We start from the raw sequence: 72,089 nt of genomic DNA on the forward strand, positions 1-72,089 counted from the left end.
TTTGCATGGGTAGAGGTGAAAAGAGCCACCTCCGCCTTGTCTATTTAGGGCCCCACAAGAAAAGAATGGATAGGTTTCTGGTAGTTGAGTGTGAAAACAAGCGCTCTAGGTTAAAAAAACATTTCTTCTACATTTCGTGTGTGAGTTTTAGCCACCTATGCTTTAGTATTGCCTCTTCTTTTTGCAAGATGATATATCTTAGAAAGATAACTGAGCCAGAGTAGAGGGAAAAGGAAATGAGAGTTATATAAACTTTTTCTGGTGTCTTAGACTCTAAAATAACGAGAGCATTGCATTCTTTCTTCCATGATTTTACTTGAAAAAATCTTTTATAAAATGAGTTTCAATTGATTGTTTGCAAACCTTTGACTACCTAAGTGATTGATTGGATTACCTTCTAGACTATTGAGACTTGTGATTAGAATCACATGATTGAGTAAACCAAATGATTGAATGAATTAAATGATTATATAAAATGAATAAAACCTTTTTGCTTGAATGTATACTTCTTTTTTCTTTGCTCTGGATGATTAAGAATTAAGTTGGGGGCGTTTGATAACTCTTAAAAAGAGCTAGTTTTCTATACTTGATTTTATCCATTTTGTATAATTCTTATGCATTAAATGTCTGTTTTATAGGTAAATTCATCCCAAGGGTTAAAGAAGTCACTTAGAAGAAAAATACCCCAAATCGGTGTCAAAATGAAGGTTAGAAGCAGCAAAATTGAAGAAGTCATGAAAATTACTAAAATGTCACAAAAAAAAAAAGTGCATCTAGTAATGCAGGCAGTGTCACGATCCTAGCTCGAAGCTTTCACACAACGCTTGCAGGCAGTAGGCGAAGAAACAAGGCAACATCATAATGCTACCCTTGACATTGTGACGTTACGACTTTTGGTAGACTTCCAACAAATGCACGTGTGCACATCATCGCAACACAACATCGCACTAGGGTTGCAATACTTGTCCAATGCTTATGGTTTGAAATCGATAAGAGAGTTGCAACACTATCCTTAGTGTGGCAACGCCGAGAGATCCGAACACCACTCGATTTTCTTTCGAGTTTCTTAGTTTTCTGCACTTTTTCTTTCATTCTTTCCTTACCTTTGATACATCCATGTTATTCTATGATCAAATCTTGAAGGAGATGCTACGTTAAGGTAAATAATCTAGTTTAGTTTAGGTTAGATTCTTAATTTTCTTGGTATGAGGTTGAATATTTTATAATCTCTCATGTAATTTTTTGAAATTTTGTAACAAATTCTTGCTGAAATCAATTCTTGAAGGTGAAATAACTTCTATGGATTGGATTTAAGAATTTTTGGCCAACTTTCTTTTATTCAGTGAATGCTAGAAATAATAACATGTCCATGTGCTTATATGTTCTTAGGGCAACCACAACTAAATAGTGCAAATGTATGAATTTAGGTTATTGGGATTAATCTTGTTCACAATTATGAATGCTTAGTAATTTAAGAACAATTTGACTAGTAACCTAGACTTTCCAAACTACTAATCCAATCTTAGTCAAGAATTGATCTTTCTTAATGCAAATGAACAATTAATTAGGTCGCTATCGATTCTTATTAATTGAGTCATTTAGGTTTGATTATTAATTAATAAAAAAAAATTAGGGTTATATATTCCTATGCTTTTAAGATGTATAGACTACGTGAATAACTAGCAAGAATCTTGATTTTGTTAAATGCCTTTGATTAGTAAAAGAATTAAGAAGAAACCTAACTAAACTAAATCAAATAAAAAATTGAGTTTTCATTTTTCAATTATGCATTTACATTCCCGCCTTTATATTCTTGCAAAAAAAAATTCATTTTCTTTACAAAAACCTCCTCCCAAATTCAAAATTAGGTTAAATAATCATTAGATTATCTGTGGACGATCCCTTTCTTTCCATCTATACTACGTGTTAGTATAGGTTGTTAGATTGGAGTTACAAACTTATTTGGTCCTTGAAAGTGTGATAGCAACATGCATTTTCGAGCCGATCATTGCTCATATGGAGACATGCGAGTGGGGGTATCCTATACAAAGAGTTTACATAAGACCGACCCGTAAAATGATTAGTCACCTTTTATAATGCCGTTAGTTGAAAAGATTAATATTTCAATAGGATGACCATAGGTGACTCGACCTTAATCCTCAGTGAGTTGTGAACTCTTATCTATGAGGAAAATCCTTTGACCTGGATAGGTGGGAGTGGCTAGGTTTGCCGACTCAATAAGCCTACCATTTTGGGAATTTGTCTGAGTAAAGAGTTGGGCACATTGCTACACAAGATGAAATTCATTTCTTCTCGTCTTTAGGGTAAGTAGATGAATTGTTCTCTTAAAGGTTGATATTGGGTCTTGAACAATAAGGTCTCGCTCTCTCACTGGCCAAAAAGAAATTAGTTTATAGTTGGATTATAAACTATTTTTTCATTAAAAAGATCAGTGGTACTTAAGGAGTTAGATGTAACTACAAGAGTAAAATGGTAATTTGACCCAGTTATAGTTACGAGCAATTCTTGAAGGATCGACTTGCTATTGATTGGTCATATCCATAGACATAGAAATATATCTACAGTGTAAAAAGTGTAGCTATGGGTCTTTAGTGGAGTGACCTGAAGTTAATAATGTTGATTAATTTAATTAAAGAGTTTAATTAATTAATCTTGTATAATTGGAGCTTCTAATATGTAGGATCAGATTCCCTTACCAACTTGCTAAGGGAATTGTTTGTGAAGTATGGGAGTTATAACTCCATCTCCAACCACTTCATCTTCACTCAAGAAAAGGGAATAAGATATTTTTTTAGTAATGTTGATTCAATAGTACATATCACAGAAAAAGATAGAGTTCTTCTCTATAAAAAAATTCTTCTTCTCTTTCACAAGGGCATCGCAACACTCTTCATAGCGTTGCAACGCTGTGACTGTGATATAAAAAGGAAATTTCAGTTTCTATAGAGAGGATAAGAATTGGAGCTACAATTGAGAGCAATTTTGAGAACCCTTCATCAATTTTTCACTATTCTTTCTTCCATCCCTCAATTCTTTTTATTAGTTCTTTCAATTTCTCAATCATTTTGTGTTGATTCAAGACAATGCAAGGCTAGGTAATCCCTTTATCTCGGGAATAGTTAATTATTTCAATTCTTGAGAATATTGATTTATTAATGTTAAACACTATGGATTATTGGGTGTAATTTGAGCTTTTCTTGAATAGAATTTTATAAAGTTGAATTAAAAACTCGAGTTGTTTATTGAATTCTTGTATGCAATTTTACATGGGGTCTTTGCATAATTGTATAATCAGTTACGAAAATTAGGAGTCCTTGTGTGAGCTAAAACTTTTTCTGAACTTGCACTTGTATGCTCTAATTTAATTTCATCTAATTAAATAATGCTATGAATCTAGGCTTTCCAATTCATAGGGTGTCATAACTAAGAACCCTAATTCTTAATGCAAATTAGAATTAAACATGAATCTTGCTTAGATGTAAGTGTTTTTTACTAGTTTAGGGTTAATTGGTTTATGACTCTTAATTGACTAATTGGGCTATTAGGTTTCCCTAATAGGTTGTAGAGTTTATAAGTTGCATTTACTTTTTGTATTGTAGGAATGTATCAGTAACAACGAAAGTAACAAGGATCATTTAAGTACTCTAATTCATTAATTTTGACAAAATATAAAGCATGCTCTTACAGAGAACAAGTGAGTTTCATGACATACCTTTGTAGAACCTTTTCAAAGCTCGATCTCCAGTTGCAATCTTCTCTGAATCTTGTTGCAGACTACCTCAAGATCTTTCCCAATAGTCTCTTGGTACTCTAGATTGAGTTATGGGACTCAATACAAATTTAAATCAAGGGATGATGGAGAATTACTCACAACAGCAATCTTGTTGAAGAACACTTTCTTCAGCACGAATTTTCTCTAAAATTCTCTCTTGATTGCATGCCCGAAATTCACTCCAAACTCTTTAATATATTGCAGACCATCATGCAAGGAAGAGAGTTGCATGAGTTGCAGCTCATGCTTGGAGTTAATGAAGAAGAGGAAATGGAAAGTGTGTGAGCATGAAGAAGATAGATAATGGAAAAATTGTGTATTATTTTTTCCAATTTTTCAATTTTATCTCAAAATCAAAACTTGATTTTTTAAAAGCCATTTTGATTTTAAAACTGAAAATTTTAATTTTATAAAATTAATTTCATAAATTAATCTTTAAATAAAACTTAATTAATTTAATATCAAATATTAAATTAATTTTTACACATATCCATCTTTATATATTTAAATCATATTTAAATATAAATTCTTCTATTCCATTTAGTTCTCAAATCAAACACGTAATTATATCTCATATAATTATTAATTCCCTTAATTCTAAATTGAACATTTCAAATTAACTTGTCATGCTATTATAGAGCTAGTCCATTATGAGCTAGTAGGGGGACCTCGCGGACCTACAGATCATAGGCTCAAACGATCCGAGATTAATTGGCTAAATTCATTAGATCAAATTAATCCCCATTCATTAACTAATGGATCACTTCACTAAAGCCCATAGTTGCATTCCCTTCACTCTAGATATATTATGTCCATATGATTTAATCATAATCAGCAAATCGACACTTCACAGGTTGTTCGTAATAACGACTGGGTCAAATATCTATTTTACCCCCGAGATTATGTCTTATTCCTCAAGTTTCTATTGATCCTCTAATGAACAACTGGTTTGTGATCCAAACACTAAACCAAACCCTTTCAGCCCAGTGAGAGGGTAGAGCCCCTTGACCCTTGTTCAAGACCTGGATTCAGTACTTGAGAGAACAACCTTTCTTCTATCCCTAAATCGGGTAGGCGTGAACTCCGTCTTGCACCCTATGTCCCCAGCTATCTATTAGGTCTTACCCCTAAAATGGGAGACTTATTGAGCCGGCGTTGTTGAGCCAACCCTCACTTATGCAAATCTAAGAATAATCCCGAGTAAACAGGAGTTCATAGTTAACTCAAGATTAAGATTGAGTTACCCAGGTTATCTAGGTGAAATAGTCAGTCTTATACAGAAAACAACATTATAAACTAAGAGTGACTTATTTCTTGGTCCGATCTGATGCAAACTCATTGCATAGGATGCCCCCACTCCTTATGTCATAACATGTACGAATTAGGATCACATCGTATATAGCACTTTACAACTCTTTGTAACAACTATAGAGTAGGCCGCATCCAATAATGTTACCAGAACAAGGTACCCAATCTTATACATGTACTATAGATCATTTTGACTATTTACTCGAACCTGATCTACTCTTATATCTCCACATAAAGTTCAAGTACTCAGGTAATAGTCATGGGTCTTAGTTTATTCGATTTAGACTTTCATACAATTTATAAAATCAATAATAAGTTTATTGATTATAGAAAATGTTTATCATTTTACAAACTGCGAGTTTTAGAATATAAAACCCAACACGTATCCGATGATAAAATTAGAATCTAATGAACTATTCCAAAGAACATTTTTATTGAGAACTTCAAACTAATTTCGCGCTCTATTTTTTCCTCAATTGTACATATTTTGCATGATATCGTCTTATTTGACTCTTTCACAACAACCCCCCTCCCCCCTCCTCCCTCCCAATTGCATGGTATTCTTCAATTTTCCTTGCTAGTCCATAGTTTCCCTGAGGACTCGATCCCATACTTACTGCTTATATTACCTTTTATCTATAGGTTGTAGGCTCGATGAACATAGATTATTTGCTTAGTTAGAAGTTGTAGGCGACAACAATTTTCTTAGCTAACATTTCTCTCTACAAAAAATTCATTCTTCTCCCTCACACAAAAGCTCTATCTCATAAGAACTCTCCATACCAAATTAAGGATCCCACAATCTTTGATCCTTTCCTGAAGAATAGCAAGGAGATCGAGTGGTGGGGTCTTGCTATGGGTTTATTCTCGTTCGTGAGTTTGAGAAGAAGTTCCAATGTTCGTGAGTTCATGAAAAGGAGGAGGCCTGCATTCAAGAAGGTCTTCAAGAGGTATTCTTCTCTTTCACTTAAAGGCATGTTGTATATATATATATATATATTTATCCTGTACATGTTGTATGTTTTCTCTATTTTTCAAGTTTTCAAAATGAATAACAATGACCCATGCATTCACACGGTTTCACTATAGAATTCCACTCATGCAGTAAAAAAAATCCTAGAGTTTTCATTTAATTAAACAAAGTTGTGGATTCAAAAGATTTTTATTTGCTTAATTTAATTATTTACTTATGTCGAAAAATCTGTTAAAAAGTAATTAAATTCAATAAATTGAACTAATGAAGCAATAATCAACAAAAAAAAAATGTTTAAATCAATCAAACACTAAGAATAAGAACAATTTAGCCACTCACGATTTCTAGAATATCAACTCTAAAAATGACGTATAGAAGTATAGAAGAAAAGAAAGAAGAGAAGAAAGAATTAACCGTTGATCTCGATCCATCTCCAACACACATCAATGTCTTCATCAAGCTCAACTCTAATTGATCTAGCCTCTTAACGTCTATGGAAAAGCTCTAAGTGATCTTCCAAAATTTTATTTGAGAATTGATGAAAAGTCTCCTTTATATAGGCAAACGTTTTCTCAATTTGTGTAGGAATTGGATAAATAAAAGATAAAATTCGTCACTATTTGACATAATTACCAAAATTTGATGAAAGAAACTCTAAAAGCTAATGTTGTAGATGGATAAAGAATAAAAAAATCAAAGAAAACAAGTGCTCATTTGCCTAAAACGGCCACCCAGATAAAAAGTTATGACCAAATTATGAACTGTGAGTTTTAAAGCAACGAGACAACATCGCCCACGTGGTTTTCACACCTCTTTTTCCCCTAATTCGCCACTTTTTATCAACTTTCACCCCTTCTCATACCCTAAGTCAAACTTTGACTTGTTATAGAGGTATTTTCATAATTTTAATCTCAAAATAGCTCGTTCTAGTCCAAATGCTCGATTCTTATAAATTAAACATAAAAGTACATCAACAAATACAAATTGTCAATAAAACTAACCAAAATCTAAGCCAAAAAATGTAATTTTTTAGTGTGTTTCGATCTACTTAAAGGTTTTCAAATATATGTATTTTAACCACTCGTAAATCTTCCAATCTGAAACAGAAGCAGAAGGAAAACATTTCCAACAATGCACGTGTGTAAGGACAACCTTTCCAACAATGCACGTGTGTAAGGACAACCTTTTCCACAGTTGTCAAAGTCATCTAAAGAGAAGGTTTTATCATTTGAGCTAGTAGATTAGAAGGCCCTTAACCCCAACAAAAGAATTTGAAATGAGTTTAAAGTGCACCTATTCAATAAATCATACCTAAATCGACTTGAATCCTCACTAATTGGTGTTTGAATTTGCAAAATCTACACACTTGAAGATGTTAGGGAGTGAACAACTTCAACGAAAACTTATTAGGAGTGTCTAATTACATAAAAGGATCGGTGACTTCATCCAATTTTCTTTTATGGAGATCACAAGTCCTGTTGTCGGTGAGGAATCTTGGTCCAGAATTAAAGGAATGGAATTCCAAGCGGAAGTATGTGAACACACATGACAATGTAATTCAATTTAAAAAACTAAAAGTAAAAAACAGAAAAATTATAGAAGATGATGAATATTTATAAATTACAGCATGCTTCTAGAGAAAAAAGAATGAGAAGAACTAATCTTTGAAGTTTTTTCTTCTCATAATTCCTCTCCTTTAAACGAAATAACACGAATGTAAGATCTCCCTTGAACAAGAAAACGCCCCTCACGAACAAACAAGTCACGAATAGGGGACACCACTGTTTGGTTTCCTTGCTATTCTCTGGACAAAAATCAAAGATGTGTGGACTTCTTAATTTGGTAGGGAGAGATTTTGTGTGAGCGAGGTTTGTGGAAGAAGATTAAATACACAGAGAGAACTTTTCTCTTTGCTTATCTGCTATAAAGCACAGGTACTTCATGTGAGGTAAAGAATCCATATAAGACACGTATCAGATATCGATACTTCTAGATACTTCCCAGATACTTATCTGACACGCGATTTGACGTATCTATTTCTACGCATACATTTTTTAAAGAAAAAAGACAAGCAACTCGTCTAATCTTTCCCAATCAAAAATTAGGCAACCTATTTAAAAAGCTCACTACTCGAGTCCAAAAATAAAAGGAAAAAAATAAATAAAATACCAAACCCTAGAATCATCTAATCTTCATCTTCACATTTGATTCCCCACAAAGTCCACCAAAATATAAACTATTGGATATCTTCAACAATTCAATGAAGAAGTTCTTCGTTTATCTTCCTACTTCTCCCTCTAATTTTCTTCTTCTTCTTTGTAATGTGAGTCACTTTTATTGCATTTTAATAACTATTGTACTTCAACATCTTAGATGTTGCTTTTTTTGTATTGTATTTCAGTGTTTGTATTCTATTTTGTGCTTTTGTTATTAACTTGTATGCTAAATTTATCTATATCTTAATTTTTTTTAAGAAAAAGAAAATGTATCTTCAATGTACTAGTATCCTCGTTTTTTAGAAACATATATTAAAAAAAATATAAAAAATGATGTATCCTTAGACGTATCCGTATCTTAGTTTTTTAGAAATTGACGAATCGTCATATCCGATCATATTTGTATCATGTAACAGTATCTGTGTCTGTGCTTCATAGCTTATATGTGATCTATGCATCAAAAAAATATTAATAAAAAAACAAATCTTCTCCTTTTCTTTTATGTGAGAGTGAGTTGGTTAGAGAGGAAGTTAAAACTCCACTCCACCAACTCATAATAACTCCCAATGGAGTTATTATTTTAAATTAGAATAATTTATATATTAAATCAAAATTTAATATGTAATTAATTAATAAATATTAATTATTTAATTATTTAAAAATTAATAAATTAGATTTTATATATTTAATTTAATTTGAATCATATTCAAATAGCATCCCCTCACATAACCTATAGTTTTAATAGGATTCTCATTCATATTAATTATAACCTATAGTTTTAATTTGAATCTTATTCCTATAGGTAATATTTAAATCATATTCCAATATTTATCTCTCACATATTATAAAGTATAATTTTGAATCTTATTGAAAATTAACATTGTATCTATATAAATTATATTAATTGTTTCTTATACATTTAATTCTCTTATTTAATATAAATAATTCAAATTAATCCAAAAGTAATTTATTCTTGTTTTACCCTTTGTGATAGCAAGATGACCTTATGAACCTACAAATTAGAAGCTTTAATGATACAAGGTTAATTAATTAAACTTTGTAATTAAATTATTCAACATTCATTAATTATAGATTACTCCACAAAAAACCCACAGTTGTACTCTTTGCGTTATAGATATATTTTTGAGTTCATGGATATAACCAATCAATAGTAGGTTGACCCTTCACGAATTGCTCGTAACTACAACTAGGTAAAATTACCATTTTACCCCTATAGTTATATCTAACTTCTTAAGTACTACTGATCCCTCAAATGAACAAATAGTTTATAGTCTAACTATGAACTAATCCCTCTTGGGCCAGTGAGATGGTGAGACCTCAATGTTCAAGATCTAAAATCATTTTTTAAATGAGCAATTCATCTACTTACATTAAAGGCGAGAAGGAATTAATTCCGTCTTGTATAGCTATGTTCTCAGCTCCATACTAGGACAAATGCCCAAAGTGGTAGACTTATTGAGCCGGCAAATCTATCCACCCTCACCTATAGGATCAAAGGATTACCCTGATAGACAGAAGTCTATAACTCACTCAGGATTAAGGTCAAGTCACTTAGGTCATCCTGTGAAATGTTAATCTCTTCAATTAACGACGTTATAAAGAGAAACTAATCATTCTGCAGTCCGGTCTTATACAAACTTTTTATATAGGATACCCTACTCACATGTCTACTCATGAACGATTAGGATCAAATCCTTAGTAATACTTTACAATTCTTGTAACAATTACAAAGTTACATAAAATAACATCGAATCTTAGTTTATTGGATTGAGTTACACAAGTGTAAATGTTAAATAAAATAACTCCTTATTTTATTAAATAAATGAACTTCGTTTATACATTGCAAACCACGAGACTGACACAATCCCCAACAGAAACATCATTTGTAAAATAACTCGTCGCCTGAAACAAAAATCAAAAGATGCAGATGGTATGTTAGCTCCAAATCTCTGCTACATTGCTTGGCTCACAAATGATGGCCTTCTAACCTCCTGGTTATTAGGGATCATTTCTGAGGAAGTACTTGTTATGATAGAAAGATTGGAAAATGCACATCAAGTATGAAGCTCATTAGAGGAGACTCTACACTAAATCACAAAAAGAAAATGAGATTCATGTAAGTGGATCCTTACATGCCTAGAAGAAAGATTCCCTTTCCCTGTTTCTAGGAGACTGTGTCAAACAATTCAAAGTGATCAATGACAAGCTAACGCTAATGAAAAAGCCACTTAATGATTTAGCAAAGGTATTCACATTAGCGAGAAGAATAGGAAGTGAATACAAACACTTCAAGACAGCCATGTTGTCAAAAGCACCTTATCCAACATATATCCAGTTTGTTCGATCTCTTAAAGCATATGAAGAAATGAACCAGTTGGAAGAAAGAAATATTGCTGTCAACCAAAATCTTACTTTCTATAGTCAGAGAGAAAGGATCATGGAAGAGGAAGATCATTCATATCAAGGGGAAAAGGATTTCAAGCAAGCTAAAGTCCATACACCAATGGAAAGCAGTCACTTCATAACTCTGCTACTTCAAATCTAGATTTAGCAGCAACGAACACTCAAGGTAAAATGAATCTGTGTCAAATATGTGGTAGAACTAATCAAACTGTATTGAAATGTTGGAATAGGTTCGATCATACCTTTCAACCTGAACAAAAGCACTTGCAACCATGACAATTGGGGATAAAATTGATCCCTTACTATATGTTGATCAATGCGCAAGCTCTCATGTTCTTAATTCCTCAGGTATGATTTTAAACACAAAGCCTTATAAAGGAATAGAAAAATTGTATGTTGGGAACGGTGAGGGTTTTAGAATCACACATATAGGAAATGGTAAAACTAAATCTACTAACAGTCCTTTAAAATTGAAAATTGTTCTTATTATTCCAAAGATAAAGAAAAATTCATTCTGTAAGTAAACTCAATGCTGATAATGATCGTCTCATAACATTTTATGCCAATGATTTTGTTATGAAGAACAAGTAGGAGAAAGTCATGGCAAGAGAAGTTAAAAGGGAAGGCCTATATGCGCTTCAAGAACCTCATCAATCTACTGTTGTTTTTCATAATTCAAATAAAGCTGATTATACTATATGACATAAAAGATTGGGGCACTAAAATGCACTCCAAAAGTGGGTTCTTCAGGCTTAGAATTTAGTTAGTTTTATGCTTAATCTGTGATCATTGATGTTTTTTATATTTAAATGTTGGAAATCATGCATTAGGACCCCAATAAGAAAATTTGAGTGTAAAATGACCAAAATACCCCTAGAGAAGGTCAAACTTTCACCTAGAGCAAGAAGAGATGAGAAAATAGGTGAAAATAGGTGGAAAAATGTGGAATAGGCCGAGCGCGGAGCATAGTGGCACTGTGTTTAGCATTACAAGAAAGTGGTACAAAATAGGGGAGCGCTATGGCACTTCGAAAATTTTCACGTGCATCGCTAGCATGGCGTCGTTGCGCTACGACTAGTCGATTGAAAGAGGAGCAATTTTTAACAAAGGCGACATCTTAGAGCTTCTAAAGGAGTGAAAATTTGAAAAGATCGTTGGAGTGTAATCTCGAGGTTGAGGATGACAGTCGAGAGCACGACTTGCATTTTCCTCCCTCTTTCATTTTCTATTCCTATGTATTTTGGACAGGATATGAACGGTCTTTATTTGTATCGCTGCCATGAGTAACTAATTTATAGTCCTTAAGGTTTTCGATGTATTTTTGAATTGTGAAACTTTGTTGATTGTTCTTGAATTTATTGAATGCATAAATTATTTTGGCATGGTTATGTTTAATGCATTTGAACAATTAGGTACTATTTAAATGATTCATTTGATGTCATGCTTGAGAGAGAGCCAGGGATGGCAACAAGGCCGGGGCGGGGTGAGGATGCACTCCCCTTCCCTGTCCTCGTGGGGACTTTTAATCCCTGTCCCTGCCCCATTTCCCGTTTCGGGGAGTTGGGGTCGAGGTTGGGGAATCCCCTTTCAGGGATTCAGGTCCCCATGGGGAAAAATACCCACTTTTTTATTTTTTTATTTTTATTATTTGAAATTAACTAAATTTAATATTTATATTGAAATTGTAAATTTTATATAGGAGGTAGTATTATTGTTACATATAGTTGTATTACATGTTTTTTTAATTATAAATTAATAAAATTAAATTTATTATATTAGATTTTTAAAATTAAAAAAGAAAAAAAAATTGAAACAGTATGTTTCAGTAATATATTATTATTATTATTATTATATATACAATTAAAAAACATTGGGGCGGGGATGGGGATCGGGTTCAGGGTCGAAGACGGGACGAGGATCCCCTCCCCATCCCCGATTGGGAACCCGATCTAAATCCCCTGTTTGACCCACGTCCCCGGTCAAACAGAAGATTCCCTGTCCCGATCGGGTCGCGTACCCATGGGGACTCGACCCCGCAGGGAATTTTGCCATCACTAGAGAGAGGCCATTATATTGGAACTAGCATGCCAAACTATTAATCAACTATGCAGGAGAATGATATGAGGTTAATCGAGATCGATATTAGAGGAACTCTTTAGAGCCATTTGAACTTAGGTCTATCTCAATCCAATTTTAAAACCCTTTTAAAAAACTTAAGTTTACCCTAAGTCCGCATGCAACTCTTTCTTATTGATTTTAGTTCTAATTTCCTTTATAACACCTATAAATGGAAACTAAAATCACAATGCTAAGCTAACACATGCAAGGCATTCATAACTATTATAAACAGCCTAAGTGTCATGTTGAATGCATTGTTCATTCATTGCTACTTCTTTTATATAACACTTATACAAAACAGCAATGAAACAAGCATAACATGCTTCCATTCACCCTTAGACTATAACATTTATAATAAAAGAATGATGCATGATAATGCTCACTGCATGCAAAATATAACTTTTATATTTCATGATGCATACGCATGCTTTGAAGTAATTTCTTCATGCTAGATTATAACATTTATAATACATGATGCATGAATAATTGCACAATCTAAGGTGGGTTTTAAACTATATGTCAAACACTTTGCCATATAAGCACCATACATCATACGTATAATAAACAAATATTGATGAACTGGGTAGAATTACCTTAAAATCACAAAATTAAAGCTAACTATTACAAAAACAAGAAGTCTCCAGTTCAAACAGGCGAATCGGCTCTTGACCATTCGGGCAAAGCAACACGTCTCCAACCATTGTGTACTAAACTCCCCGCGATCGTCTACACGAAAGAACAAACACTTCGCTCTATCGTTTATCAACGCTCGCAGAACTAAACGATCGTGTACCTTGTACTAAGCGATGAAGCCCGAGGTACGCGATCGCTTAGCGCGCTCCGTACAATGCACACCTTACGCGATCATCTAAATGATTACGATGCGGCAAAGCACCATCACCTACATGATCGCTTAGCAAACGCCTTAGTATCGTATACCGCACAATCGTGTAGGCACTAACTAAGCGATGAGGCTTGCTAACTACACAATTGTCTAGCGCGCGCCTTTTACTAAACGACAAGCATCAAATGCTCCCACTACGATCGTCTACCTCCAGCGTCTATGCGATCGAGCAACCAACGCTATGCGACAGAGTAAACGATTTACCCCATCGTTTAGTAAATACTACACGATCAGATAGAAAAATTTACACGATCACTTAGATAAATCCCAATGATCGTTTACCTTAGGCTATACGATACAACCAACTCTTGGTCTTCTTCCTCATTGAGAACCATATCTCCATGCTTCGAGACTTCATCACGAACGACTCGACTAACTCAAATTCTTTGAATTACAGACTCGATTGCGAGTTAATTACGCCAAAAAACATAGGGGCCCTTACAAATTAACACTTTGAAATTAAAGAAAGCATTAAACAAAGGCAATTAAACCCGAAAACATTCATCAACTCCATCCAAAAATGCACTTAACAATAAATACAAATGCAAAAAACCCACAAAGACTGTGAAAGAAGTTCAAAACCGAATTGAAATTTGGAATATCATAACAACTTGGCTCTGATAGCAATTGAAGGAAATCGAACACGAGAATTTTCATGAGCAGCAGAAAGATCATTCTAAATTACAATCATATATGAACTTTACAATTACAATCACAAACAAAAACATACGGTTATGCAAAAATACATAAATTACAACATGCTATACAAATGATCAAGGACAAGAGCAACACACTTTAGTCGACTCATCACAAAGCTTCTTGATCATGAACGCTCGTCCAACATGACTGCTACACTACACGATCACCGTGCACTCGAACTCAGCGGTCGCCTAGGTCATGAACACCCCAAACAACATGAACGACCTCCACAGAACCTCGATAGTGTTGAGTTGAGTATGACATCACCAAGAAGGCTACCTTGGTATTCTCAGTGAGAATCCAAATGGTGGGCTCTGTGTGGACTTGGTTTGAGGCAGAAGATCGGAAGAAAAGCAATCGTGTAAACGATTGAGCAAGTGGGAGATGGAAGAACCTATTGTATAGGTCGATGCCCAATCGTTTAGGAAAAACTAAGCAATCATCTAGCAAAAGCTATGTAATCGTTTAGCTCATCGCTTAGCTGAGTGTCTATCGCCTACAAACATTCCACGATCGTTTATCTTACTCCAAGTTATCGCTTAGTAAATCCAATTTACTTGACAACTTCCCGTGAGAATTTTTCCGAGATTAGAAAATCTCAAAACAATAATTTTCAACCACATTCCTAAAATTAGGAAAACATTTTTCCTTTTATCTCACAGTTACCATGAAACCATCAATAATCTTCCACTCAATTGGTTATTAGAGAAAAAGAGTTAATTGTCCAATAATTAATATTATTATAAATATAAATGATAATTAACTTACAATATTATATTTATAACCTATAATTTTAATATTTCATTTCATAAAACATATAAACCATAACTCTTTTTCTATTCCATGGTACTTAATGTAAATCTCATTTACATTAATCCTCTACTAGATGTATCTCATACATCATATCGATCATATCATACATAATTGAATTACCTCTTGTCAATTTGAATATTTCAAATCAACACCAAGAACTGATCCTCAACTAAATCCATTGAGCTACCAAGGGGACCTTATAGACCTGTAGCTTGAAGCTCCAACGGTATGTGAATAACTGACTAAACTCTTTAGTCACGGGATCCACCATCCGTTAACTATCAGGCACTCCACTAAAGACTAACAGCTGAATTCTCCTTACCACAGATATATTATGTGTCCATCTTAACCAATCAACAGTGCGAAAACCCTTCACAGATCGCTCGTAAATACAGCTCGGCCAATAACTGTTATGCCCCTGTAGTTACATCTAACTTTTTAAGTACCACTGATCTCTCTATTGAACAAAAGTCAAAGTCCTACTATGATTGAGTCCTCTATTCCAAAGAGAATCTATGGCTACTATGTTCAAGCCCCAGAATCAACCCTTAAAGGAGCAATCTCTTTAATTACCCCTGCTTCAGGAAAGGAGTGAATTCCATCTTGTGTATTGAGTTTCTAGCTCCCAGATCAGACAAGTCCCCAAAAAAGTAGGCATGTTGAGTTGGCAATCTGGCCACTCTCACCCAATCAAAGGACCACCCTCAAAGGCAAGAGTTCCCAAAATACTCAGGATTGAGGTCATGTCACATATGGTTGTTTAGGTGAGATATAAGTCTCTAGTATCAACGGCGTTATATACAGAGTCTAGTCATCTCGTGGTCCGGTCTTATACAAACTCTTTGTATAGGACACTCTCGCTCGCATGTCTCTACATGAATGGTCAGGATCTACCATCTGTAGTAGTTTACAACACTTGCAAACCTCTACAAAGCGGGCTGTATCCGTAGTGTCACCAAGATCAGGTATCCCATCTTAATTCTTATACTACAGACCTATTTACGTTATCACTTAAGTCATGATCCACTTGTATATCATATATACATGCTTAAGTTTGCATAAGATAACCATGGAGCTTTGTTTATTGGATATGAGTAAATGCCATAATCAAATAACAGTTATTTTATTCATAAAACAATGTGTATCATTACAAACAACGAGACTCCGAGAGAATTAGGACACCAATCCCAACACTTATCCCATTAGTTATCCTTCCCATGACCATATAAGTTATTATGTTCATCTAACCTCAATAAAGGACAAACCTTCATTAGAGGGCCAGTTAAAAGAGTATATCCTATAGTTCAAGCTTAGTGAAATACATACAAAATGTGCGTTATTTGCCTTAAATTTAGAATGGTTTTTTTATATGCTTTTATAGGTTTTAACTTGTTTGTTAGTGATTTTTAGAAATTATGATCAAGAATTGATTTATACTTAAAATGAACTAAAAAGGACCGAAATATGCTTAAAGAGGTCAAAAGGATCAAATAGAGCAAGAACCGAGTCAAAACTATCAAGAAAAATGGAGAGAAGATGAAGAAGCCCTAGAAACAAGGCAGCGCCATGGCGCTAGGCTGACATTTTCCTCGGCACTAAGACCCAAAAGCACCAAATTTCAGCAATTGACGGAGCGTCGTTGTGCTACCCTTGAGCGCAACCCGCCGCTATGATTTCAAGCCTAGAACTCCATTGTGCTACCTTGAGTGTAACCCTGCACATCGGTAAAAAAGGCAGAACGCGGTTGCACTATGATAAGCGTCACCCTACACTAGACACTTCTTAGAGCATAGCACGGTGCCAACTTTCCTTTTTGAGGATTTGAAAAATTTTGAATATTTTAGGGGCCAAGTTCAAATCTTCTATTTATTTTGAGGCTTTCAACATTGAGCGAGAAAAAATTCTGACTTAATTTTTAGACCTAAACAAGTGAGTTCTTTCCTTGAAAGAGCTGGAGAGTGAAGAATTATTATGGAGACCGTTCAACTTCTTGAAGTGTTTACTAAGAGGAGATTGTCGATTTTCATCAAAGGAGGAGAATTTAGAATGTGATCTTCTCTGGTTCCTTAATTCTTTTTTACTTGTATGTTGTCAAAATTGTGTGTGAATAAGTTTTTTTAGAACCGTGAATGGCTAGACTATCTTGTTTTAGGCTGTTGATAGAGTTATTCATGGACTTAGTTTAGTACTTAGTGATTTCATGGAATTGTATAACTTTTTACTTTGCAATGTTATTGCTATTAGTTTCTATTGATTGGCCATCAATGAATGTTAGATTAAATGTTCAATTTAGTAGGTTGTATGTTTAATCGGATCTATAATATTCAATTTCTATTAACTTATCATGTGCATAGTTAGTGGAATAGTAAAAGTTATTGACAACAATGCTCAATGTCATGGATCTTAATTTGGTATCATGATGTTAGTTATCATTTAGGATTGCATAAGAAAGGATTTTTCTCAAAAAATAATAATTCAGACTTTATTTACTGGACTTAGATCAATTGTTTTGGATAATTCCATGTTTAATCTAAATATCATCTAATAAAGTTTGTAATGAAATCAACACCCTAAAACGCTCTTTTACTCTGAAATTTACACTTGGTTTTTCTTGTCATTTAACTTTCTTGCAATTAAATAAAAAAAAATCACTCAAATATACTTTCCAATTCCTTAACTAAAATTGACATGGTTCTAAATAAATAAGTAGCAACTGTTCATTTGATCCCTGAGGAGGATACTCAGCCTTTTACGTTGTTTTAATTACTATAACTTAACTGCATTCACTTGCTTATGCCACCACTTAGGAGATTTTGTGTGTCTGAGATGGAAAGGTTGGATAAAATAGAAGCTCAAGTGGTCGAGAATGAGGTAGCCCTTAAACGTATAGAAGATCAACATAGTCCGATAGTCGATGCATTTAAAGTCTTCCATGAGGAGGATTTTTCCAATGCCACTAAGGTAGGAAGGTCTGTTATTTTAGATTGTAATTGTAAAGATGAATTGGAATCATTAAAGCCACTCAAAGAACAAGTTGGTGAGATTGAAAGAGAAATTGTTCTTAATTTAGAAGAGGAAGCTCAACTGATTAAGGTTGAGGTTGAAAAGCCTCATTTTCCATCTCTTGAGAGCCCACCCATTCTTGATTTTATATTTCTTATGAGCCCTGTAAATATGAGTCTGCATTTAATTTTTCGTCTTTTAAATTTTCTTATATGAAAAATACCAAAAATAATTTTCTGCTTTCAGGTGCCCATGAAAAGAGGGTATGCCTACAAGACTTTGTATGTTATATTGATTCAAGCAAGAACAGGCTCGAAAAATGGGAGATTTTTTATGTGCCTTGTGGTATAATCTCTCACGTTGTCTAGCTTGAGACATTAAACCCAGTGCTTCTTGGAATGCAACTCAAGTTTTACTTGCTTTAGTTGTTTTAAATTATTTATTTTTGTTTTTAGTTCAACTCTCACAGTGTTTGTTCTTATATATTTTGTGTCTCTGTCTTACAAGAGCCCTCAAATAAAGTTGTTGTTTACAGGCCTGACACACTTGGATTACTTCACTAATCAGACCAGTTTCACTCACTCCTTGTGCTTTATTTCCTTTTTGTTGCGTTGAGGACAATGCATGTTGTTAAGTTTAGGAAAATTTGACTTATGTGCGTTAATTATATGAATATTTTGAGTGTCTGAATTTTTGGATAAAATTATTTCGATTTCAAATTGGAAATATGTTATTGTGCTTTAATTGTAAAATTTGATGAGCATGTGATGATTGTGATTGCCTAGGAGTTGTTTTAAATTTGTGTATTAGATTATCTACTGTGTAAATAGGATAGCATATTCCTGAATTAAGTTACCTTTAAGTCCGTCTTTGAGTCCCTTGCATATCTGAGCACGTAGTCATTTTCTTTTAGGTTCTTATTAATGAAGCATGTGTTTAATTAAATTAATTAGGTTGTCACCTCGAAAGGTCTTGAAATGAGTTAGAAAATTCTATATGCATTGTGTAATTATGCTACTAGATTGTGTGGAAAAGAAAAGTATGAAAAAACAAGAAGAAAAGTATGGAAAAGGAAAATTAGTTTCTTTTTTCTAGAAGATTACTCCTCATTCCATTGCATGCTATCCTAGGGAAATGAGTAAGCTTAGGCACTTCAACTAAGACCCTACTCATAGTTGGCTGTCTCCATGCACCCCATAGTTCGCAAGCCAGAACGAAGGTGGTGTGTCTTGAGAAATTCTTCTTTTGTTTAAAAAAAAAAAGAGAGAGAGAGAGAGAGAGAATAAATTACCAATCTAATTGCCTTTTCCTACACAAACACATAAAGAAAATTCTATTGAGTTTCACTAAACCAAAGTAAGGGGAAAAACTAGAGAGATCATTTAAATTCACGACAAACTAATTAGGACTTAACTGAAAAGGCTTGCACATACACACACGTGAGGGATAATAAGATTTGACCTTGAAATCTTTTAATGATAGGATGTGCTTGAAAATTTCTACTAATAGATCTAATGTGCCTATTTTGAACAATTATTTTTTGAATCACTTGAATGCTTGTTTGAATTTCCCTATAGTCTTGTTCTTTCTTTGCTCAGGACTATAAAAGTTCTAAGTTTGGGATGGTGAAATGCACTCCAAAAGTGCATTCTTTAGGCTTAGAATTTAGTTAGTTTATGCTTAATTTGTGATCATTGATGTTTTTTTATGTTTAACGGTAGGAAATCGAGCATTGGAACCGAAAAAAGCAAATTTGAATGTAAGATGACCAAAATACCCCTAAGGAAGGTCATACTTTGACCTAGGCCCAAGAATAGATGAGAAAAGTGGTGAAAGTAGGTGAAAACATAGAATAGGCTGAGTGCGGAGCACAACAACGCTGTGCTCGATGCTATAAGGCAGTAGTTGCAAAATAGGGGAGCGCCACAACGTTACCTCAAAGCGTCGTAGTGCTCCGAAAATTTTCACACCCATCATTCTAGACAGAGGCCTCCACTAAAAGCCGACTGAAAGAGGAGTTGATTCCTAGGGGATTCTTTTAGTGTTTAGGTGAGAGTTTGTCAAGGCCTCCACGAGAAGTCGATTTCTAAACAGAGGCGACATATCGGAGCTTCCAAATGAGTAGTGATTTGAAAAGATCGTTAGAGTGTAATCCCGAGCTTGAGAATGATAGTCGATAGCACGACTTGCATTTTCTTCCCTCTTTTATTTTATGTTCCTTTATATTTTGGATAGGATATGAACGGTTTTTATTTGTATCACTGCCATGAGTAACTAATTTCTAGTCCTTAGTGTTTTTTATGCAAGATTTGGATTGTGAAACTTTGTTGATTGTTCTAGAATTTATTGAATGCATAAACTATTTTGGAATACTTATGTTTAATGCATTTGAACAATTAGCTATTATTTGAATGACTCTTATTTGATGTCATGCTTGAGAGAGAGGCCATTAGATTGGAACTAGCATGTCAAATTATTAATCAACTATGCATGAGAATGATAGGTGGTTACTAGAGATTGAAATTAGAGGAACCTATTATTACACCAAATTAGTAGATTGCATGAAAATGAGTTGATAATTAGGTATGAGAAGGGTTGAGCTCAACAGAGGATACCTGGATAGAAGACTCTTAGGTTTATAGTTACATAAAATAAATTTGGGGTCTAAATAATTAGTTTAGTTTATCCATCAATGAAATCATCACCCTAGGACGTGTTGTTTTCTAGTTTCGCTCTACTATTATCTTTTATTCGCTTTTTAAGATTAGATTAGAATTAAAGTTGATCTCAGTTCGGTTCCCTAGATAAAATTAGAAGAATCTCTAAGTAGTTAAGATTGAGTCAAACCAATTTTCTAGAGGACGATACTTAGTCTTGACAATTTTAAACTATTTTACAATTTGACGTGTGCTTGCGCATATCAAATGAAGCTTCAATTAAAGTCTTATGTAATTAGTACATGATATCTGTTTCACATTGGAAAAAGAATGAATCTATTTGTTCTAGTTGCCAAATGAGAAAAAGTGGGAAACTTTCATTTCATCTAGTAATGAATGTTGCTTATTTCCTTTATATAAAATACACTGCGACTTATGGAGTCCTACTCCAATTTTATCTTGCCAACAATTTAAATACTATGTAAGTTTTATAGACGATTACTCGAGCTACACTTGGTTATAGCCATTAAAGAAGAAACCTTATTTATATGTTTGCTTCTCTAAATTTCAAAGCATGTTGAAAATCAAGTTGAAAAAATATGAAGATATTTTAATCTTATAGAGGAGGTGAGTTTATTTCTACTAATTTGAAAAACTTATTAGAACTTAGTCAGATCCAACATCAGATGGCATACCCTAACACACCTCAACAAAATGGTGTAGCTGAAAGAAAGCGTAGACATATAGTTGAAACCAATTTAGCATTACTTTTTCAATCAAATGTTCTAACAAGATATTGGGTGATGCATTTTTAACGGTTTTTTTCCTAATAAATCACATGAAATCTAGTAGTTTGAGAATGAGCACACCATTTGAATATCTATATTAGAAAAGACCGAACTACAATAATCTAAAAATATTTGGATGTAAATGTTTTCCTTACTTGAGAAACTACACCAAGGATAAGTTCTCCAAAAGAACATATCCATGTGTGTTCATAGGATATAGTCCCATACATAAAGGTTATCGATGTCTTGATTTCACTACTAATAGGGTTTATGTTTCACGACATGTTTTTATGAAAGTGTTTTTCCTTTCCACAAACCAACACACACATCACTAGAAACAAACCAAGAACTAGATGTCACCACTTTTGCTTAGGAAAAATGTTGGATCTGTCCAAACCAAAATGAGTCAGAACAACATACACAAAGAGCAAACAAGGAAGATAGAAGCCATATCAGAAAAAAATTCAATTTGATGACCCTCCACAAATTGCACATGTTGAAGCCATAACACCATATGCAACAATCTCGTTTCTTCCAACTTATAATGAAGAATCTCATGCAGCAACTAATAACACATCTCCTCAAGAATTAGTATCTATGTCATTATTATGTGGTTCAATAGTATGTAGTTGACATACAAGTGGATTGTATTTAAATAATAACCTAAAAGATCTATAGTATATGGATAAGGTTGAATACCTTAGCCTGGTAACACTATGGATACGACCCACTTTCTAAGTGCTACAAATGTTGTAAGTGTTACAAATGATTTGATCTAAATCGTGGAGACAACTGAGTGGAGGTATCCTATACAATAAGTTTGTATAAGATCAAATCATGAAATATATAATCTCTCTTTGTAACACCAATGATTGAAGATATTAATATTTAAAAGGATAACCATGTAACTTGATCTCAATCATGAGTGAGTTATGAATTCCTACTCATATAGGTTGTCCTTTGATTTGTATGGGTGAGGTGACCCTAGTGTTGGATTGTATGTCTTAAAACTTGCAGTTTGTAAAGTTAAACATTTTTATTATTAATAAAGATGTTATTCAATATTTCTTCAATAAAGTTGTTATTGAATTTGTAAATTGCACTTGTAAAGATTGATCCATAGCTATTATATGAATACTTGAACTTTATGTGGAGACACAAAAGTGGATCAGGTTCGAGTAAATAGTCAAAATGATATATAGTATACAAATAAGGTTGGGTACCTTATTCTGGTAACACTATCAGATGCGACCCACTCTGTAATTGTTATAATTTGTTGTAAGGTGTGATAGCTCTAAAAAAAAGCTATTATTCCCAGCTTAATTCAGACTCGTTATCGAATTTTACGTGTTTATTTTCCTATTTTGTAGACACCAAACAATCAAGAGGTAGAATTACTCATTTGGTGAATAGCATAGTTAATTTAAAGCAATTTGGAGTTGATTTGAACATCTGGACTTTGAAGGAGTTAAAACTACCAAAATGTCATCGAGTTCGACTGAGTATAATCAGCCATCGAGTATCATCAAGTACCATCGAGTAAAAGGTTGTCGAATATAATCAAGTAAAATGTTATCGAGTAATTGAGCGTCGAACATCGAGTAAAGGAGCATCGTACATCGAGTATCGAGTAATCGAGCATCGAGTATCGAGTAATCGAGCATCGAGTTCAAGTTTTGACAGAATGCTCGGTGTTGCAATGCTGCCTCGAGCATCATAGTGCTTCGAATGTTCAACTTCGCCATCGTTGCAACGTTTTCCTAACGCTCATGGCCTTTCCTGTCGAGGGTTGCAACGTTGTTTACGGCGTTGTAATGCTGCAATGATTTCTATAAATACTCCTCTTTGGTTTTAGCTCGAAATATGAAATTATATTGTTCTTCAATTGAGGCCGAGGAGAGGCCTCGACTTCTTTCTTTTCCTTTATGTTTTCAGTATCCTTAGGTTAGTTTTTATTTTATTTTCGGATTATGGACGTGTTTTGGATTGTATCCCATTGGTTTGTGTATGAATCGATGAGGAAATTCTTTCATGTAGTTCTTGGATCGAACATTCTTTGTATTTGATGAGTTTCTATTCAACTTGGTGCTTAATTCAGAATTATGTTTTTCTTAAATCTTGTTTAATTTAGACTTGCTTTTATGTGTTGGATTGACGTCCCTATTAAGATCGCATGTCTTGGCTAGTTAAATTTAAGCTCACACGTATCCTTATAATCGTCCATGCTTTGAATTTACCCTTGTAGTACTTATTAGATGAGCATGCTTAGGTGTATAGGTTGACTTTGAATCTTTGCATCACACGTTCAATCCAGATTCAAAGAATAAATTGATTATTTGAACATGTCTTCCTGACACTTAATCAACATAGTTGAATCCTTGTTCTTAATGTATGGATTTCTAGTTCTTTATAGTCGCTAAGGACCCAATTGCATCTAGGAGCATATAGGTTAGTTGGGGTATGGTCTTTCAAGCCTTAATTACGAAGTAGGACGCTTGATTGGTTCGGATTAATTGATTTTCGGCCATAGTATATATTAGTTCATTCGAATCAATTAAGTAGCTATGTATGCATAATTCGAGTGCACGATATTTTGGAAGAAAACAACGATTTAAATTACATTGAGTGGCTACTTGATCCGAGAACTAGATGAATCCATTATCGTTTCATATATCCCTTGCAATTTCCTTTTCTTGAATGTTTTCAATTTTAAAACCAAAAACCAAAACCCCATTTTTTCTGTTTTTTCCACGATCAAATCTAACCCAAAAAGAAATTAATTCTTCGCTTCTCTGTGGTTCGACCCCGCACTTACCACTATTGCTATGTTTTAGTAGTAATTGGAGTAGTTCGGTGATTTTACAAATTTTCTTTTGTTTCGATTTGGAGTCAAATTAACGACATCGATTCTCGATCCAAACAAAAAGGGCATCGTTGTCGGGGAAGCAAGCCAATTAATATCTTTTAGTTAGAATTGACTCTTAAACTTTAAAAAACCAATAAAAAATATTTTCTTTCTTTCGTGTCTACTTGTTTTTCAATGGTAGAAAATATAAACATTTGTGTGCTTCAAGCGAGCTACACGGAACAACGGGAAACACCATAGGTAAGAGAAATTTGTGAGCTTAGAGATCAAATTTCTGAACTAACCTCTATTGTTCAAGTTATGGCTAGTATGCAGATACAAAATTCGCATGGTCCTGAGTGTGAATATTATCCTCCTTGGGAGTTGCCTAGCCAAACGCCGTTGTCAAATGCCGTATCAGTTTGCCCACAAAAGGTATTTCTTTAGAGGATATAGTTAGAGAACTTTCTAATTGCTCTAGTGAGTTTGTGCAAAAGTACCTCTACGATTATCAAGATCCCATTAGTACCCAGCAGAATGACCTCTTTTTCGAACATGAGGTTAGAGTTGAGCTTCAGAGTCTGACTGACCACATCGCTTAGATCAATGAATCAGTTAGGAGACTAGAGAAGTATTGGGAATCATCATTTTTCGAGGATATAGAGTTGAGCAACGGAGATGCAAGCACCAATAACTCCGCAAAGCAGCTGGTCCCTCAAATTTTTTTTTAGGGTAAGACATTGGATTTCTTAATATGTGAACATACTAATGATTTTTATGAGTGTACAGGAAATCGTTTAGAGCCGTCCTACGTCTGTGGCACTGAGGCCGACCTTGTTAGTGAATACGCATGGACCGACTAAGATGACGATGTTTATCCTCTGCCATCTCAAGAACAAGTTTGTGAGGTTAAGTATGAGTATGGGCTTAATTTAGAATAATCCCAGGTAAAAGAGTCAGAGGCTCCCAAGCCTCGTCTTGTTCTTTGTATTGGTATTCCTCTTATTTTTTAATTTGGCTCACTTTGACCTCACGAGTCAGTAGAGTCAGTCGAGTCAGAGTCTTTATTTTTAGTAGAGTAAGTCTTAGAGTCTTTTTTTTATTTCCTTTTTCAAATAAAATTAAAAATACAAAATTTGACTTGTCTGGTTCACTTCAAAAGATGAAGAGCTTTATAGCCTTATCGAGCTATATCGACTCATCCAAGAAGGGACCAGAGAAACATGAGAATTTCTTTGTGCCTTGATAGAAGACAGGTCATGTCGAGTAATTGACATTAAAAATTTGCCCTTCCTGAAGGGAGTCAGGTGAAAAATTTACTGCTTTCTTTATTTATTTTCTAGATTAGCTTTCTTTTTGTTTCTGTTTTACAGGGACGGCCTAGAGGAGAGGAGCATCTTTTTGGAGAGGTAAGCCCGACCACCACCATCCTTTGTGTGATTATGTTATCAAGGGAGGTTTTCTATTCCCTTTTTTTTATTCTTTTTGAGCTTTACTTGAAATACATTGGGGACAATGTATCATTTTAAGTTGAGGATGAAGTATGTTGTGTGCTTTTATTGCCTTGTTAGCGTATTTGCTCCGTTGTTATCATGATAGTTTATGTCACACTCTTCTTGTAATAAAATTTGCATGAAGGAACGTTAGGAAAGCATGATGATGATTTTAACCCATTTTTAAAAAATGTTCTTATCTCTCATGCAACTTTAAGTCATTGTTTTGCGAAATTAAAGTCTTGCATGCTTAGAATTGGGTTATCTAGTTTGTATTTTTGTTGTCACCTCGAAAGGTCCACCTTTGACATAGGAGTAACTATGCTTGTTTTAGAGCAAAACTAGACAAATTGAATAAAATAGGGTTGTGAATAAAAAAAGAGAGAGAAAAAAATAAAGAAAAACAAATTAGTTGCAATTTTTTAAAAAAAAGCATAAAAAAAATTAGGCATATGCTAGTGTGCCTGCAAAAATATAGTGTGTGTGTGCTTGGATAGAGGTGAAAAGAGCTACCTTTGTCGTGTCTAGTTAGGTCCACGAGAAAAGAGTGATAGGTTTCCGGCAGTGGGATGTGAAAGCTAGCCCTCTAGGTAAAAGATATGGCCTTTATGTTTTGTATGTATGTTTAGGCACCCTTGTCTTAGTGTTGCCCTCTATTTTGCAAGTGTGGTATGTCCAAGGTCGATATCTGAGCCAATGTAGGGGAAAACGAGATGAGGACATTTTAAAACATTTTCGGGTTGTGCAAGTTTAACTAGCAAAACTCTAGGCTCACTCATGCATGAATAGATTAAGAATCATTCTTAAACTTGTGCTTCATTGATTGATCATAATTAAATTTTGTTCTTGATTACAAATTTCATTCTAATTGACTATTAAGACTAGAGTAACAACATTGCAAATTAAGCTAGCATGTCTTTAATTACTTTATATTATATTTTGTGTATTCCTACCTTTCTTGGGACGAGCAAGAATTAAGTTGGGGGGTGTTTGATAGCTCTAAAAAATAGCCATTATTCCTAGCTTAATTCGGGCTCGTTATCGGATTTTACGTGTTCATTTCCCTATTTTGTAGCCATTGAGTAATCAAGAGGTAGAATTAATCATTTGGTGAAGAACGGGGTTAATTTGAAGCAATTTGAAGTTGATTTGAACATTTGGTCTTCGAAAGAGTTAAAATTACCAAAATGTCATCGATTTCACCGAGTATAATCAGCCATTAAGTATCATCGAGTACCATCAAGTAAAAGGCTCTTGAATATAATCAAGTAATATGCTATTGAGTAATCGAGCATCGAGCATCATGCATCGAGTATCGAGTTTTTAACAGAATACTTTGCGTTTCAATGCTGGCTCGAGCGTCACAACGCTCCGAATGTTCAACCTCACAACCGTTGCAATATTTCCCTGACACTCGTGGCCTTTCTTGTTGAGCGTTGCAACGTTGTTTCTAGCATTGCAACACTACGATGATTTTTGTAAATACTTCTCTTCGGGTTTAGATCGAAATATGTTGAAAATTATATTATTTTTCAATGGAGGCCAAGGAGAGGCCTAGACTTCTTCCTTTTCCTTTATGTTTTCAGTATCATTGGATTAATTTTTATTTTATTTTTGGATTATGGACACGTTTTGGATTGTATCCCATTGGTTTGTCTATGAATCAATGAGGTAATTCTATCATGTAGTTCTTGAATCAAACATTCTTTGTATTTGATGAGTTTCTGTTCAACTTTGTGCTTAATTTAGAATTATGTTTTTCATGAATCTTGTTTAATTTAGGCTTGCTTTTATGTGTTGGATTGACGCCCCTATCATGATCGCATGTCTTAGCTACTTAAATTCAAGTTTGTACATATCCTTGTAAACGTCCATGCTTTGAATTTACCCTTGTACCAACTATTAGATTAGCATGCTTAGGTGTATAGGTTGACCTTGAATCTTTGCATCGCATGTTTAGTCCAGATTCAAAGAATAAATTGTTTATTTGAACATGATTTTTCTTACACTTAATCAACATAGTTGAATTCTTGTTCTTAATGCATGTGTTTCTAGTTCATTACGGTCGCTAAGGACCAATTGCATCTAGAAGCATGTAGGTTAGTTAGGACATGTCTTTCAAGCCTTAATTACGAAGTAAGACGCACGATTGGTTCAGATTAATTGATTTTCGGCCTTTGTAGAGATTAGTTAATTCGTATGGATTGGGTAGTTATGCATGCCACTAGAAGAATTTCGGGCTTTAATGTTGGTTTTAAACCAACATTGAAGGGCAACCGACATTAAAGATAGTGTTATTAAAGCTCTTTAATGTCAGTTGACATTAAAGCCCTTTAATGAAATTTGCAACCGACATTAAAGCCCAGAATCTATCCGTTTTGTCAATTATTGTCCGTTTTTTTTTAAATTCCGTTGCCGAATCCATTTTTTTGTTAAAAAAAAGTATAACATGACACATCATCATCGAACACTATGGCTATGACATATTATTTATGTATGGATTGCAAATCTATTACATTTAATCCACAAATTCTGCTATAAAATTATAATTTAAAAGGCCGTACAATAATTCAGCCCTTGAAAACACAAATTACAAGTAATACAAACATTATGAGTTTACTGTCCCTCTCCAATTGGTAAATATGGATCCCTTCATAATTCTTCTTGAACAACACCCCCCCCCCCCCCAACTTCAACAGTATCTAGTTATAGGCATCTTTGTTTGTCTGACCACTGTTGTTCAAAGGATCACAAACAAAAAATGTTTAAGATAAAGGATTGAAAGTGAAAATGTGATCAATTCATATTCAACTAACCGTGTTTATTGGGAATGTGTATAAATGGTACATTTAAGGCAAAATTCTTTACTAGAGTTCCCCAAGAAAAAGCATAAAGAGGTTGCGATACTAAATCTTTACTCCTTTGTTGCACCTGCAAAATAAGAAAACTCAATAGTTGAATAAATAAGAGAATCTTCATTTTAAAACTGTGAGTCATCAACTAAAACTTATTAAAACTGTGAGTCAAACATTCTTTTAGTATATTTAATTAGCATAATGCACATTTTCTCAAGCCAATCAATCGTTTAGTTCGTGCATCTATCGCTTAGCTCCAGCGGCCCATCGTGTAGCTCAATCGTTCAGTAAACGATCTCACGCATAGGCTATCGTTTAGTTACCATGCCCATCGTTTACCTCCATCGTTTAGCACTGACGCTTTATCGTCTAACGCATTCGCCTATCGCTTAACATCATCGCCTATCGCTTAGCATTCTGCCTATCGTGTAGCGCGTCTGCTCATCGTCTAGCACAGCATGGTTATCGTCTAGCGCTCATGCCCATCGTGTAGCACCATCGTGTAGTCTATCGCTTAGTGCCCGTGCATCAGCTATACGATCGTCCAGCGCCCGCCTACATGATCGACGATCGTCCAATGCCCGCGCATATCTACACGATCATCTAGCGCATCGCTTAGCTCCGTGCATCTGCTATACAATCGTCTACCTCATCGTTTAGCTCCTCGCATTACTACACGATCGTCCAGCGCCCGCCTACACAATTACCTACCTCATCGTTTAGCTCCCCGCATTGCTACACGTTCGTCCAGCGCCCGCCTACACAATTGCCTACCTCATCGTTTAGCTCTCTGCATTGCTACATGATCATCCAGCGCCTGCCTACATGATCGCCTACCTCATCGTTTAGAGCTACCCATTTGCTACACGATCGTCTACCCAGCACCTTGCGCTCAACATTTCGCTTTCACTGCTCTTGCTCACGCATACCCAACGCAGGAGCAACTCTTGGCAACGCCTCTTGCCCCTCCAACAAATGTATCATATACAACAAAACCATTAATAAAATTGAATTTCAAAGGCCATAGACACATAAAAATACCTAAATCTAGAAGCAGAGAGACATATTGAAGTGAAACCACAACTGGGTTTCATTGAGACATTTACACAAATGGTTGAGAGGCATAACATAAGAACAAAAATTACTGTGAGTTTAAGAGAGGAAAGAGTAGAAGAGCATACTAATCCGGACGAACGACAAACGACGAACTATAGATCTTCAGGTTTGGACTTCAGATCGAACGACGAACAGTGGCACATGGATCCGGGTGACTTCAGATCTGGACTTAAGATCCGGGCGACTGGGTGTGGCCGACGACTGACGAATGAGAGGATCTACACCACGGATGATTGGGTGTGACTTCAGATCCGAGCCAGATCTACACCACGACAGACTCTTCACCCACGATTGATGGACGAATGGCAGACTCTTCCCCAGATCTACACCACGACGGACGATCGACGAACGAGGACCTACACCACGGACGACTGGGTTTGGAAGAGAGAAGAGAGAAAGAAGAGGGTCTGAAGAGGGAAGTGTGAGAATGAGAGGAAAAATAAAATAGGGGGAGAGTGAAGAGGGAAAAATTAAGCGGGCCTTTAATATCGGTTTAAAATCGACGTGAAAGGTACCCATATAATGTCAGTTTAAAATCGACATTAAAGATCCACTTTTTTAAAAAAAAAAAAAAAAAACCGACATTATACATGTGATTTCACTTTTTTCAACTGACATTAAGGCTGAAAATTCTTGTAGTGTGCACAATTCGAATACTTGATATTTTGGCAGAAAACAATGATTTAAATTACATTGAATGGCTACTTGATCCGAGAACTAGATGAATCTGTTACTATTTCATATATCCCTTACAATTTACTTTTCTTGAATGTTTTCAATTTTAAAACCAAAAACCAAAACCCCATCTTTACTGTTTTTCCACGATCAAATCTAACCCAAGAAGAAATTAATTCTTATCTTCTTTGTGGTTCGACCCCGTGCTTACCACTGTTGCTACATTTTAGTAATAATAGAAGTAGTTCGGTGATTTTACAAATTTTCTTTTGTTTTGGTTTAGAGTCGAATTAACGACATCGATTCTCGGATCGAAAAAAATGCTACAAACAAAGTGACCCTAATTCGTTCATGTATTGACTTGAGTAGTGGGGGTGTCCTATGCAATGAGTTTGCGTAAGCTTGGACCAAGAAATAATTCAATCTTATTTTATAATGTTGTTTACTGTTTAAGACTCATTATTTTGCTTAGATGACCTAGGTAACTCGATCTAAATCTTGAGCTAACTATGAACTCCTGTTTATTCGGGATTATCCTTAGATTTGCATAGGTGAGGGTTGGCTCAATAGCGCCGACTCAATAAGCCTCCCATTTCAGAGGTAAGACTGGGTACATAGCTAGGGACATAGGGTGCAAGATGGAATTCATGCCCACTCGATTTAAGGATAAGAAGAAGGTTGTTTTCTTAAGTGCTGAATTCAGGTCTTGAATAAGGGGCCCCACCCTCTCATTAGCCCGAGAGGGATCCGGTTTAGTGATTGGATCACAAACCAATTTTTCATTAGAGGATCACTGGAACTTAAGGAATAAGAGTAATTTCAGGAGTAAAATTGCTTTTGACCTAGCCATTATTATGAACAACCTGTGAATGGTCGACTTACTGATTATGATTAAATCAAGTGGACACAAATTTATCTATAGTGAAGAGAGTGCAACTATCGAGCTATAGTGGTGTGAGTCGATAGTTAACGAATATTGATTAATTCGGTCTAAAGAGTTTTAGCCAATTAATCTCAAATCATTGGTGCTCATGATTTGTAGGTCCATAAGGTTCCTCTACTAGCTCGTAAAACATGAACACCTTGAATTAGTAAATTGAGTGAATTTGGGATGATATCAATTTGAAGTGTTCAAATTGAACAATTTAAAATGTTCAAATTGAATTTAGGGTTTGCATCTGAATAATTCAAATTTAGATTAAGGTTTGTATAATTAAATTTGTTTAATTAATTAAAAATCAAAATTAATTTTCATTTTTATTTCAGTTTTAGAAATTGAAATATTGGTTTTGATTTTAATTAATTTTGAATTAATTAAAATTAAAGATTGAAAACGAAAATTTGAATTTTGAAACTTGGTAGTGGATTTTTCCACATTTTGGTGATGTAAGGAGGTGTTTCTCCTAAATTAACACACCTTTCCCATTAACTTCATGCAATTGAAGTGTCATTGGGGTTGCTCTTCAGTGCGTACATGTAGCAAAAAGTAAAAACCACTTCAATTTCTAAGACTGAAAGTGGGAGGCTGTTGGAAAATTGTTTCTGCAGTAGGTATTCTTTATCACCTAAAACCCACTCTAGTTTCTTCATAAATTCAACTCAATTGTGAGTTTCACCTATCAAATTCAAGGTTGAGAATAGTAGAGAAGATCTTTTGGTGGTCCACGACTTCAATTGGAAAAGATTATAGTTCAAATTCGTGTTTGAAGAGGATCTTCAAAGGTATGTGTTGAAAGTCTCTTAATACCCTATGAATATGCTTATTTTGAAGTCGAAATTAAGGAATTAGAATACTTAATGATGTTTTTTTCTTCCGCTTCATGTTTCTAATCCAACAATTGGTATATGAGCATCATTTAAGCATTGAATTCGAGTTAATTTTGGCTTGGTGAGTGTTTTTCATAAGTTGTATGAAAATGGTGAACTGATACGGTGTTTCTGAGTTTTGGCATTGAATTCTCTAAATTATGTTGTAATTCTTGTAATTGATGTTAGAGTTGATGCCCTAAAGTCTCGTGTCCTGTAGTTTGTAAATAGTTTGTACAAACGCTTGTGTTGTATATGATATTTTACATCACATCTTGATTTTACTCAGTTGTATGTTTTATTTGTTTTACCAAAAACCAATAAACATAAAATCCTTGGTTATCTGTATGTAACTTAAGCATGTATGTGGTGACATAGTAGTGGATCATGTCTTGAGTGATAACCAAAATAGTCTGTAGTATATGGATATAGGAAGGAAACCTTATCCTGGTAACGCTACGAATGCGGCCCACTTTGTAGAATGGTCAAAAGTGTTGTGACTTGTCACAGATGGTCTGATTCTGATCATTCATGTAGGGGACATGTAAGCGGGGGCATCCTATACAATGAGTTTGTATAAGACCTGACCACGAAGTGTTAACGTCTCGTTATATAACACCGCTCATGACAGAGATTTCACTTCACTAGGATGACCATAGGTAACATGACCTCAATCCTGAGTGAATTGAGAATTACTGCCATTGAGGGCGGTCCTTTGATTTGTATGGATGCAAGTGGCCATGTCACCGATTCAAACAAACCATTTTGGGGATTCGTTTGATTTTGGAGTTGGGAACTCAGCTACACAAGATGGAATTCACTTCTTCCTCGAAGTAGGGGCAAGTAGATGGATAGCTCCCTTAAGGGCTGATTCCAGGAATTGAACGATGTGGCGTCACACACCTTCTTTTAGCCCAAGAGGTGTTCACACATAGTTGGACTATGTCGTATTGTTCATTAAAGGAATCAGTGGTAACTTAAGGAGTGAGATGTAACTACAAGGGAAAAACGGTAAATTGGCCCAACTGTACTACAAGCATCTGTGAAGGGTCATCGTACTCATGATTGGTTATATCCGATGAACACATAAATATATCTGTGGTAAGAAGAGTTCAGTTATTGGTCTTTAGTGGAATGTCTGGCAGTTAACGAATGGTGGATCTCGTGGCTAAAGAGTTTAGTCATCTATTCACGTACCGTTGGAGCTTCGAGCCACAAGTCCATAAGGTCCCCTAGGTAGCTTGGATTAAGTAAAGAATCAGTTTTTGGGTCAGTTTGAAATGTTCAAATTAACAAGAGGGATTTCGATTATATATGATATAATTGAACTGGTTAATTATATATGATATAATTGGCTAAATGTATGAGATACATTATTTTGGAGGAAATTAGATATAAATATGATTTATATCAAGTGGAGGAGAAATTACTATAGTAGATAAGTGATATCAAACTATAGGATACAAATATATTATGATTATACTCATTTATTAATTAAATTGGTTAATTATGAGATAATTGGCTGAAATATTCTCCTCGGTCGTGCCTTAGTGGGAAATTCAGTATTTGGTTATTGTAACTAAAGAATAAAATGAAAATTTGTTTCATTTTGCAAAGTGTTTGTAAAAAATCGCAAACGGTGTGAAAACGTCTTGATCTCTTAGCTGAAAGCCTATACGATAGAGCTTCATCGCTTAAACGATCGCACACCTGTGTCTAAATGATCGCACGCTTTTCTCTAAACGAACGCCTAGCGTGTCGTGTTTTCTAAACGATCATTCACCTATTTCTAGATGATCACTTAGTAAAACCTACACGATCCTGTAGCTTTATCTAAACGATAAGCATCCCTGCTATACGATAGCTTTCTCTCTCACTTGCTATTGTCTACACGACCAGCCGGTTCCTCCTTCCTCTACCAAATTCAACAAAGACCACGCTTTGGATTCTCAGTCCAAAAATATCAAGGGCTCTAAGTGGTGGTGTCGTCCCTGCTCTTGCTTGCTCATGCTTGTTCGTGTTGCTGCCGTTTGTGTAGACGATCGTGCTGCCGTAGCCGATTATTTTGCTGGAAGATAAAGAACGTAGAGGTTGATTCCACTGCGTTGAGTTCGAAGTTGAAAAGTGTCTTCAACTGATATGTGAACTCAATCCCTTGAATTTTATTTATCAAAGCATGCCGTTGATTAGTGTAAATTTCATAACTGTATATAGAATGTATGTGTTGTATTTCGGTCACAATGAAATTGGAAAGATCCGAACGTGCTCATGGATGCTCTTCGTTATGAGATCCATCAATTGGTATTAGAGCCAGGTTCTGATATTCCAATTTCATTGTTGCAATGAATTGCATATACATTCTTGGTAGGTGTATCTGCTCTATTTAATCGTTAAATTGTTGTGGTTGTGCGGATTAATGGAGTTTTCTGTGATGTTAGCCCCAGTTTGATTTAATTCTTTTACATTTTCGATTGATTGTAAAGGCCCTTGCGTTTTTTGGCATCATTAATTGTTATCGAGTCTGTAATTCAAAGTTAGTTTGAGTCTTGAGTCGTTCGTGAAGAAGATCGGAGCAAGGGTTGTTGTTCTTCGAGGAAGAAGACGATCAAGTGTTGATCGGGTCATGTACACAATGGGGTAAGCGATCGCTGAGTATCGGATGCTCGCGTATCATTTAACGTGCACACACACTAGACAATCGTTTAGCTCAGCAAGCTTCATCGCTTAGTAACTAACTAAATGATCGCTTAGCAACGCACGGTAAATCGTTTACCTTTCACCGCGTTAAGCGATCCCCTAAACGATCAGGCTTCGTAGCCTCGTTATCGTCTAAGCGATCGTTTAGCTTTAGCGCCTATCGTTTAGTGTACACTGGGCGATCGTTTACCTTTGGTGTTTACTAAACGATGGAGTTCTTCTGGCGGTTCAAGACCCGGTTCGCTTGTGAATCGGTTTGCTCGATGGAAAATGTAATAAATAAGGTTATTTCATTTCGATCTTTTGTAAAGGCTCATCCCGGTCCATTAATCCTTGTTTATTACATGCGATGGTTTTTCTATGTCATATGGTATGCACATATAGTAAATCCTACCTTAGGTTATGCATTGGTCATGCGTCATCTCTTTATTGTAAATGTTATAATTTAGAGAAGCATGATTTAATTATGTAAGAGCATGCTCATGCATCATATAATATAAGAGTTATATTTATGCATGCATAAAAAAGCATTGACATGCATCATCTTTATATTATAATTGTTATAGTATAAGAGTGAATGGAAAGCATGTTTGCTTGGTTATTACACGTATATAAAAGTTATGTATAGTAATGTCCGGAAATTGCATGAAGCATGGCACTTAGTTACTTTATAAGTGTTATAAACACCTAGTTGTGCGCGATGTTTTTTAGTTGTTTCTTTTTAAAAGTTAAAGAGAAATTATAACTAAAAGCTATAAGAAAGACATACATGCTCACTTAGGTTTATTTCAAGGTTTTAAAATATTTAAAACTTGGGTGACATAGACCTAAGATCACGGTTCTAATATCATTACCAACCCTAAGGCTTTAATCTTTTAATCAGTTTAATAGGATTAAACTAACTAATAAAAGGTTAAAGTGTAGCAAATCTATCTATAAGGGACCTTTTGTCTAAGGCGGGTTTTGTCTAGGCTGAGGTATTTAAGTTGACAAAATCATAACACCCCTACCTGGGAATTTACCTGGAAATGTGAATTAGATAGATTTGATGCATGCATGCAAGTTAAGGACAGTCCATTAAAGTGTTTAAATGTGACTACTTGAACTTATTCATAATTCATAGACAAAAGTTTTTTATGAGCGGACTTTAAAAAGACGACTTAGACTAAAATCAGTAGTCGGATTGTGTAGGTTAATGAACCCTTAGGTAGAACATTCAGTGGGAGGTACTTGGGTCATATGATGCTTCACTTAAACCTTTCACGTTTCTCCTAAATAGTCTACATCGTGAGATCTACCCTCGGCCTCGAGGCACCTTTGGCGTGTCCGCCTAACAGATGGTGTTTGGGTAGGTCAATATCAAGGTGGATGGATAGAGTGTTCGTAGTAAGTGGGAGCGGGAAATGTGACAACATATCCCTCGGTCTCCCTCGTTGGATTGAATAAAGTTACTGAGCATCACCTCGAGGCACCCTGGGAGTGTCCCCCCTAAAGAATGGCAATTTTGCGCGTTTCTTTATTTGATCCTCTGCAAAAGGATAAGGTTACTTAGTCTCTTGTCCTAATCTGCTTCGTCCCTATGGTGGGCTCATTAGGGCGGGACTCTAGCACCGAAAGCGAGGGGTCACACTTACGCGGAATTGTTAAAGGTTAACAGTTCTGGTCCGAATAAATGGTGGTTGTTAGGTTCAGTTCTAAGAGTTGGTTCTACCTAATGGTTTAGAATGTCTCATCCGAGCGAAGGGGTATCTGATCACCCCACTGGTGACATTTGTCCCGCCTCACTGGGGCATCATTTCAAAATAGAAGTCTTTCACTTAGGGCACTTGAAACTGTTTTGCAAAACTAATTGGTTAAATAGTGGTTTAGCAAAATGTAATAAAGTTTTTTTTCGTATTTTCAGCAATAAGTTTTTCAAAATGGCCACAACCACGTTACCTTTGCTTAGCACCAAAAAATTAACTGACGATAACTTTTCGACATGGAAACACATGATCACGGCAATTCATATCATTGAGGATCTCATGTTCACCCTTACGAAGGTCTGTCCTCTTATTCCAACTCCCAATGTCGCTCAAAATGTTCGGGAGGCATACGAACGATGGACACGGGTGAATGAGAAGGCCCGAGCCTACATCTTGACAAATCTTTCTGAAGTCTTGGCCAAGAAACATGAGCCCATGGTTTCAACACGTGAAATCATGCAGTCCCTACGGGGGATGTTTGGACAACCATCTGAACAGCTTATGCATGAGGCTCTTAAGTATATATTCAACTCCAAAATGGAAGAAGGCACCTCTGTTTATGAACATGTGCTTGACATGAAGGTCCACTTTAATGTGGCAGAGTTGAATGAGTCTACCATCGATGAGGGCAACCAGGTTAGCATAATCCTGTATTATTTGCCAGAGAGCTTCCTGTACTTTCTTAGTAATGTAATTCTTAACAAAGTGAAATATAACCTTACAACTCTCCTCAACAAGTTGCAGACCTACCAATCTTTACTAAAAAAGTACGGAGAGGAAGAAGGGTGAGGCAAATGTTGCTTCATCCTCCAGGACGTTCCATCGAGGTTCGAGCTTAGGAACGAAGTCTGCACCTTCTACTTCTAACTCTGCAAATGGGAAGAAAAAGAAGGGTGGCAAAGGAAAAGGAAAAGTGTCTGCTAACCTGCCACCTGTCGTCCCAAGAAGGTGTCCACCACCGGTTGAAAAGGGAAAATGTTTCCACTGCAACCAAGATGGACACTGGAAGGGGAACTGTCCTCGTTGGCTGAAGGAAAGGAAGGTCGCCAAGGCTAAGGCCAAGGCAGATAAAGGTAAATATGATTTACTTGTATTTGAAACTTTTTTAGTGGAGAATAATGATTCTGCCTGATAATTGATTCGGGCGCCACTAATCACGTTTGTTCTTCTTTTTAGGGGATTAGATCCTGGCAACAGCTGGAGGCTGGTGAGATGACGATGTGAGTAGGCACCAGGCATGTCATCTTAGTTGTGGCAGTGGAAGGGCTTCAGTTAGCTTTACAGAATAGGTTTCTAGTTTTGAATGATGTATATATTGTTCCCAAACTTAAGAGAAACCTCATTTTTGTAAAGTACTTATTACAATGTAAATACACAGTTTTAATGTGGATAAAGCATTTATTCATAAAGATGGTGTTACTATTTGTACAACATATCTAGAAAGTAATTTATATATGCTATGGTCGTTAGCCATTAATTCCCTCCATAACACATAATTGTTTAAAACTGTCGTAACTTAAATAAAACGTCAACGTATTTCTCCAAAAGAAAATTCCCATCTTTGGCATCTTCGTTTAGGGCACATCAATCTCAATAGGATTGAGAGATTGGTGAAGAATGGAATTCTAAGTGTGTTAGGAGAAAATTCTTTACCGGTGTGTGAATCTTGCCTTGATGGTAAGATGACTAAACGACCTTTTACTGGAAAAGGTTATAGAGACAAAGAGCCTCTTGAGTTAGTACATTCTGACCTTCGTGGTCCTATGAATGTACGAGCCCGAGGTGGCTATGAGTATTTTATTAGTTTTACTGATGATTACTCTAGGTACAAGTATGTTTATCTAAGTCTGAATCCTTTGAAAAGTTCAAAGAGTTCAAGGCTGAATTTGAAAACACATTGGATAGACGGATTAAAACACTTCGATCGGATCGAGGTGGAGAGTTTTTGGACTCAGGATTATAGGACTATTTGATAGAACATGGAATCGTTTCCCAACTCTCAGCGCCGGGTACACCTCAACAGAATGGTGTAGCAGAGAGGAGAAATAGAGCCTTGTTGGACAAGGTTCGTTCGATGATGAGTTACACTTCCTTACCGGACTCGTTTTGAGGTTTCGCAATGGAGACTGCGATATACATATTCAACTGTGTTCCCTCCAAAAGTGTTGCGAGAACACCTCTGGAGTTGTGGAACGGGCGTAAAGCTAGTTTACGTCACTTCCACATTTGGGGTTGCCCTATATACGTGCTTGAGGCTAATCCCTAGAAGTTGAAACCACGATTGACGTTATGCCTCTTTGTAGGCTACCCCAAAGGTACAAGAGAGGGATTTTTGTATAATCCATCGGAAAATAGGGTGTTTGTTTCCACAAACGCTACTTTCCTGTAGGAGGATCATATAAGGGAGCACAGTCCACGAAGTAAAGTCGTGTTGCGTGAGCTTTCCAACGCTACTTTCTAATGATGGCAATGATGGTCGATCATTAAATCTCCTGCTCTAATGCGCCAATTAATGGTCACTGAAAGTTGAGTGTACTTGCTATAGTGTGTCGTTAACGGCTTGTCAACTAAATTCAGATTCGACCGACATCAGCTTTTCGTCCCATCATGATTTATTAAGCTTTCACCTTGATGCGCCGTCTTTATGCGGCCACCTTCTTGAGCAATTTCTCGCGATCGCATACGATCACATGACTTTACGGTCTCAATCTTTCAATGCGCACGGACGCCTAATTCCTTGGATCGCAATTTTATTTGCGCCAACGCATTTTTCCTGCACAAAATAAGTAAATTAACTGCTTTTATGCGATAGGCGCATGAGATTGCAATATTCTTAGTTTAACGCTTTTGGACATGATTTTGTATATTTTTACCGTCGCATTCCCTCATTGTTTTACTTATTTACGCTGTAATAACGTGCATTTTTGTCCGTTATCACACCCCCAAATTTAAAACAATGCTTGTCCTCAAGCATAAACTAATGATTTTCTTTAGAGAGTCAGTCGCCTTTTCCTTACCTAGGTACCTTATTCAAATTTTATGAACTAAAGTCTTCTTAATTTCTATCCTGGACTCTTCCTAAAATATTTCTAATACTTAGGGACCGCAAGTTTAACCTTAAAGAAGACTTTACTTGTTTCCAGGACATCGCATGATTTATTTGAAAACTTTTTCCAACCGGGGTGTTTTTAAATGATTTTTATTCTTGTGCGGTTTAGATATTCCTTTTGTGACCTTACGCTGATCTAAGTGCCTAGCCTTCGTTTTGGCTTGCCCCCACGGGTGTCATGCGAGCATCCAACTATGAGCAAGATGCTCTTTCTCAGTCTAAAATCATGCCCATTTTATTTGGCAGCAGAGTTTCAATCACTTGATTTATGCATTGATCACGATTCCCACCTTCGTCTTGGCTTGCCCCACGAGTGTCATGCAGACATCAAACTACGAGTAGGATCTGATCTCAACGTTATGATGATGATTTTTTTTTTTTGAATGTCTAAAAGTGGCAAGGTTGAAAATAAATATTGGTTGAAATAAATACTGGCACCCCCAAATTTATACGCAACAATGTCCTCATTGCTGATAGACTGAAATGACTCATGCGATGCTCTTAGGAAGTTTCGTAAAAATCATTTTGAAAGAAAGCTGGTGGACCACTAACTTCTAGAAATATTTCATGAATTGACCATCCTGAAATTAAGTTGATTCTAGTACATGCGATGAGAAATAAAGGTAGGAATTTCATCATTGAAATCATAATTGGTACGAAAAAAAATGCGGTGACTAAATAAAGTAATCAACATTCAATGGTTGCGCCAAACTAAAGAGGATGCAATGATAGAATTAGCAATGTTAAAAATGAGATGCGAGAATGCAAAATTTGGAATAAAAAAGTCAAAGAAAGATACAACCCCCAAATTTGCTCTGTTGCCCGCATCATCTATGATCGCATCCTTCTTTGCAGCGAGTTGATTCCTTGATTGCGATGGGCTGAATGAATCTGGTCGCATTTTTCTGTTATCGCGTAGCTCCACTGCAATTGTTGCTAAATATTAAGAGGGTAAAAATTATGAAAGACAGAGATGGAAATTCCAAAGAGTAGTGTTTGTACAAAAAAGGTAAAGTAAGTTCATGAAAGAAAGATATCAAAAAGATACTTCAAAAAAATGGGGACTGCTCGTTTCTTCTTCAGTCAGGATTCTTCAGGTCCACGGAGTTATTCTCGTGATGAAAGTCGCCTCCGTGATACATCTTAACTCTTCGCCCATTGACCTTGAATGCGCGGGTCCCTTCTTCATTAGTTAATTCGACCGCACCGTGCGAGAATACTTCTTTAATTATAAAAGGTCCAGACTAGCGTGACTTTAATTTTTCGGGAAAAAGTCGTAGTCGAGAATTGTATAACAAGACCTTCTATCCAATCTGGAGATTCTTTTTGCATAGTCGTTTGTCATGCCAGCGTTTTGCGCGTTCCTTGTAGATCTTGGCATTTTCATATGCTTGGATTCTCCATTCGTTTAGCTTGAGCAACTGAAGTTTTCTTGCCTCCCTTGCAGTCTTCAAATCAAAATTGAGCTTCTTCACTGCCCATAGTGCTTTGTGTTCCAATTCCAGCGGTAAGTGGCATGCCTTCCCAAATACCAGCGCATACGGGGACATGCCTATAGGTGTTTTATAGGCGGTCCTATATGATCACAAGGCATCGTCCAGCTTCATGGCCCAATCTTTGCGTGAAAGATTCACCACCTTCTCTAGGATCAGTTTGATTTCCCTATTAGACACCTCGGCTTGGGCGTTTGTCTATGGATGATATGCGGTGGCGACCTTATGGTGGATATTGTACTTAAGCAGAAGTTTGTTGATGACGCCATTGACAAAGTGGGAGCCTTCATACACTGATTATGGCACATGGGGTGCCAAAATGAGTGAAGATGTTTCTTCGTAAGAATTTGGAGACTATCGTCACATCGCTTACGACGCATGATACCGCTTTAACCCACTTGGAGACATAATAGATGGCCAATAGAATGTACTTATGACCATTTTATGGTGGAAATGTCCCATGAAGTCTATGCCTTACACGTCGAAGAGTTCCAATTCTAATATAATATTCATTTGCATCGCATTCTTCCATGAAATGTTTCCCGTGCATTGGCACTTATTACATCTCATAGAATAGTCTCTCTCATCCTTGAATAGAGTCGGCCAAAAATACCCGCTTTGTAACATTTTTGTTGTTGTGCATTGACCTCCAAAGTGTCTACCATAAGGTGAGTCATGGCATTGGGATAGTATGCGCTGATGAGCAGTCTCTAGTACACATAGATGCAAGATATGGTCTGACCCCTTCTTATAAAGATTTGGCTTGTCCCAATAGTATGATTTACATTCATGCATAAGCCGACTCTTTTGTTGGGCTGTGTAGTTTACCGGGAATTGTTCACAGACCAAATAATTGACCACATCTACGTACCAAGGGAATTCTTCAAGTTTGTACAGTTGTTCATCTGGAAAAGATGCGTTCACCTCCGACTGGTTGCAGTCTACTTCCGGATTCTCTAATCTTGATAGGTGGTCCGTAACCTGGTTCTCCATCCCCTTGCGATCAATGATTTCGATGTTGAATTCTTGGAGGAGGAGAACCCATTAAATTAACCTCAATTTGCATCTTTCTTGGTCATTAAATATTTGATTGTCGATTTGTCGGTGTGAACAATCACTTTGGATCCCAGCAAGTAAGCTCTAAATTTTTCAAGCGCAAAGATCACCGCAAGAAATTCTTTTTCAGTGGTAATGTAATTTGCTTAGCCAGGGTTCAATGTTCTACTCGCATATGCGATGGGGAGTAGCATTGTTTTTTTCTTCTGGGCTAGCACTGCCCTCATTGCATAGTTGCTAGCATTGCACATCAGCTCACATGGCTTTGTTCAGTCCGGTGTGATCAACATAGGTGCAATAATTAATGCATTCTTCAGTATTTTGAATGTGTTGAGGCAGTGTGTATCAAAGTCAAACATTCTGTCGGCCTCCAGCAATGCACTCAATGGTCGAGCAATCTTCAAAAAGTCCTTCATAAAATGACGATAAAATCCTGCATGTCCCAGGAAACTCCTGAGAGCCTTCACATTTGCTGGAGGTGGAAGCTTTTCAATGGCCTCAATCTTCGCCTTATCCACCTCCAACCCTTCCTTGGAAACTTTGTGCCCGAGCACAATACCTTTATTCACCATGAAGTGGCACTTCTCCCAATTCAGCACAAGATTTGTCTCTTCATATCTCCTTAGTATCTTCTCCAAGTTGTTCAGATATACTTCATACGTTTGCCCATAAACTAAGAAGTCGTCCATAAATATTTCCATTGAATCCTCGAGATACTCAGAGAAGATGACCATCATGCAACTCTAGAATGTGCTCGGTGCATTGCATAATCAGAATGGCATGCAGTGAAAATCAAACGTTCCGTATGGGCAGGTGAATGTGGTTTTCTCTTGGTTTTCAGGAGCGATCATTATTTGGTTGTAGCCCGCATACCTGTCCAAAAAACAGAAGTAATCATTTCCTGCTAGGCGGTCTAGCATCTAGTCAATAAAAGGCAAGGGGAAATGGTCCTTCTTCGTCGCCGCATTGAGTTTGCGGTAGTCCATGCAAATCTGCCAATCAGTGACGGTCCTCATTGGTATTAACTCATTGTTTGCATTTGGAACTACTGTTATTCCTCCCTTCTTAGGTATGCATTGCACGGGGTTGACCTACGTGCTATCGACGATTGGGTATATGATGCCTGCATCCAACCATTTAATTATCTCCTTTTTCACAACCTCTTTCATCGTAGGGTTCAATCTGTGTTGAGGTTCGACAGACCCTTTTTGGTTTTCTTCGAGATGTATCCTGTGCATGAAATATGTTTGGCTGATTCCTCTTATGTCTGCTAGCGTCCACTTTATTGCTTTTATGTACTTCTTCAGGATGCTAAACAGCACATTTTCTTGTTCTTCTTGTAGTGCGGAGGAAATTATGGCTGGTAAAGTTTCATTTTGCCCCAGGAAAACATACTTCAGATGACTTGGTAGAGTCTTTAATTCCACGGTAGGTGGTTGTTCCAAGGATGGTTTTTGTGCTTTTCTCTCTTCATTCAAATTCATTTTTTCTTCTTTGTTTGTTGTTTCCATGATCACATTGCAAGTTTCTACGGATGCGGTCACATCCTCTCTTTCATCTTCTTCTTCGGACTTCTCTTCTTCAATACAACTGGGTTCATTTTCAGAATCGAATAGGTCTTCATCTTCTGGATACTTCAAGGATTTAATGATGTCAAAACTGAGCTTCTTCCTATTTACACTCAACGTGATCTCTCCTTTGTACACATCAATTTGAGCGCGACCAGTAGATAAAAATGGTCGTCCCAATATGATGGGCACATCTTTGTCCGCTTCGTAGTCGAGAATGATGAAATCTGCCGGTAGAATGAATTTATCAATTGAGACCAGGACATCCTTCAACTTTCCCTCTGGGTGAACTAGGGACCTGTCCGCCAGCTGGAGAGTCACCATCGTGGGTGTCAACTGCCCCACATTCAACTATTTGAAAATTGAAAGGGGCATTAAATTTATACTAGCCCCAAGGTCGCAAAGCGTTTGACCGATATATATCCTACCAATTGAGCAGGGTATCGTGAAACTTACAGGGTCGCGCATCTTCAATGGAATTATGGTGTTTGAATTTTGCGTTAACGCCACCGTTGCGACCTTTCCTATGCTTCTTTTCTTTGTCACCATGTCCTTCAAAAACTTAGAATATTTTGGCATTTGTTCTATCGTTTCCGTGAATGGGATGTTGATGTGTAACTGTTTTAACATGTCCATGAAGCAATGGTACTGCACTTCATCATTTTGCTTCTTCTTAAGCCTTTGCGGGAATGGTGGTAGATGTATCTACACGGTTCCTTGTTCTATATAGGCTTAGAGGTGGATGCAACTTCTGGTTCCATCGTCTCATTTTCTTCTGGTTCATCCTGTGTCAACGGGGCCTTGGATTCCATCGCAACTGGATTAGTCTTACTTGGCTCCATCTTTTCTTCCGCTATTCCACTTCACAAGGTCACAACTTGACGCTTCTTTCCTGTGTTCCCTGGGTTGCGTGGAAGCTTAGTTGAGCTCAGCAATGTCCCTTGTGGTCTACTTTTAAGCTCTCCCGCAATCTGTCCTATTTGGATTTCTAGATTTCGAATTGAAGTCGCCTGATTCTGGAGCACCGTCTCATTCTTTTCTATGTACAACTTTAATAGGCTCTCTAGGGAAGAAGATGGTGGCGCTTGTGAGCTATTGGCTTGATTTTTTTATTAACCGTTCGTTCGCAAGAAAAATCCTGGTGGTCCTTCTTTTTGCGCCATAGGTTGATAATTCTGTTGTTGATTGTTTTTCCATGCGAAATTGGGTTGGTTTCTCCACCCGGGGTTATAAGTGTTAGAGAAAGGATTGTTCTTTACGAAGTATACTAATTACGGGTTCCTCGAACATTCTTCCATCAGATGCGAATCTTCATAAGTAGCACAACTTGTGCTTATCTGCTCGGTTGCATTGACCTACCCTCTTTGCGTTCCAGGGCTGTTGATTGTGATGCCCTGTAATAAATTGATCATCACATTCATTTGATTCTGTAGAGATGCGATGGCCCCATTGTTTACATCACATTCTTGAATTTTTAGCCATTGATCGCTTTCCCTCCAATCTTCATGATTCTTTGATATGCGATCAAGAATATTTTTTGCCTCAACATACGTTTTGTCAATTAGACCTTTAGCTGCTGCCGCATTGGTAGCCGTTTGCGATGCAGGGTTCAAACTGTGATAAAATATCTCCATCTGGAGACAGTCAGGTAAGTTGTTGTGCGGACAATCTCGCACCAACCTTTTAAACCTTGCCCAGGCGTCGCTGAGCGATTCGTCAATTTCCTGTTCAAAATTTGTAATCAACTTCCTCCTTCTTGCATTCTCAATAGGGGGGAAGTATTTCTTCATGAATTTTTCTACAACTTGTTCCCATGATGTTATCTCCCCTGGTTCGAGAGAATAGGCCCATTTCCTTGCTTGGTCGCATAACAAAAATGGGAACAACGTTAGTCGAACTTCTTCAGCTGAGATGTTTGGGAACACAAAAGTGTTACAGATTTCAATGAAACTCCGGAGATGGGCGTGCGAATCCTCACCACGCCTTCCACCAAACTGTCCGGCCGTCTGAATCATCTGCAACATAATCGGCTTCATCTCAAACCTCGATCCGTCTAGAGATGGCCTCATGATTCCTGGGGAGAAATCGTAGAGGTTGGGCGACGCATAGTCCCGAATGGGTCTATTGCGGTTTTTTTCAAGGAGAATGGGGTTTGCCATGATGTTGTTTGTGTTTACTGCTCTTTCTTCTGGTTATTCCGCCATTCTAGGATTTCTCTCTTATAGTTGTCGGCGGTTGTCTCTCTGTCTTCTTCGGAACGTTCTTTCGATCTCTGGATCGTAGTTGGGCTTAGGAACATGTCCTTCGCTCATACGACACCTGCTTCTTCCCTTACCAAAGGAATGGCAGTGCAAAGAAGTCGAAAGCTGCAAAGAAAATCAAAAGAATTTACTGTTAGCGCAATATGAACTGCTGTAGTCCCTGGCAACGGTGCCAAAAACTTGATGCGTTGTGAATGTGATGCAATGATGGTATGAAATTGCGGTGATTTATTATGCGTTGCACATGCAAGTTGTCCTAATAAGATCCAAGTATAAATCTCACTAGGTTTCCTGGTAAGTCTAGGGTCGAACAAAGGACTACTGAGTTACTATGCGACAGTAAATTTAATTCCTTTCCGATGGCAAAAATAAATAAGTTGGATGGTGTTTTGTTTGAGTATATTTCCTATGCGACGGATTCGAGTAAAGAGTTGATGAAATCGAGAATTACAATGAGTATGCGATGAACAAGTTAAGAAGGGATTTAGCTAACACTTCCTAAAATTGCGTTCAAGTTATGCGATCATTCTACACACACACACACAACATGTCATCTCCCAATGCAATGCCATAAATCCTATTTCTAGGACGCATGCGATATATACGATAATGTCGATATGACTTGTGTTTAAGCCTCTATTCTTGTCTATGTGATGATGAATGATGCACACATACACAAGGTGACCGCATACTATTATATCTTATCTCTAGGGTGCATGTGATGCATAATAGCAAACATAACTTATCCCTAAGTGTCTATCTCTTGCTTTTATGGTTCTAATCTAACTCTCCTAAGTCTAGATTCTAATCTGACTCTCCCAAGCCTAGATTTTATCTTTAGACCACTCTCCCGAGCATCTCTAAAGGGTGACTGACGTATACATAAGACAAGATGATCACATAAAGTGAAGATCTTAGGTCATGCTAGCTAAGTACTTCTCAACCCATTTGAAAATTTAGCTATTCATGCAAAGTATGGAGAGATTGAACATAAGTTAAAATGAGATTTTCATTGTCGATAGATTAAATGCAGGATATAGAATAACAATAAAATACAGAGATAAGAAGCTCAGTAGCAATGTCTTGCTTCCCGTGGCTTTTTACACTGTCTTTTCACTCCAACTCTGCTCAGATGAATATCCTTGCTTTCGCAAATGTTGGCCCTCTCTCCTTTTGTAGCACTTCCTGGCAGTCTTCCGAGTTGTCTTGGAATGATCTCTCGACGTCTTCTGCTCTTGGATCGTCTCCATCTTCTAAGTATATGAATAACTATGAATAGACTAACGACTATCTACTTTGTATATGATCTCTATTCTATATGGCGAACTTGTTTAACGATGGTGGTCTTCGGTATTTATAGAGCTCAAGGTGAAGAAGCTTTTCTCTCTAATGATGGCAATGATGGTCGGTCATTAAATCTCCTGCTCTGATGCGTCGATTAATGGTCATCGAAAGTTGAGTGTACTTGCTACAGTGTGTCGTTAACAGCTTGTCAACTAAATTCGGATTCGACTGTCATCAGCTTTCCGTCCCATCATGATTTATGAAGCTTTCACCTTGATGTGCTATCTTTATGCGGCCACCTTCTTGAGCAACTTCTCGCGATCGCATACGATCGCATGACTTTGCGGTCGCAATCTTTCAATGTGCATGGACGCCTAATTCCTTGGATTGCAATTTTATTTGCGCCAACGCATTTTTCCTGCACAAAATAAGTAAATTAGTTGCTTTTATGCGATGGGTGCATGCGATCACAATATTCTCAGTTTAACACTTTTGGACATGATTTTGTATATTTCTACCGTCGCATTCCCTCATTACTTTACTTATCTGTGCTATAATAAAGTGCATTTCTACCCATTATCAAAGTGTAAACGGGGTGCTGATGGGAAAGTGCAGACCTTCAAAGTTCGACTTATGGCAAAGGTTATACCCAGATAGAGGGAGTCGACTATGAAGAGACTTTCTCACCTGTTGCCATGTTAAAGTCGATCCAGATGCTTCTGTCCATTGCAGCTTATTATAATTATGAGATCTGACAAATGGACATCAAGACGGCCTTTTTGAATGGAAATCTTGAGGAGACCATTTATATGGTGCAACCCGAGGGATTCATAGCCCAAGATCAAGAGCAAAAGGTTTGCATGCTGAATCGGTCCATTTATGGGCTGAAATAGGCGTCTCGATCTTAGAACATACGATTCGATACTGCGATCAAGTCGTATGGCTTTGACCAGAATGTTGATGAACCTTGTGTCTACAAGAAGATCATCAACGCTTCAGTAGTCTTCTTAGTGTTGTATGTAGATGATATACTACTCATTAAGAATGTTGTAGTTCTACTGACTGCAATTAAGAACTGGCTAGCGACCCAATTCCTAATGAAAGATTTGAGAGAGGATCAGTTTGTTCTAGGTATACAGATATTTCGGGATCGTAAGAACAAAGTGCTAGTGATGTCTCAGGCATCGTACATTGACAAGATGTTGCTCAAGTACTCGATGCAAGACTCCAAGAGGGGCCTACTATCGTTTAGGCATGGAGTCACTTTGTCTAAGGACATGTGTCCTAAGACGCCTCAAAAGGTTGAGGAGATGAGACGAGTTCCATATGCATCTGTCGTTGGTAGTTTGATGTACGCGATGCTCTGTACTCATCTATTCATTTGCTACGTTGTGGGCATAGTCAGTAGGTATCAATCTAACCCAGGCCAGGGTCACTGGACCACAGTGAAGAACATCCTCAAGTATCTTCGAAGAACGAGGGACTACATGCTCGTGTATGGATCTAGGGATTAAATCCTTACTAGATACACGGATTCTAACTTTCAGACTGATAAGGACTCTCACAAGTCCACATCAGGTTCAATCTTTACTCTTAAATGAGCAGTTGTAGTGTGGCGAAGCACTAAGCAGGGGTGCATCAACTACTCCACTATGGAGGCGGAGTACGTAGCGGCTTGTAAAGCTGCTAAGGAGGTCGTCTGGCTCAGAAAGTTCTTGACATAATTGGAAGTTATTTTAGATATGCCTCGACCCATTACCCTCTATTGTGATAATAGTGGGGCAGTGGAAAACTCCAAGGAGCCTAGGAGTCACAGGCGCGGAAAATACATAAAGCGGAAGTATCATCTGATCCGCGAGATAGTGCATTGAGGCTACGTGATCGTCACAAAGATCGATTCGGAGCACAATGTTGCTAACCCGTTTATAAAGGCTCTCAAGGCTACAGTGTTTGAGGGTCACCTTCAGAGCATGGGTCTTAGGATCGCTCACGGCTGGACTAGGGCAAGTGGGAGATTTTCTTGTACTGGGCTTTTATGCCCTAGTTTATTGTTTTGTACTAGTTTAATGTATACCTCATTTCGCTTTAGGACAAGTGGGAGATTTTTAAGGTTGATGCCTTAAAGTCTCGTGTCCTGTGGTTTGTAAACAGTTTGTACGAACGCTTATGTTGTATAATATATCATATTTTACTTCACATCTTGATTTTGCTCAATTGTATATTTTATTTTCTTTACCACAAACCAATAAACATAAAATCTCTTTTTATCTGTATGTAACTTAAGCATGTATGTAGTGACGTAAAAGTGGATCATGTCTTGAGTGATAACCAAAATGGTCTGTAGTATATGGATATAGGAGGGAAACCTTATCCTGGTAACGCTACGGATGCGGCCCGCTTTGTGGAATGGTCACAAGTGTTGTGACTTGTCACAGATGGTCTGATCCTGATCATTCGCGTAGGGGACATGCAAGCGGGGGCGTCCTAAACAAAGAGTTTTTATAAGACCTGACCATGAAGTGTTAATGTCTCGTTATATAACATCGTTCATGACAGAGACTTCACTTCACTAGGATGACCATAGGTAACATGACCTCAATTCTGAGTGAGTTGGGAACTTCTGCCATTAAGGGTGGTCCTTTGATTTGTATGGGTGGAGTGGCCAGGTCGCCGATTCAAACCTACCATTTGGGGATTCGTCTAATTTGGGACTGGGAACTCAGCTACACAAGATGGAATTCACTCATTCCCCGAAGCAGGGGCAAGTAGATAGATAGCTCCCTTAAGAACTAATTCCAGGGCTTGAACGATGGGGCGCCACACACCTTCTCTTGGCTCGAGAGGTGTGCACACATAGTTGGACTATGTTATATTATTCATTAGAGGAATCAGTGGTACTTAAGGAGTGAGATGTAACTACAAGAGCAAAATAGTAAATTGGCCCAGTTGTACTTACGAGCATCTATAAAGGGTCATCGTACTCATGATTAGTTATATCCGATGGACACATAAATATATCTGTGGTAAGAAGAGTTCAGTTGTTGGTCTTTAGTGGAATGTCTGGCAGTTAACGAATGGTAGATCTCGTGGCTAAAGAGTTTAGTCATCATTCACATTCCGTTGAAGCTTCGAGCCACAGGTCCATAAGGTCCCCTAGGTAGCTTGGATTAAGTAAAGAATCAATTTTTGGGTGAGTTTGAAATGTTCAAATTAACAAGAGGGAGTTCGATTGTATATGATATAATTGAACTGGTTAATTATATATGATATAATTGGCTAAATGTATGAGATACATTATTTTAGAGGAAATTAGATATAAATATGATTTATATCAAGTGGAGGAGAAATTACTATAGTAGATATGTGATATCAAACTATAGGATACGAATATATTATGATTATATTCATTTATTAATTAAATTGGTTAATTATGAGATAATTGGCTGAAATATTCTCTTCGATCGTGCCTTAGTGGGAAATTCAGTATTTGGTTATTGTAACTGAAGAATAAAATGAAAATGTGTTTCATTTTGCAAGGTGTTTGTAAAAAATCGCAAACGGTGTGAAAACGTCTTGATCTCTTAGCTGAGAGCCTATACGATAGAGCTTCATCGCTTAAACGATCGCACACCCGCGTCTAAATGATCGCATGCTTTTCTCTAAACAATCACTTAGCTTTTCTAAACGAATGCCTAGCGTGTCGTGTTTTCTAAATGATCATTCACCTATTTCTAGATGATTGCTTAGTAAAACCTACACGATCGTGTAGCTTTATCTAAACGATAAGCATCCCCGCTATACGATAGCTTTCTCTCCCACTTGCTTATCGTCTACAGGATCAGTCGGTTCCTCCTTCCATTTCCAAATTCAACAAAGACCACGCTTTGGATTCTCACTCCGAGAATACCAAGGGCTCTATGGGTGGTGTCGTCCCCGCTCCTGCTTGCTCGTGCTTGTTCGTGTTGCTTTCGTTCATATAAAACGATTGTGCTACCATAGCCGACTGTTTTGCTTGGCGATAAAGAACGTAAAGGTTGATTCCGCTGCGTTGAGTTTGAAATTGAAGAGAGTCTTCAACTAGTATATGAACTCAATCCCTTGAATTTTATTTATCAAAGCATTCCATTAATTAGTGTTAATTGCATAAATGTATATTAGAATTTGTGTGTGGTATTTCGGTCATAATGAAATCAGAAAGATCTAAACGCGCTCATGGATGCTCTTCGTTAAGAGATCCTTCAATTGGCTCTTGATTGATGGGCTTTAATGTGTGATTAAGTGTCTGTAATTCAATTAGAGTCATTAAAGTTGAAATTAGGTTGTAATTGAAGAAAGAAATGAAGAAGGTCGAGTAGTAGAAACTGGTTTTTCAGCCACTACACTGTTCTTCATACTCGATGCACGATGTCGTACTTGACGCTCGATGGCATACTCGATGCACGATGCCATACTTGATGCTCATACTCGATGCACGATGCCATACTTGATGCTCATACTCGATGGCATACTCGATGCACGATGCCATACTTGATGCTCATACTCGATGGCATACTCGATGCACGATGCCATACTCGATGCTCGACGACATACTTTATGCTCATACTCGATGTCATACTTGATGCTCGATGGCATACTTGATGCTCATACTCGATGCTCAATGGCATACTTGATGCTCATGCTTGATGGCATACTCGATACTCGATGAATTTGCTCGATGACATTTACTCGATTACTCGATTACTTTATTACTCGATGCTCGATGGTACTCGATGGTTTTTTGCCCAATTCAGCACAATTTTGATCATCAGAGGTCCGGTTCGAGGGATTAGGGTCTGGTTTAAGGCGGTTCAAGCGGTCCAGAAGTGTTTTGAAGCCAGTTTTTGGTTATTATTATAATAGTTAGACCTTTGTTTTCTTAAGAATGCCAAAACTTCACCATATCAGTTTTTGTTTCATTATTTATGCATGTGATGTATGTTATAATTAAATAAATCTTGTATGTGCATATAGTATACCATGTAGATTTAAAATCTAACCATAGGAAGCATGTTACATGCATTGAAAGTATGTTATAAGTTGTTATAATATATAGCATGCATGTTTAGGTTTCAGATGTTTTAATATAAGTGTTATATTAAATCATAAGATATCTGATGTATGTTATGGATGCAAAAGTATGTCTAAAGTCTTATAAGTTGTTATAAATTTGGGTTAGACATTAAAATCCATAACAAAGATAAGTTGCATGCTCACGTAGGTTAACCACTTGTTTTAATACTTAAAATATGTTGTTTTCTTATAAAACTTAGGTAACAAACTCAAGTGGCATATAATCTTATCTAAGGCGAGGGGTATTTAAGTTGACGATCTACGGAACACCTCCTACCTGGGGATTATGGCCGAATAATTGAGTGTTGTTAACTAGTTTTATGAACAATACATGAGCCATGTGAGATCTTAAAATTGATTTATCACCTAGACATCGTAGGTTAAATCTAAATATAAACATTATACTTAGATAAACACCTAGACCTAGGTTGTGTGTTATCTTGATGCCATGTGCTGTTGGAAAAAATGTACATAAGAAAACCTAGTTTTTCCTTCTTTTTTCACATACGGTCATTTTTTACTAGCGTCATATTTGTTCAAAACTTCTTCTACCAACATTCTCATTTTCTACCACATCTTCTAAGATCCATGTCGTCGTCTCTTGTCATAGCTTCTATTGTTGATCTCCATTGTCGCCTTCATCCACCACCACTTTTATTAAAAGATAACTTTCTTTCTTTCTTTTTCTTATTGTTATTAAAAGTACCCACAGCCTTTGGCAAATCCCAAAGGAAACACAACTTCTAGTGAGTCTCGAAGGAAACACATCCTCTAATAAATCCCAAAGGAAACACATCCTCTAATGAATCTCAAAGGAAACACAACCTTAGGTGAATCCCGAAGGAAACACCACATCTAGTGAATCTCGAAAGAAAACACAACCTTTGGTGAATCTCAAAGGAAATACAACATCCGGTGAACTCCGAAGGAGGTCACCACCTTTAGTGGGTATCTAACTATCGGTAAAGATAATTATTACTATCGTAAACATTACATGCATCATGACATAGTCCCATAATATGTAAATACCTCTCTTCATACTCATTAGTCAATCAAAAGCTCATATAAATAAAAATGTTGAAGTTCATGCTAGCATTCGTAACATCTCATCATACTCATAGGTCAATCAAAAGCTCATATAAATAACAATACTGAAGTTCATGCTAGCATTCATAAATTATCATCATACATAATCAGAACAACTTACTTACCCTCATGCAATTCTATACAACAACCTAAGAGTCTCGAATAAAAACATAAATTTTGTTGCCTGCCACATAAGCAGTTTCAATAGTAAGATTACTTACCTCTAATTTCAAACTCTAGACATTAGCAAGCTTAACCTCTTCCTTGCCCAACAGTGCTTGAATCAAACCAAAGTAATGAACAAGCAAATATAAATTTCAATCTCTAAGCACAGTGTCAAAACCACCAATCCTAAACCAAAAGCTTCTCAACAACTTACCGAAAACCCATGAGATCACACTTAAATCACCCAAACGAAAATACCAAGAATCCTCAAGATCCAAAACTATTATCCAAACATCATGGCAATTTATGTTAGGCCACAATCCATGATTTAGTCAAACTTAAACCGAGTACTCCATAAAACATACAACATGCTTAACAACTCAAAAGAGTTTAGAGCCTTACCCTTCATCAAAATTCGCCGACTACACCTTTAATTGGTTGGACGAAAACTTCAACAACCTGAAATTTCATCCTAAAATTCAAAAATACGACAAGTACCAACAAATCAGGGCAAAAAAAATTTAATGACTACTCAAAATCCTAAAGAAAACCCTGAAGAAAACCCAATAAAAAAAATTAAACCTACACTTAATCCAAGATTCTAGTAAAACCCAAACGACAGTGATTGGAAGGCGGAAAGACTGATGGGTGTTGACCAGATCTGAGAAGTGTTCATCGGACGACTAATTGAACGTGAACTGAAGGAAGTCGTCATCCCTACGCATGACAAACAGAAACGGCAGTGAACACCGATCGAAGCAGCAACAATGGGGCTAGGGGCTAACGATGCATGGGTCAAACGATTGGGAGTCGAACGACGGTGCGACAATGAGCAGGGGTGCGACGATGTACGAGGACTGGGCGGTGTTGGATTATATGTCCTAAAACTCACAGTTTGTAATGTTAAACGTATTCTATTATCAATATAGATGCTATTGATATTTATTCAATAAAACTGTTATTGAATATGTGAATTGCATTTGTAAAGTCTAAATCTAATAAACTAAAGATCCATGACTATTATTTGAATACATGAACTTTACGTGGACATACAAACAAAATGCTTGTAGTTTGTAAGACAATGATCAATAATCTAATTATAACTATTAATTAAATAGTTAATCTTTTGAGAGTTAACAACATATTGAAGTTTTAGGGTTTAATTATATAATTAAGAGTGCAACACACACAATTGTTCAATGGACAGTTTAATTAAAGTGTCAGTCTGATAATAATATTTTTACATACTAAAAATTGAACACCAATATCTAAATATCATGTTGATGAATTGAGAATCCCAAACTCTTGAATCAACTCAAACTTGGCCTTTGTTAATGAACAAGGAAGCAATATAATTGCTATTTTAGTACATTTACAGCAAAAAAGCAATTGCTATTTCACTCTTCTTACATTCACACATCTCAGCCTGATAATCATATAACGGACAAAACAATAATTTAAAAACACGTGATTTTCCAAACAAAAAAACAAACACAAAAAAAATAAAAACAAACTTAGACCAACAAAAAAACATGTTAAAAAACAGAACAAAAACAAAAGCAAGGATAAATCTTGATATATGGTTTCAACATTTGGGAAGATCTGCTGGTGGAGGCAAGAGCTTTTGATTAGGGAGCTTTCCATCCAATACCAACCAAGCCATTTTTAAACCCCAACTTGTGTGCACCTCTAAGTGACAATGCATGAACCATACTCCTATTATATATCCACAAACAAACAAAAATTAATATATGATAAAAATTAAATCTAAACTTTATATTAAGCAAGTATTTCATAAATATGTTGTGGGAGTTACTTTTAGACTAAATTTTACAAAATCATCATCATTATATATTTAATTTTGCTCAAATGTTTAGCTGCATTTAATAACTATTTGGTCTTATGTGGTTTTTGGTGTCTTAAAATTAAATTTATATATAATGTTTATCAATAAAAGATGGAATCCATGGTAATAAAATTATAAGAAAATAACAATTAAAAAAAACAAAATATGATTATGCCTAGCTCTTTTCTTAGTTTTTAAAACTTCGGCTTTGAATTGGAAAACATCATCATTATTCAATTTTGCTCAAATGTTTAAAGCCGTTTTTTATAACTATTTAGTAAGTTGTTATATCCCATTGGGTAATTTTGTGGTGTTTAGTTTTTGAAATTTAAACTTATGAGCACAAATTATTTTATTGATTTCTTTGTTTTGTTATTTATATCTTACGATCTTGTTTTTAAAATCCAAGCGAAATTTTAAAAGCTTTCTTGTTCATATAATTTAACTAAGAATTTTCATATGTTTGGTTGTGAAAGATGGAATCCATGATAAATAAATTAGGAAAAAATAAGATAAATTTTTAAAACTAAAAACCAAAAAGATTGTTCAAATAATGTGACCTATACTTTTTCTTTTAGTTTTCAAAAACTTGGTTTTGATTTTGTAAACATTCATAAAAAGTACAGTAAATAATAAAACAAAATAAACTCATAAGTATAAGTAGTGTTTATAAACTTAATTTTCAAAATTCAGATGATTATCATAAACCAAACCTTAAAGTTTCAATTTTTTTAATAACCTATCAACTTAAACTTTTAGATTTAGATAGATTGTACCGACCTGGATTATCAGCGAGAAACCGAATCGCGACCCATCCTCCAGCTGGCACACCAACAGTGTTCCTTTCAACAGGATCAACAAGGTTGAAATTCTTAGGATCTTTATTAGGATCAAAGTTTCCAAATCCTTGTCCAACCACAAAGAAATTAAATCCATGCAAATGAAGAGGATGACTCTCAGCTCCAAGAATACTTGTATCTTGCATTATCAACTCCACACTTGTATTAAAAGGCAAAACCACAACCTTTGTCCCATTCCCAACCATAGTATTATTAGGAGGATTACCAGTGTAATTAAAAGGAATCAAAGGACTAGTTGGAAAAAAAGGACTATAAACCCCATTAGATTGCCCTTTATAATGAGCTTGAAGAAGGGCAATATTTGGCATTACAAAAGAAACATTATTAATTGAAGCTGCAAACATTGTCCCATTTGGTCCTTGACATGTTTGGTTTTTTTGGTTACAAGGGTTTGTCCCAAGTCCAACAGTGAAGAAAAATTGCTTGTCAACTTTTTGAGGAACATTAGCTGGGAACTGGGAATTGGCTAAGCTTCTAAGTTTTTTGGTAAAATTAGTAACAAATGAAGTGTCATTTAATAGTGGAAGATTTGGTTTGTAAATTGGTAGGTTTTTTTTGGAAATTTGGTCATAATATTCTAGGATTCCAGCAACTGTGGAATTGTCAAATGTTCCTTGTCCTGTTACATATGGTCTAGCAAACATGAAAAATTTGGCATTTGGGAAATGGGATTTGGTTTGAAGAAGAACATTTGTGGTCTGTCCTGGTGCAATTATAAGTGTGTTGGTTTTAAAGGGTTTAACATAAATTGCATCAACATCAACTATTGTAAGGCTGTGATTTGCTATGCTGAAGAAAAGTTCATCGTTTAATGCTGCATTTATTAAACGGAGAAGATAGGTTTTTCCTGGCTTCACTTTTAGCTTTAATGTATCTGCATGAAACAATATAAACAATTACAATAAAATGTTAATTATTATTATACCTTTTAGAAATTTGTAAATTTGGTAATGTTTGTGTTTCTTGTTTCCTACCTAGTTTTGAGAACAAAGGAGTTGATAAGGGTTTTTCAAATCATGTTGAAATTTTGGAACTAGCAAAATCAAGTGTTTTTTTTTACGATAATATAAATTTATTATTTTATGATTTTTTTACTTTTAGAATATGTAATAAACATTCTTCAAAAAATAGAATATAAAAGTTTTGGATTTTTAATTTAAAATTTCAAAGGATTGATAATAATAAAGGTATATGTTGGATAATAATTTCATTTTTAGTTTCCTATTTTAAAAAAATTAGACTTGTTTTTGCACAATTTTTTATTATATCATACTTATTCAACTCTCTAAACTTTATATTTCATTCTTTGTCAAGTTATTTCAAAAAAAAAGAGAGAGAGAAAGAAAGATCTTAAAAACTTTTTTTTTTCTATTTTCAAATTTTGATTTAGATTTTAAAAGCACGTGTAGGAGGTAGCTATATATATATAGTACTTTTCCACTCTCAAAAGGAAATATTTGGACTATTTGTCAAGTTACTAAAAAAAACCTTTTGTAAAACATGTTTTCTTGTTTTAGCTTTCAAAACCAACTCGTAGGAAGTAGCTAAAAAATCAATTTTAAATTTTTTTCAAAAAAAAAAGAGACTTGTCGTATTTATAATTTTAGAAATAAATAATTATCAAATGAAATTGAAATGATTGTCAAATATATTTTTATGAACGAAAAAACAAAAAATAGTTAAAAACATCCTTTCAATTCTTTTTATTAAGAAGAGAAAACAAGAAACAAAAACGATACCAAACCATAGGAACCATTCTTTTACAATACCTTTAGTGGAGCAATTATACAAAGGTCCAGGTAGACCATTCATTGTATAAGCATCAGAAACATTTGGACCTCCACCTGTTTGTAAGGCTTGGCTAATCACAGCTTCAGTATCTACATTCCACCACTCCCCTAATTTTGAATTACCATTGAAACAATCATTAGTTGAGGTTAATTAATAATTAATCAAGTGTTTTAGAGATTAATTATATTGATTAATTTACCAAAGATGATTGGCATCTCTTTGTGGGGTTTGGGAAATGGATAAGGAACTCCATGTTTAGGAAGAATGATTATAGGTCCATAAAGTGTTGACCTTAGCCAAGAAATATGAGCATGCCAAAATAGAGTTCCTCTTTGCCCAATAATTGTGTAATTATACACATAGCTTTGCCCAGTTTGTATTGGACATTGGGTTATGTAAGCTGGTCCATCTGCCCAACCTGATCTCAATTGTCTGATTCCATGCCTATACTCAAATAAAAACATCTCATAATTATGTTAATTTTCTTTCACTAAAAAGAAAAATACCCTTTTTCGTCTCGAGACTTAGAGTCTAGTTTACGTTTGATCTCCAAATCTCAAAATGTTATAGTTTTTTTACTTTGAGTTTTGCTTCCATTTTGTCCCTAAATTTCAATATTTATCTTTTCACACTTGATTTTCACTAAATATTCATTTTATACATTTTTTTTATGTTAATATCTATTAATTAATGATTTTTCATCACTATTAAAATTAATTAAGAAATTTCACATCATAATTATTTGAGGGAAAATTATTTCAAATGGTAAAACTATTGAAACTATTTACTAAAATTTTAGAACTGTCAATAATAGATGTTGATAGACACTGATAAACTTCTATCAGTATCTATCAATATCACTGGTAGACCCTGATAGAAGTCTATCATTGATAATTCTAAAATTTTATTATATTTTGTAAATATTTTGGTTATTTTTCAATATTTAAAAACAACCTTTATTTTAAATTAATTAACTAAAATGTTAATTTCAAAGAACAAAAGTGACAATTAATGAAAACTTTAATGTAAAATGTAAAATATTGAAACTTAGTGACCGAAAAATGAACACTAAACTCAAAATACAAGAGTAAAAATGTAACATTTTAAAATTTAGGTAACCGAATGAAAATTAAACTCAAAATTATGAAATACAAGTGTAACATTTTAAAAACTATGAACCAATTAAAAATTAAACTCAAAAGTCGAAGATTAATTATATGAGATTTTTTTTTCTTAAATTACGTCAAGAATGTCAAATAAAATATAAAATTATACCAATGAATAGATATGTTGTTGGGGACATGGTTAACCACTTTGATAAGTAGTCGGTCACCCTCTCTAGCAACAATACGAGGTCCAGGAAACTTGCCATTCACTGTCACCATGCTCTTTGTATGGCACAAACGTGTCACATTTTGCATTTTAACCTGAAAAACATCGAAAAGCATTACATATATTTCAATATGATTAAACTATCCAAAAAAACTGAAAAATAGTTGAATATATATATTTACTTCAAAGTTGTAATGCCTCGTTATGCCAGCAAACACCAACTTAGGAACCACACATGAATACAAAATGAAACAAAAGAAGGAAATCAGGTTGTGATTAGAAACACCCATTTTTTTTCTTTTTGGTCTTCTTCAAAGAGAAATAAAGTAGTAGTAAGGCTTTAGAAATTGATGGGTGTGATATATTTTTGAGGTGATTTTGTGAATGGATTATGAATATGTATATATAGTGGAAAAAAGTGAAAAGTGTTTGGTTTGTCAATGGAGTAATAAGGTCATAGAGAACAAACTTAATTTTGATATGGACATTTGCATTCGAAGAGGAGAAGGGCCAGCTAGAAGGGTTGTTAGAACAACTTTAGAGTGGTGTCTAAGATAATCAATAATATTTACATTTATTTTGATGTTCTTGATCTTCGATTTGGAACTCTTTCAATTTTTCTTGCATGTTAGTAATCATGTTTGTTGATCAAATATGTATTTATGTGAATTAAAAACATCCCCCATTATATTTCTTCTTATGTAAATGAATTATTGATTTTTTTTATGAGTTCTAACAATTTGAGAATGGAATATCGAAGTATATCGATCTTGGGATGGTGATTAGTATCTTATTTACTATACTATTCTCAAATTGAAGGAATAATCGAACATAGAATGAGTCAAAGACCCACATTGGTCTAGAGAAAAGAAAAATCATGGATATATAAGGGAGAACAATTATCTCTAATGATACAAAATTTTTTGAATGAAACTAAAGATAAAACTAATATCATATTATTGTGGAGATATATACCCTCGTCTCCAAAAAGCCATTTTCTAACGTCAAAACCATTTCTTAAGGATATTGAAGAGGGGAAAAAAGAAAAAGGGTGTGATTTATATTTCGTTTTCATATATGGGTGGAATTTGTAGTTCAAATAGTGGTTGAAATCAAGTAAATCGTTGTTAGGAGTCAAAACCATTGCAAGGATATTCTCTAGAATAAACTCCTGTTTAAAACTAGAATCTATCATTGACCATATATAAATATATTTATATTAATAGTGCAACTTATTCTCATATTATGAAGGATAGAGAGAAGATAGGAAAAAAAAATAAGATAGATCAGAATTATAAGTTTAGCCTCTAATTTCGATGTTTGTATCTATTTAGTCCATGAATTTTCAAAAGTGTAGGTTAGGTTCTTAAACAAATTATCTGAAATTTTAAAAAATTAAATCAATTATATCTATAATATATTTGAAGTTTATGTCTAATAGAAATTTAAATTTTTCATTGTGTGCCTAGTAGATCTATAATTTTCATAATAATACATGAAATTTCAAAGACTAAAATTATAATTTTAAAAGTTTAGAACTTTCATTTTCTCGAGTAAATTTATAATTTAACCTAATAATTTTCATGTAGAAAAAGTTATATAATAGGAACGTATTTCCAAAATTTATAGAGGGAAGATTAATAGAGATTAGATTTCTATTTTAAGAAAATTAACAAAAATGAACTAACCATAACAAAATAGACTAATTTTATGGTTTATTAAAAATACAAGAAATAAAATTTGGATATTTAAAAATATAAAGATTAAAATACAATAAAACTTAAAGTATGATGATAAAATGGTATTTTAACATAAATGCACCTACAAAAATTTCAATGTTTAATGTAACAATATAATTGAAAAAATTACAAAATAATAGAATTAAAACCGTTAAAAGATTTAGAATTAAAATTGAAAAAAAAAAAAAAAAAAAAAAAAAAAAAAAAAAAAGGGACACAAATTAGCATTACCAACTAAAGGGGAAATGTCAAATTTTGACCTTTCATGCAAAGAAAGGGTGGTTGGGCTGGTTTGTCACAGAGTTAAGAAATAAATAAAAATAAAAATAAAAATAAAAATAAAGCTTTCATATATCAGTTGATGAGTCGTTTTAGGGTTTGAAGAAAGTTTGAAATAGTTTATATAAAAGAAAAATATTATTATTGCATGGAGTTTAGGGGAAGAGACATGTAATAAATAAATTATTTAATTAGGGATGTGATGTGAACAGTTGGTTGGATAACCTCATTTGAAGCTATTTTGTTTGAAGCAATAAAACAAGAGACCAACGACCAGACATTCCTTTTTTGTAAGTTACTATGCATGTGGTCTCTTGTTAGAGACTTTGTGTGTGTGTGTGTTTTTTTAATATTATTATTTTATTTAAATGGCTGTGGAGCCAGCATGTTTAGCTTGTAGAATAATGGAGCTTGTTGGGCCATGCAACCTTCGTCATGGATACAAGTGGGAAGAATGGCCTCTTTGAATGCTGTTATGATTGGGGTGTTATTAGAGGTTCATAAAATTAGGTCAAATTAAAATTTTAGTTCATGAAGTATTTAATAGGTTCTTGAAAGCTTTAAAGAGTATTTAATATAAGGATCTCGACTATTAATTTTGTATCTAATAAAAAAAATTTCGAGTTAATTGGTGATTATTTAACAAAGATTTTAAAGTAGGAGGGTTTTTGTGTTAGAATCAATATGGGTGATTTTTTGGACCGAAGTGTATAATCAACATAACGTAAGGATAGAAGCAATAAAACTTAGAAAATAACAAGGTTTGGCCCAAAAATAGCATCATGAGCCTAGAGAAGAGGGTTAGTTCATGTCAAAACCCAAATCAACATGCTTAGTTTTGGTAAAAAGCTTAGGCAAAGTCTAATAAAATAGCTAATAAAGCATGTTGCACGCATTCCCTAGCCCAATGCATCACTATAGGACCAAAATGGGCCTAGAGGAAGATGCTTGCCCTTGGCTAAGGGTGAGGTCAACCCTAACCAAACGCAAAATGGGCATGCTCCTTAGCCCTAACAAGTCGTAGAATTATCCTAAAGCAGTTCTGAAGCCCTATCGAAACAACTTATGTTAACCACCTCTATAAATACGTCATTATAGCTCCATATGAGGTAACTTAAGTCAGAGAGTGTGTAGCAAGCACCAAAACGATGTGTAGGTTTTCTTCTTTCATAGGTCACATTCTTCTCTACCCTTCCAACAAATTCACTACTAGTGTCACGTGAATATTAGATATGTTTTTCCTATGGTGATTTTGGCATCAACATAATTGTTATAATGAACCCTAGGTAATAGTGATTTTCAAGTGGGGTTGATGGTTATTTCAAGGTTGATTATTCACATATGCAACATTAGATGAATTGTAATGGGTATGATGAGTGAGGTTTAACAAAATTAGGTCAAATTAAAAATTTAGCTCCCGAACTTTCAAAGTATTAATATCTAATAATTTTTTAACAACCTATTAGGGTTTATTTGTAAAATGGTAGATCTGGGGATTTATTTGTAATACAAATTTTTTCTATTATTTTACTTGTATATAAATACCATGGGAATGAAAATAAATCAGATTTTTTCCCTAATACTTCATTCATATGGTATCAGAGCGTCGTTTGAGTTCTTTCGCTTCCGTTCTCCATGGATTCTGAAAAATCTTCATCCCACGACAGAATCCTTCGTCCTCTTCTCAACAAACTCAGTCTTCTCTTAAGTTTGCTCTGGATCCTTATGCTTTGTATCACAATGATACTTTTAATCTTGTTATTGTTTTTGAATGGCTCACTAATGACAACGTACTACATGACTTGGAGTCAATAGATGCATTTGGCACTATCTAACAAGAAAAAATTAGGATTCATTGATGGCTCTTTCTTGAAACCTACTGATGTTCGACTTCCTCTATGGATTTCCAACAATCATATGGTAATCACCTATATTCTTAATTCTGTTTCGAAGACGATTTCTTCGAGTATACTATTTTATGATTTGTCTCAAGATATTTTGAATGATCTTAAAGAACGTTTTAAAAAACGTAACGGATCGAGGATGTTTTACTTGAAGCATGAACTTGCCAATTTGAAACAAGATCAAGATTTTTTTTTCCACCTACCTTGCTAGAGTGAAAAGTGTTGGATTTATGTCTTAAATCTTGTAGTCGGTAAATTGTAAACAAATTATTATATAAATAAAATGTTATTTATCTTCTAAATAAAGTTTTATTTATTTTCATGCATAACTCGAATTCAATAAACTAAGATCCAAGTTTATTTAATGTAACTTGAACAGTATGTGATTAACATACAGTAGATCGTGTTCAAGGAAGAACCTAAAAGGTCTATAGTATATGGATATAGCTGAGTACCTTATCCTGGTAACACTATGGATACGACACACTTTGTAAGTGTTACAAATGTTGTAAGTGTTACAAATGATATAATCCAAATCGTTCATGTGATGACATGTAAGTTGAGGTATCCTATACAGTGAATCTGCGTAAAACCGAACCACAAAATATATAATTTCTCTTTGTAACACCGTTAACTGAAGATATTAACATTTCAAAAGATAGCCATGTAACTCGATCTTAATCCTAAGTGAGTTATGAATTCCTGCTCATGAGGATCGTTCTCTTATTTGTATGGGTGAGAATGGCCTTAGTTGTCGACTCAATATGCCTACCATTTTGGGGACGATACCGAGTGAGAAGTTTGGAACATAGCTTCACAGGATGGAATTTACTTCTTCCCGACTTTAGGGTAAGTAGATAGATTATTCCTTAAATGCTGACTCAGAGACTTGAACAATGAGGCCTCACCCTCTCACTAGTCCGAGAGGGACTTTGTTTATGGTTGGATCATAAACAGGATTGTTCATTAAAGGATCAAGGGTACTTAAGGTGCAAGAGATAATTACAGGGGTAAAACGGTAATTTGACTTAGGTGTAATTACGAATAACTTGTGAATGATTCAATTACGTAAAATGGTTTAATCAATGGACATAGAAATAGTCTAGAGTTCATAAGAGTCCAGCCATGGGTCTTTAGTAGAGTGTCTCATAGTTAATGAATGTTGATTAATTTGATTAAAGAATGTAACTTATTAATTTCTCATCATTGGAGCTTATAACTGTAGATCCATTATTAATTTCTCATCATTCTAGCTCACTAAGGGTAAAACAATTATCATATTATTTTGGAAGATTTTGAAATGTTCAAATGAAATCAAGGAATGTAATTTAATTGTATAAAGACAATTAATATAATGTATATAGATACATTATATTATAAGTTAATTTTGAATAGGATTCAAAATTCAATTATATAATATGAAAGATTTAATTTATCTGAATAACATTTAAATATTAATTATGTGAATGAGATTCATATTAAAATTATAGATTATAAGAGAGAAATTAATTGAAATATGAGATACTTAAATTTAATTAATTAATTAAGCTATTTTAATTAAATTTTAATTATTAAATTAGATTTTATTTTAATTTAATTTAATTAAAAATATTGTTAACTTCCCATTTTTGGAAGTAGTGGAGGGAAGTAGCGGTGAGTTATAGTAATTCCTCTCTCATTCATAATTAAGTTTTTTTTTTTTTTTTGTTAAAAAGATTCGTATCATTTTTGGTGTGTTAGTTCCCTCTACAGAAAGATCTCTCTCTCGGCATATATTTCATCAACTTATAGAGAAAAAAATGTTTTCTCTATTTTTCCTTCTCTTTTCCAAAAGAAAAGGTTCCCACAAACCTGCATTCTTGTTTGAGACATTGTGAGAAAGACTCTTTTGCTGGTATTCGAGCTATTGAATAGTAGTGTGTCAAAGTCTTAAAGAAATTCAAAGAATAGTTCTTCAAAGATTAACTTCTATTCTTTGTAATTTTCTTTTCTACAGCATACTTAATTTGTATTTTCTTTTAATTCTGAATTTTTTTCTCTCAATTCAAAGACAAAAGTGATAAGACACTTCTACATTGGGATTCAATCTCTTCAATTGGTATTAGAGCCAATGTTGTTTTTTATTTTGGTTAAAGTATAGAAAACCAGAATTAAAATGGTGGGTTCAATTTTTTCCTGTACAAGTATGATGTATGGTTTTAAAATTTTGTTTGCATAATAAATGTGTATGGATCTTGGTATTTATAATTACAATTTACTTTGATTCAATCAATGTAAGGGTCTGTTGCTTTGAGCAAATTATTTATAAAGTGAGTACGTAAGTCCATGTCGTTCTTGGCTTTTTGTTGCTGTGAAAAAGGCCAGAAACAGATATGAAAAAGTGGAATTCGGAGTGCAGACCTAAGAGGTTTTTGTGCAAGGTGTTGTTTGACCATCATCTTTTGTGCATATGAAAAGCTTTTGACTGTCTGACTGTCATTGTTCAAACGTCATGAATTCTTCTGGACGGTGTAATTTTTTCTGGGCATGAAAGATGTAGAAGTTAGCCAAAAATTAGGATTTTTTAGCCCTAATTTAAGATCTTGACAACATAGTTACCATGAAGATAGAAATTTCAAATTATTGTAATTTTATTTTTTCTAGGAATGCCAAAACCCAATCTATTATTGCTATTTAATTCAATAATGCATTGGATGTATATTTTAAATTATTTTAATTTATATGTTGCATATAGTATGCCATATACATTAAATTCCACCATAAGTTAAGCATGTCATGCATCATATTTAAATATAATTGTTATATTTAAAGTTTAGGTTCTTTCCTAAAGTATGTACATGCATGGTGTATTACATAGTATTTATAATTATAATCTAAGTGTTATGTTATATAGTTTAATGTATGATTAAAGCATATATACTATGTAGTTTTATTTTCATCAATATTTATATATGTGTTATATTATGGTTGTTAATGAAAATAAATGATACATGAAGCATGACATTACATAGTTTAAATATAATTGTTATATCAGTAATGTCGTTAGATGTGTGTTATAGGTTTTAATTTCTTTTGTAAGTTTTCTGACATAGATTTCTAAATCTATAATAAAGAGTTACATACAAACATAGGATTTTAATTAATGTTTTTAAAATGTTTATAAATTGGAAGATAAAACTTTATGTTAAAATATTTCTAATAAGATTAGAAATAGGGAAATGTTTTACTTGTTTTAATAGGATTAAAATAAGATAATAAAAGATTAAATTTATAAAATATTGACTTATAGATATTTGTCTAAGGAAGGTTCTATCTAAGATTGGGGTATTTAAGCTAACGAAAACATAACATCTCTACCTGGGAACCGACCTGGAAGGTCAACTAGTCAACATTTTATAAGCATGCAATAAATAATTAAAGTTTATAAAGTGTCTAATAAATGTTAGTATGAGTATCATATGGGGCAAATAAACATCACTTAGATAAATGATTTAGCCTAAGTTTACCTAAGTAATGAACCATGTTTTACTAGAATAATTAGTGGGAGGAAAAATATATCTGATATTTTTTTTTCCTCATGTTCTCCATTAAAGTTCGCACTGTGAGATCCATACTTGGCCTCATGATGCTCTAAGCGCATCCTTCCTTTAGAAGGTGTTTGTATGAGTCAATATCAAGGTGAATTGAGAAAGTATTTATAGCAAGTGGGAGAAAGATATATGTCTATGCATCATATGATCTCCCTCATTAGTTTGCAAAGTGAGATTTCATACTTGGCCCCGTAGTGTCCTGGGTGCACCTTCCCTTCAGAAGGTTTTTATATGGAGTCAATATCAGGGAAAAATCCAAAAATGGATAGGATCACCTTAGTTTTTTCACCATTATTGTCCTTCCCTTTGGCAAGCTTATTGAGGTGAAACTCTATGATCTAAAATGAAGGGTCACACTTACAAGTATTTATTAGGTAAGTTAATGTATTCTTGATCAAAATAATGGTAACTAAACACTATAGGAATAAGAGTTATCCTGGTATATTGTTTGGTTGAGAGTGTCTCAATTCAGTGAAAGAATAACTAATTACCCTTCGGTAGCTTTTAGTTCTAAATTACTGGAGTATCATTGCAAAATTAATGAATTAAGGATTTTCATTATCAACTTTGCTAAATGTAGATTGGGTTTTAAAAGAGTTAAGCAGATTTCTAACTAAATTAATATTTGTTTATTTTAGCAAAACAATTATTAGTGTTATAATCTCTTTAGTGTTGACAGACTTACTGATGAAAATTACACAACCTAGAAAAGCATAATTAATATTGTGTTGTTGATAGACGACCTGAAATTAGTCTTAATTGAGGAATGTCCTCAAATTTCTGCCCTTTTCATGTTGCATATGAAAGATGGATCAAGGCTAATGGAAAGGCACGTGCATATGTCTTGGCTAGCTTATCTAATTTCTTAACCAAGAAGCACGAGAACATGGTGTCTGCTCAAGAGCTCATGGAATCGTTGCGTGATATGTTTGGATAATCATCCACTAAGATCAAGCACGATGCTCTCAAGTTCATCTTTAATGCAAGGATGAACAAGGGACTTCTTTTAAAGAACATGTTCTCAACATGATGCTCCCCTTCACTGTGGTTGAGATGAACCAGGTAGTTATTAACGAAGCCAGCCAAGCCAATTTTATTCTAGAAACTCTTCCGAATAGTTTTCTCCAATTCTGTAGTAATGTTGTTATGAACAAGCTCGACTACAACCTTACTACCTTTCTTGATGAGCTTCACACCTATGAGTCCTTGATGAAAGTCAAAGGACAACATGGGGAGGTAAATGCTATCAGTTCCTCTAGGAATTTCCACAGAGGTTCGACCTTTGGGACTAAACTTGGATCTTCCTCTTCTGGTTCAAAGAAGTGGAAGAAGAAGACGGGTGGAAAGGGGAAAAAAAGCTACCCTCCCGTTGTTGCCCAAAAGGACAAAAAGGCCAAGCCTGCAAAGGGAATATGTTCTTATTGCACCCAATACGTGCATTAGTTAAAGAATTATCCGAAGTAATTGCCTAAGAAGAAGAAAACCAAAGAAGGTAAATATGATTTGCTTGTCTTAGAAACTTGTTTGGTGGAGAATGATAATTCCGCTTGGATAATTGATTCAAAAGCCATTAATCATGTTTGTTCTTCTTTATAGAAAATTAGTTCCTAGAGGCAACTGGATGCTGGCGAGATGATCATAAAGGGTAGAACAAGAGAGGTCGTCTTAGTCATTACTTTGGGTAGCATTAAATTAATGTTTAAAAAATCGTTTTTATTATTAGATAATGTTTATATAGTTTCTATTATAAAACCGTAATTGGTTTCTGTTGTCTATTTATTAGAACAATTGCATTCTATTTCTTTCATTGTAAATAAATTGTTTATTTCCAAGAATGGAGTTGAAATTTGTTCTACAACTTTAAAAATTAATTTATATATGCTAAGATCGTTAGCATCTAAAATGCTCCTTAACACTGAATTATTCAAAACAGTGACGACTAAAAATAAAAACAAAAAATTTCTCCTAAAGAAAGTGCCCATCTTTGGCACCTAAGACTAGGTCACATAAATTTCGATATGATTGAGAAATTGGTAAAGAATGGACTTTAAGTGAGTTAGAAGAAAATTTATTACCAGTTTGTGAGTCGTGTCCTGAAAGCAAGATGACTAAAAGACCTTTTATTGGAAAAGGTTATAAAGCTAAAGAGCCCTTAAAACTTGTACATTCAGACCCCTATGGTTCGATGACTGTTAAAACAAGATGAGGGTTTGAATATTTTATCTCTTTCATAGATGATTATTCAAGATTTAAGTATCTTTACCTATTGTAACATAAGACTGAAGCTCTTGAAAAGTTCAAAGAGTATATGACTAAAGTTGAAAATTTGTTAGGTAAAATAATTAAAACACTTCAATATGATAAAAGTAGAGAGTATATGGATTTGAGATTTCAAGACTATACGATAAAACATGGAATCACATCCCAATTCTCAGCACCTGGTACACCTTAGCAAAATGGTGTATCAAAAAAGAGAAATAGAACCTTGTTAGACATGGTTCGGTCTATGATGAGCTATGCTCAATTACTTTGAACAACATTCTGTCAAAAAGTGTTTCTTAAACACCTTTTGAGTTGTGGAAAGGTCGTAAAGATAGTTTACGACATTTCAGAATTTGTGGATGTCCAGCACATATGGTGACAACAAATCCAAAGAAACTAGAACCTCGTTCAAGAGTATGCCTATTTGTAGGTTATCCCAAAAAGACTAGAGGTGGTCTCTTTTATGATCCTATAGAGAATAAGGTATTTGTATCGATAAATGCTACATTTTTAGAGCAAGATCATATAAGAGATCACAAATTTTGCAGTAAAGTAATATTAAGTGAAATTTTCAATAAAAATAACAATACATCAACAAAAGTTGTTGACAATGCTAGTATATCAACAAGAGTTGTTGATGATGCTAGCACGTTTAGTCAAAACTCTTCTTAAGAGTTGAAAGAGCCTCGTCATAATGGGAGCATTATATCCCATCTTACACGATATATGGGTTTGACAAAAATCCAAGTCATCATACTTGATAATGGCATTGAGGATTCATTATCTTTTAAACAAGCAATGGATGATATTGACAAAGATGAATGGATCAAAGCCATGGATCTTAAAATGGAGTCTATGAACTCCAAATTGGTCTGAGATCATGTAGATCGACCTGATGGGGTAAAATCTATAGGTTGTAAATGGATCTATGAGAGAAAAAAAAAAGGTGTAGATAAATGTGTAAACCTTTAAGGTAAGACTTGTGACAAAGGGTTATACCCAAATAGAGGGGATTGATTATGAAGAAACCTTTTCTCCTATTGCCATGTTAAAGTCTATATGCATGCTCTTGTTCATTTTCATATATTATGACTATGAGATATGACAAATGGACCAAGACTACCTTTCTAAATGACAATCTTGATAAGAGCATCTAGATGAACCAACCAGAGGGATTCATAAAACAAGGTCAAGAGCAAATTTTTTGCAAGCTGAAACGGTCCATTTATGGATTGAAATAAGCATCCAAATCTTGGAATATAAGGTTTGACAATGTAGTTAAATCTTATGGTTTTGAACAAAATATAAATGAATCTTGTGTTTATAAGAAAATCATCAAAAATATTTTTCTCTTTTCTTATGTTGTATATATTGGGGTTGATGTCCTAAATCTCGTAGGGTCCCATAGTTTGTAATTGTAATGTACAAACAGTTTATTTATGTAATAAAATATGTGATGTTTTATTTCAAAATTAGTTGCATTAACCCCAAACTAATAAACTAACATCCAAGGTTATCTTGTAGCTTAAACATGTATGTAGAGACATACGGGTGGATCATGTTTAAGTGATAACCTAATTGGTCTGTAGTAGATGGATAAGGCTGGATACCTTATTCTGGTGACACTACGAGTATGCCCACTTTATAGATATTATAATTGTTGTAAAGTACTACAAATGATTTGATCCTGATCATTCACGTGGAGACATGTGAGCGGAGATATTCTATACAAAGAAGTTTGTATAAGACCAGACCACAAAATATTTAGTCTCATTATATAACGTCGTTCATAATAGAGACTTACATTTCACCAGGATGACCATAGGTAACATAACCTGAATCCTGAGTGAGTTGTGAACTTCTGCCTATGAAGGCGGTCCTTTGATTTGTATGGGTGAGAGTGACCAGATCGCCGACTTAACAAACCTACAATTTTGGAGATTCGTCTGATTGAGGAGTTGGGAACACATCTACACAAGAAGGAATTCACTCCTTTCCCAATGTCGGGGCAAGTAGATAAATTACTCCTTTAAGAACTGATTCTGGGACTTGAACAATGTGACGTCACACCCTCTCTTGGCCCGATAGGAGTTTGGTCATAGTTGGACTATGATTTATTATTCATTAGAGGGATTAGTGGTACTTAATGAGTTAGATGTAATTACAGGGAAAAATGATAATTTTGGCATAGCTGTACTTACGAGCAATTTATGAAAGGTCATCGTACTGTTGATTGGTTATATCCAATGGACACAAAAATATATTTGTATTGCGAAGAGTGCAGTTGGCGGTCTTTAGTAGAGTGTCCAACAGTTAACGGATGGCGAATAATTTAATTAAAGAGTTTAATGAATTATTTACGTACCATTGGAGCGTCGAGCTACAAGTCCATGAGGTCCCCTCGGTAGCTCAACGGGAGTTAATGGA

At 35.1% G+C, this 72,089-nt stretch overlaps 1 protein-coding gene across 1 annotated transcript; it reads right to left on the reverse strand.

The window, feature by feature from the left end:
- Window positions 1-55,364: 55,364 nt before the first annotated feature.
- Window positions 55,365-60,262, reverse strand: LOC120082794 (laccase-17-like). The gene is made up of 6 exons (XM_039038110.2): window positions 60,071-60,262; window positions 59,832-59,983; window positions 58,756-59,000; window positions 58,535-58,663; window positions 56,686-57,639; window positions 55,365-55,775 (listed from the first exon to the last, which is right to left on the reverse strand). Exons 1-6 carry the CDS (start codon window positions 60,176-60,178, stop codon window positions 55,645-55,647), a joined length of 1,719 nt encoding a protein of 572 aa, XP_038894038.1. The 5' UTR covers window positions 60,179-60,262; the 3' UTR covers window positions 55,365-55,644.
- Between the last annotated feature and the right edge of the window lie 11,827 nt (window positions 60,263-72,089).

The sequence above is a fragment of the Benincasa hispida genome, chromosome 8 (genome assembly GCF_027475165.1).
Source record: "Benincasa hispida cultivar pf3 chromosome 8, pf3_genome.v1.1, whole genome shotgun sequence".
NCBI classification, from domain to species: Eukaryota; Viridiplantae; Streptophyta; class Magnoliopsida; order Cucurbitales; family Cucurbitaceae; genus Benincasa; species Benincasa hispida.

What these genes read in the sequence shown, in the direction of transcription:
- LOC120082794 (XM_039038110.2), bottom strand. Translation starts at nt 60,178, where the DNA reads ATGGGTGTTTCTAATCACAACCTGATTTCCTTCTTTTGTTTCATTTTG. An exon ending in AACAACATATCTATTCATTG is followed by an intron (nt 59,001 to 59,831) that starts GTATAATTTTAT and finishes ATTTGAGTATAG; the next exon opens with GCATGGAATCAGACAATTGA. An exon ending in GTATAATTGCTCCACTAAAG is followed by an intron (nt 57,640 to 58,534) that starts GTATTGTAAAAG and finishes TGTTTCATGCAG; the next exon opens with ATACATTAAAGCTAAAAGTG.